Here is a 72,089-nt window from a genome sequence, read left to right on the forward strand (position 1 = left end):
TCAATATCCGGCTCAGATCATCAGCTTTGTGGGGTATCAGAGGTCCCACTCCCTCCTTTGTGTGTGCAGAGTCTTCCTTTGGTTGCAATCACAGGCATACAGTAGTAGTAATTAAAGTGCTTTATTCCATAAAGTGCACAAATATGATAAAAATAAATAAAAACCTTACAGTCTGTACTGGTTAGTCTTGGGAAAGTAGCAATACGCGTTTCGCCTCTCTGGGAGGCTTCCTCAGTTGCTGGTTTAGTGTCCTAGGGGTGATCGTTCTTTTAAGTCCGTTTCTTAATTAATGGTGTGTGTTACTTCCGGGTCGCGTCCATTTCTTACGTATTTCCGGTTTGCGTTCCCCCGTTGGAACGCATAGGGGAGATGGTCGCAGACTTCCTGTGTTCCTGTCTGCTGGAACGCATCCTTGCGTTCCACCCCGCCGTCGATTTTCATTCTGGATGGTACTTACAATGTTCATATAAGTTCTTTATATAGTCCCAATATTATTTAACTCCAAACATTTCTCATATGAAAAATAGAAGAAGAGGGGAGACAAAAAATAGGTAGGAATAGTGAGGGATCAAAAGGCATTGCTTTTTTGGAGTTATATTCATCATTACCTGATACCGTGATTCTATACTTTTGTATCCAATACCCGGCATCTAATGTATATGTGGAGTGTCTTAACCCCTTAAGGACACATGACATGTGTGACATGTCATGATTCCCTTTTATTCCAGAAGTTTGGTCCTTAAGGGTTAAAGTGCTTCCAAATATGTACCATTTCATACCATTCATACCATTTCAATGAGAGCGATCACATAGCCACCGGGGGCCTGATTTGCCGTGGGGGGGCTGCCTGGGCTGTGAGGCAGTCCTCCCGAAGCGGAGCGCCGGTAAGGTAAGTATACCGGGCGCTCCAGGGCTCAAAGCCGTTACGGCGTTCTATGCAGTCACAACGGCTTTAAAGCCCACTTAAAGCGTGACGGCATAGAACGTCGTAACGGCGTTATGGGGTTAAAGAACTTACATCTGTGTTGTTGTATATATCATATAGAAGACACAATTAGACATGCATAATAAAAATAAAAAACATTTTTTAAATAATACTGTTGATTTAACAGGAAGACAGTAAACATATTGCATGGATGTATGCAAGAACACCAGTGACAAATATTTTTGTATTTTGTGACCTAGAGTTTCTAAAAAAAACGGTTCAAAGGTTTTTTGACCAGTGCAGGGTTGCAAACGTGAAGGACTGTGCCAAAGTAAATTCTTTATAGGGAATCATTAACATGACTAGAACACTTATATAATCAGAGGTAATCACAAAATCCTGTCACTTGTCCATTCGTGATTTTTCGTCTTCAAGAGGATGGAGACGGCAGGCACAGTAAGTGTGGAGACTGATTTTTGTAGTAGATGGTTTCTGAAGGCCTGTGATGCTATGGCAAATTCTCATTTTTTTAGTCAAACATCTCACCAACAACCTGTAAATAGGCAATAAGCTGTACACAATGCATTAGAAATAATGCTAAACAATCCATAAGCAAATGTATATAAGATATATAGTTTGCTTAACAAGATCCTTAGAAAGCTAGTGTTGTATGTATTGTGTATAAGTGTTCTTCTGTCTCGTAATATGGAGAGTGATGTAGAAAATAGTTCTACTTTACCACCGGCTTTATAGTTGTATTTATTTATAGTTTTATTTGAGCCTTATAGGATGTATAAAAAGTTAAGAATATATTTAAACCATGCAGATAAACAAATTTCCAATTATAGTCTCTGGTTTGAAAAATTGTAGATCTCAGTTCAGCAAACACTGTTATTATGTCCCTCGGCGCTGAGTCAGGCTCTGCCCACGCTCCTGACATTGGGGGGGGATGCCTAATGCGCATACACAGCAATCGCCGTGCACGCATTAGACCCCCCCATAGGAAAGCATTATTCAATATTTTCCTATGGGAAAAATCTGACGCTGGAGGTCTGTGAGGACGTCCAGTGTCAGATAACGGACCAAAAGTCCATTTGTATTCCGGAAGCGCCCCCAGTGGCTGTCTGGATGACAGCCACTGAGGGCAGACTTAGAGCTGCAATGTAAACAGGACTAAGTGCAAAAGGACTAAGTGCAAAAGGGTCACAGCAACCAGACAACTTCAATTAGCTGAAGTGGTCTGGGTGCTTATAGTGTCCCTTTAATGAAAAACACTTTTTTCTCACACAACAAACCTTAATGGATAATTTACAAGGCAGGAGTGGCTATACGCCACTCAAACAGCTGAACACCAGGAGGATCAAGCTCTTGAGACCGTTGGATCCAGAGGAATACAGTCAGATCTTCCACAAGGACAACTGGATAATCAGAAATCCAGATTAAAATACTTTATTTCACATAAAATACCATTTCACACAGCCCACATGAGGATACAATGTCCTCTGCTAAGTCTTTCAGTGTCTGTGATTACAGTTTGTAGTATAACCACTGTGTAGGACAAATGTAACTATAGTATTAGTATTATTATTTTTGGTATTTATATAGCACCAACTAATTCTGCAATGCTTTACAATTTTATAAAAAGGGGAAGGATTTACATCAAATTATACAAATACACAGTGAATATATAAGGCAAACTGCCTGCTGCAAAGCATCAGGTGCAGACCTCCAACTTGGTATATAATGGACTTATCTCCTGAGGCTGCCAGATGCTGATGTCCCCATGACAAGTGTTCCCCCTTGAAATAGGGCTTTTCAAGTGTAACCAATCATGCTGTGGAAGTCTAATTTATTTTTATTTTTATTTTTTTTATTTCATAGTATAAACCTTGTGAAGAAATGGCTCTGTTATCCGGTATTTCTGCATGTTTCTTGCTTTTTCTGTATATTTTCAATCGGCAGATGGAACTGCCGAACAAAGACCACCCCTGGCTCACTTAACTTCAAAGCCGGCATCACTTTCACCCTCTCCGTGTGCGGCCAGCGTTCGTACTGCCGAACGCCACGTGGCAGAGAAAACCGCGGCCATCTTTTTTTCGTCAAACAAAGGCAGCGGGACTTGGTCGTCGAGTGTCTGGAACTAAAATCGGACACTCGACTTCCCGAACACCGGTCTCAATCATACGAACGCTGGAACTATAGATACCGATTAGCTAGAAGAGCGCTATTCAGTACAATTGTGCATACGAATGAGGGGAACGATCGCTGCTAGGAGCCAGGGGAATCCATTCGGTACTTTTATTAGTTTTTCCCCTTTTTCTAAAGTGACCGGCAATACCACTCAAGCTTGTGGAACTATTACCCACGGTGACCCGGTCACAAAGGACTTCCAGAGATTTTGAGAACCCCTGAACTGATCTGGGTGAAATTTGAATATATTGGCCACCCAGATCAGGGCTATCAGGGGATTTGTGGGGATACCCCATGTATAAAGGGGTGTTCCAGAAATTGGGGAAACTAATGATTTTTCTGCCTGGAGATAATTAGGTTGCCACTGTATCAGACCTGATTATCTCCAGGGCTAGGGGAGGGACTTACATGTTTGTGTTGGGTGTGTTTTATATTTTTACTGTACACGATTGGATAAATGTTACTCCTCCCTGTGGGATGTCCCCTTGCATGGGGACCTGCATAAAAGGCTGTGTGTGTGAATAAAGCTTAGTTCTACTCGTATCCTAATCCTGGACTCTGACTGTTATTTGGAATTTGTATGCTTTACTAAGGGAATTATCTTGTGAAGCTATTTGTATTTCGTATGGATTTCATTCCTTGTAACTACAGAACAGAGGTCTATCTACATTAGACTTGGGCGCTTCGGGAGGAAACTACCGAAAGAGGTTTGGCTAGACTTGGTTTCTTTACAACTGGTGGCAAGCGGAGGGATTCGAATCCCGAATGGACATTTCAAACCAAGCAAGGGAATGAATGGCTCAGCAGTACCAGCTACTTAAAAGAACCACACTAAAGGATTTACTGGAAGCTCGAGGCAGAGTGGCAAGTAACAAGACAAAAGCCACGTTAATTGCAGAATTAATACAGAGCGATAATACCAGTAATACAGAGATGGATCAAGAGGAAGAAACCGTGATGCAAAAGGACATCCGATGGATGATCAGTCTATTGGGACCCAACCCAACTACAGAGGCGGTTCTGCAGGTCATGGCACAAGCCAGACAATCGCAAAAAGAGCGAGAGGACCGGGACAGACCGCAACAGGGAGATTTACTACACTCCCCGGGAAGTACTGGGGAACTACCAAAGAAGGTAAATTATGCAGCATTTAAATCTTTTAATGACAATGAGATGGAAATCGACAGTTACTTACAAGACTTTGAACGTCAATGTGCACTGGAGGGATTAGACTCCACAAAATGGGCTGCAGTAATTAGCAGTAAATTATCAGGTAGAGCAGCTGAGGCGCTGCTAGCAGTACCTGAGGGGGACATACATAATTATGAAAAGATAAAAGACATTTTGTTGGCCAGATATGCTGTAACCCCGGAGGCATACCGGAAAAAGTTTAGAGATCTGAGGAAGACGGGGAGAGATTCCCATACGGAATGGGCTTTTCGGCTACACAGGGCGGCCCGTAATTGGATGAAGGGCTGCCAAGCAACCACCCTGGAGGATGCTTTGCAACTAATGTTATTGGAGCAATTTTTTTAATCACACTGCAGAGGACATAAAAGACTGGGTTAAAGATAGAAAACCTAAAACTGTGGAGGAAGCCGCCAGGCTAGCGGACGAGTATCAGGATAACAGGAGGAAGGAACAAGGGGCGAGCAGACCACCTTCTAAGCCTAACTACATGGCTCCAACAACCCCTACCCCTCCTAGACCCTCCATGAGTAACCCCTCACCAAACCCAGCAAGCACATCTCGACCCCCTTCAGTGTGCCGTTATTGCAAGCAACCGGGACATTATAAGAATCAGTGCCCTCGCTTGAACCGGGGAAGCTGGGAAAGGCAACCCCCACAACAACCCAGGGCAGCCGCTCATTGTGTGCAACAAGAAAGCACAACCTATGCCCCTAACCAAGAAGAACAGTGGAGTGTATTACACAAGGTCAACCCAGTGCAAGCTGGGGGTGACAACCGGGACCACCACCGCCAATGGATTACCGTAGATGGCGTGGGGGCCCGGGCGCTGAGAGACTCTGGGGCTACTTTGACTGTGGTGCAACCTCACACGATCAGGGCGCAAGCCCGCACCGGACGCACAGTCGCTGTGAGGGTGGCTGGGGGCGTTATCCACAAACTACCCACCGCCAATATCCTTGTCCATTGGGGTTCCGGGTCCAAACAGCTGGAGGTTGGGATTATGCAAGAACTACCAGCTGAGGTTTTGTTGGGAAATGATGTGGGATGCATAACCTCTCAACTAGCCCGAGACACCCCTGCAGAGGCATACCCGGTTACTACCCGAGCTCAAGCCCGACTGGAAGCACGCTGCACTCTGAGGAAAACCAGGTAGAAGTCGAAATACCCCCCTTACCTGATCCCCTTCCCCTTTTTGGGATACACCCCAGGGGTTTGAACAAGAGCAGCGTACCGACCCCACATTAGAGGGATATAGGAAGGCAGTGGCCGTTACCCCAGGGAACAACCCGCACGAAAAGTTTGAATGGTATAAGGGATTGCTGTATAGAATGACCGGGGGGTGGGACAGGGGGCCACCCAGGTCATCAAAAGACAGTTAATTGTACCCCGTAAATTCCGGGCTGAGTTATTAAAACTCAGTCATGTCATTCCCCTAGCAGGACATCTAGGGGTCAAAAAGACAAGGGACAGGTTAACCCAAACGTTCTTCTGGCCTAGGGTCACACAGGACCTCAAGTATTATTGCAGGACGTGCGACGTATGTCAAAGGGTAGGGAAAAGAGGGGACCTTCAGAAGGCCAAACTCCACCCATTGCCCATTATAGAACAACCTTTTCACCGAGTAGCGGTGGACTTAATAGGACCCCTCAGCCGACCCAGCCAGTTGGGCAAAAAGTTCATACTAACGGTAGTAGACTACGCCACTAGATACCCAGAGGCAGTCGCCCTCACCAACATAGAGGCCGAGACCGTGGCAGAGGCCCTCATTAAGATATTCACCCGGGTAGGTTTCCCACAGGAGATCCTATCCGATCGGGGAACTCAGTTCATGGCAACCCTGACACAACAATTGTGGCAGAGCTGTGGAGTGAAAACCCTGTTCAGTGCCCCATATCATCCCCAGACTAACGGGCTCTGTGAACGTTTCAATGGCACTCTAAAACAGATGCTAAAAACCTTTGCAGAGTCCCACAAGAATTGGGAAAAATTCCTCCCCCACCTTCTGTTTGCCTACCGTGAGGTGCCCCAGGCATCCACTGGGTTTTCCCCCGTCGAACTCCTGTTCGGGAGAAAAGTTCGCGGCCCACTGGATCTAAACCCCATAGAGAAGGGTGAGGCCACTCAACTGCTGCAGGGATACCGAGAGATGTTTTCAGCCACTCCAGGCTATACCTCCGCTGCGGTACACCGCGTGGAAACCCAGGGAGAGACGCCGTTACGGCAACAACCATATCGGATCCCTGAGGCAGTGCGTGAGAGTATGCTCACCGAGTTAAGGGATATGTTACAGCTAGGGGTTATAGAACCCTCCCAAAGTCCTTGGGCCTCCCCGTTAGTACTAGTACCGAAGCGCGACGGCACCACGCGCTTCTGTGTAGACTATCGGAGGCTTAATGATCGTACTATAACAGACGCCTACCCCATGCCCAGAATAGACGAGCTCTTAGACCGTATGGCGGGGGGGGAACTACTTGACTACCCTGGACCTGTGCAAAGGTTATTGGCAGATCCCCTTGGAGCCTGCGGCCATTCCCAAGTCGGCATTCGTCACCCCATTTGGGCTATACCCATAGGCGTGCGCACGGGGTGTGCCGGGTGTGCCTGGGCACACCCTAATCCCCGCGGCACGCCTATGGATTGAGTCCTGCAGGAACGGAGTTCCTGCACTTTTTTTGTGCAGGAACGCTGTTCCTGCAGGCACTCAGCGCCCCCTTCCTCCCCCCATGTCCCCCCTGTCATGGATGGGAGGGGGGGGCAAGAGGTTATGGACCCCCCCCCGGTCGGCTCTCTCAATATCAGCCGCGGCGAGGGAGCTGTGAGCTTTCTGCTCCCTCTCGCCGCGCGCTGCTTGCTGATGCTGGGAGCCGGAATATGACGTCATATTCCGGCTCCCAGCTACCGCAGACAGCCCGCGCGGCGAGAGGGAGCAGAGAGCTCACAGCTCCCTCGCCGCGGCTGATATTGAGAGAGCCGCCCGACCCACTGGACCCCAGGGACAAGTCCACGCCAGCACTCCAGGTAGGGAGGCTGGGTGGACATTTTTTTAATTAAAAAAATAATAATTTGTGTGTGTGTGAATGTGTGTGTGTGTCTGTGACTGTGTGTGTGTGTCTGTGACTGTGTGTGTGTGTCTGTGACTGTGTTTGTGTGTGTGTCTGTTTGTGTGTGGGTGTGTGTGTCTGTTTGTGTGTGTCTGTGTGTGTATGTGAATGTGTGTGTGTGTGTGTGTGTGTGTGAATGTGTGTGTGTATGTGAATATGTGTGTGTCTGTGAATGTGTGTGTATGTGTATCTGTGAATGTGTGTCTGTGAATGTGTGTCTGTGAATGTGTGTCAGTGTATGTGAATATGTGTGTCTGTGAATGTGTGTGTCTATGAATGTATGAGTGTGTGTGTCTGTGAGTGTATGTGTGTGTGTTTGAGTATGCGTGTCAGTGTGTGTATATATTTATATATATAAAGGGAGTGCCCCTTGCATGGGGACTGTCATAAAAGGCCATTTGTGGATACCATTAAAGGGAGATTTGTTTTACCCTTCATGAGGTCTAGGCTTATGCTTAGGGGATTGGAGAGCTATATTTACTCTGGGGATTGCTATAATCACTATACTCACTTGGATCAAAACGATTGCTCTTGTAAGAGCAGCCTGCTTCGCTCTCTGGACTAGGAGAGGTCTACCCACTGGAAGCTGAATCCTGGTCTTGGGTCCGGTGTTGGTGGAGGACAGTGAGACCCCAACCAAGCTGCGGCGGTTTGTGGCGTTTATGATGGTTATGGTGTCCGGTGCAGTGCTTATGGTACTCACGAATTACTAGGAAGCAGCGAGTGCCAGGCGGGGTGCCATGTGGTCCGTCACAATAGTCCCCACCCACTGGCAATGAGAGGGGGCATAGGGGGTGGACAGTGACCTTTCTATCCCTATTCTTCATTTTGTAGACCTAACCCAATGAGGACACAGAAGAACCTGTGCCAAATCACCAATAGCTGTCCAGTCAAAGATATTTTATTACATGAAGCCAACACTGGCTATGCACTGTTTATTGATAGGACGCCTTATACCTGCTTTACCCATAGTGGGGGTCATATTGACGCCACAGGCTTTTTAAAATTATATGCCTACTGGTTGCTAATGTTGCCAGCAGAAAAAAAAGCATTTGACACTTTTTGTTTTTATTGACTTTATATGATAAATATTATTTTTTTTAAACGTTTTTTTTAAAAGTTCTGTATAAATGTATGTTAGGAAGATGTAGAGATGGAATTACTTGAACGTAAAAAAAAAGAGAAACAGTAAACAGAGAAAGATTAGTGATTTGTTTGGATACTTTTTGAAGAGCGTGAATGTGTTGAAGTAAATGACTAAACTTTCTGAGCTGTTCTTCAAAATGCAAAAGTAAGCATTAATGGGTATTGTTGCGATTGTGTGAGCTAATTGTGCTAAGTCCAACAGAGGCAATAAGCATTGGCTAGTTTATGATCTAACTTCTTGTTAAACAAATTTGAGGAACGTGAGATATCAGAAAGTGTTAAAGATAGTCATTCATAACTACAATTATTACCTCAGATCATGAAAACCTCCTTACTAGGCTTGCTCACGGGGATAAAACCCGGTTCTCTCTGACAAATTCGGGTGAATTTTTTTTACATTTTTTTATTATTATTTAATCGAATTGTAGCGATGCTGCATTTTGGCTTATCTGAATATTGGCCAACTCCAACCGAATAGCATGGTATTTTATCGTCTGGATTCCAAAATATCAATCACATTCTCCTTGGATCAACAAACTGTGATACACAATATCATATATCGTATATCATATATAAGATCCTTGAATATTCTGTTTTTGCAAAAATAAACACTGCAATCTTACTTTGCAGCTATGTGGGAGACTTATGCATGTGGGAGAATCTTAATACTGTATAACACATTTCTGTTGCATAATGAATATTTACATCAAGATTTCTTATGATTTATTTAAAGGTCATCAAATGCAGGGCAGCTGTTACCTGGCGTGTTAATGAACCATTCTCAATTGAGGTGGTGGAAGTGGCACCCCCGAAAGCCCATGAAATGCGAATTAAGGTAAACAAATAAGATCTTTATTAAATTTAAAAATAAACAATCTGGTCTACCTAAACTACATATCTACACATGTACATAGAAGGTGCACTTCTAGAGACTAATCTTAATACAATTGTTTTCAAGTGGCCAAAATATTGGTTATACGGTAGCCCGAATGAAATTTCAATGCCTGACGAAACATGAATGCTCCCCTTTTTTTTTTTTTTACTTTTTTATATGTCATTGGAATGGTGTCCCTGTATTATATTCTCTTTAGTTGAAATTTAGTTCAAAATGATTTCTTAGATTTTTAAGTGCAAAATTTACATACTTACCTTGGATTTTAGTTGATAGTCTTAATTTCAGGCCCTTTTACTAGGTTTTGGTGAGTGAGTCACTATACACGATCTGACTGCATGAAAAAAAAAATCAAACAGGGTTATTCACTTAAGTGAGAACTGTCAGGAATTCTAAGTAACTACCAAATTTAAGGCCAAAAAATTTGCACTGGAATCATAGCTGACTTTTTTTCAGTGCTGCTATTTCGGTCTTAAATTATACATTTATTTTGAAATTCCAAATTTAAGGCCAAAATAGCTGATCTGGAAAGAAATTTCAAGGCCACTATGCTTTAACGCTATTTTGGCCTTAAATTCTGAAATAAACTATTACAGGCAGCTGGGCTACTTCATGAATAGAGCACTATCCATGTCATTGTTGGGAAACAAAAAATACTGGTAATTCACACTTTAGTGCATAACTGTGAGAGGGGCGGTGACATAATAAAATGAGACTGAATAAAGCCCTTAACTGATATTTGCAAGTAGTCATACATTTTCTTTTACTTCAGCTTCTCCTTTGCAATATCTATTTGAGGAGAGGGTTGGATTTAAATAAAGTATATCTAATCTGCACAATGGCAATGTAGCTTTAAAAAACTGCTTTTTTTCATATCTAAGTATAGAAAGTGGTGTTAATTAATATTCCCAAAACAAACATCTTTGAATGTATTGGATTACCTGCAGTTAGTATGCAAGGCCCTTCGGGATGCAAAAAGTGGTGAAACCAATCTAAAAAATAATATTCTATATATTCCTTCATTTAGATGGTATATACAGGAATATGTGGCTCTGATGATAATGCAGTTTATGGAACATTTAAAGACATGCAGTTTCCAATCATTCTTGGTCATGAAGGAGTTGGTATTGTAGAGAGCATTGGTGGTGGAGTAAAAGGATTTAAACCAGGTAAGATGGCCCTTTTACAACTATCAAACCTGTATCAATGCATTTTGTACAGATTGAAAATCAAACATTTAGATGTCTGCCAGATTATAAAATTAAAGATTCCGAACCATTAGCATTTTGGGGCGTGATTCTTTTTATTACTTCTTATTGGGCTAGCCAAATAAACTACATAAATTAATAACAAACTACCTACCCACCCAAATACATGTACCATTACCCCATCAAATGGAACATCAGGACATTTTACAATTATTCACTAAAATAAAATGTATCTACATTATGATTTAGGTACAACTGGGAAAAGTAGGAAAATAAGGCAAGGGCTCAAGGATTTGTGTTTAAGGGAAGGAAAGTCAGAATAAATTACACTTTTTCTGAAAGGGGGTGGACCAATTTAATTTCTTCCTTTTCAATTTGCATAATATAATTCCCTCCTCGATAGGGTGATTTAAGCACTTCTATCCCAAGTAAGGTTAAACCTCTGGGATCCATATTATGGCATTCTGTAAAATGTTTCAGTGCAATATTGCACTGCTAAAGCTGGCTATCAGGCTGAGACACATACCGCTACTGAAATTTTGGGGGGATTTTTAATCTAGCAATTTTTTCTTTTATATTTATTGTATCTATGTGGAAATAAAGATTTTTTTGAAGATTGGAATATTTTGGCTGCCTAATTTTCTGTATCATTGGTCCACCCTTCCGTTGGATGCTGTATGGTGGTGGAGAGGAGCATCTATAGCTTGAGTAACAGTTATATGATATATGAAATTATACATTTGCACACTTTGTATTGGGGGGGGGATTGTTTCTTATTTTTCTATTATGTACTCTTTTAAGAAAGAAAGGTTTTTCATTATTTATTGCAAGGAAACATCATCTGTCTTTAATGCCATTTAGCAGATGTTTCAGCTTTTTTATTTTACATATATACAGCTGAGCTCCCAAATGGATGATTATCTTTCCTTGTTTGCAGTGCAACTTTAGTTGGGTTTTTTTCTGCTGTCATTAGTTAATTGTTATGTGTTTAACCCCTTCAGGACACATGACATGTGTGACATGTCACAATTCCCTTTTATTCCAGAAGTTTGGTCCTTAAGGGGTTAAATGGACACTGTGCTACATTGCATTCAGCCTTTTATAAAGTGTGAGAATGCACAAAACTTGTTAGGCTGTCAGTGCCCATACTATTTATACAGTTGTTTTCTTTATTTTTCATTGTGTTTTTTGGCTGTATGCACATCTCTTTTAATATGATTAAAATAAACATGATGGCTTTACGAGAATTATTATGATGTTGGGCTTGTATATCTATCTGGAGGCTCTGGCGCATCCCCTTTGACATGTCTAGACTTAGAGACAATTACTGCTAGGAAACTTGGGAACTTTCCTACCACTTGAATATGTTAGGATGAGAAAGCTGATAGTAGTACATTGGGCATCCACTTGCCCTGTTGGAATCAGATTTGGGATTGGTCTGATAACCTCCTTATATATAACTATAAATCTCCCCCCTCCCGCCAAAGTTATAGGGGATGGTTGAAAGGGAGAGAGGATATTGCCTTAGGCCTGCACATAAACGACAAGCTACGGTGGCAAATCAACTAATCATGCTCTGTTTATCCCCTTAAGGACACATGACATGTGTGACATGTCATGATTCCCTTTTATTTCAGAAGTTTGGTCCTTAAGGGGTTAAAGATCTGTATAATTAATGTCCCTCAGGTAAACATCTGTCACGGGTTTGAGGTGAATGGGCTTGATATGCAAAGATTTTATATGGACACAGTCACTGAATTAAAGGTTTTATTTTGAAAACAAATACAAATAATGCAAAAGATCCAATGCAAGTATAAACAGTAAATAAAGCAATTCCTTCATAAGAAATAAAAGTCTTTAAGAAAAAATTAAGTCTTTAACCAGAGTTTTAGCATTTGGCAAATGATGTAAGGCTTGATTGAAGTTGTAATAGAATTGCAGGAGATAAATCAAAGCTGGGACAGCGTTACAGGTGTAAACCAAAGCTGGGACAGCGTTGCAGGGGTTAACCAAGGTTGAAACAGCATTGCAAGGGTTAACCAAAGTTGAAACAGTGTTGCAGGGGTTAACCAAGGTTTAAACAGCGCTGTAGGGGTTATTCAAGGCTGGAGCAGGGTTGCAGGGGGTTAACCAAGGCAGAATTTAGGCAGACAAGAGTTGATTCAGGAAATCCGCAGGTGAGGGTAATCAACTCACTTCGCTCTGGCTCTGGCTCTGGCCTCCAAGGGAATCACAAAACAACTCAGCATGGACCCTAGGGTGGTCTGTGCTTTAATAGGGAAAAGGGAATGGGGGTCCTCCCATGAGGAGGGGTCTAAGGTCTTATATAAGTGGAAGGTGTAGCATACTTCATTCCCTTGTGATAAGTTGTCCATACCCCCTTGTTCGTCTCCCGAATGACTGGTGTATGGTTCCTCTTTTTATACTTCATCGAACACCAACCTCTACTGGCTCTTAACCACAAACTTTTACACATTAGCTCGAGTGCTTTCCCTGGGTGGTCGCCATTTGTATAACTGAACACACGTGGTCCCTGGGTGGAGGCCATTTTGTCTTCTGAACACAGGCAGGAACCATTTTCGGCCATGTGAGTCCGCGAACTTGGTGGAGTTCTTGCCACTGTTAAACTTCCCGACCACCTAGACGAATGATGTTCGGGAGATATGATCTACCGACTGGGGGGAGCATTCGCTCCCTAAAAGCATTCGTCGGTGTTCGCACAGGAACCCCCGAAAGCCGACCGGCCATCCTGACCAATTTTCTGGAACTGTTTTGGGCTATCACCTCATGGCCAGGCAGTCAGAAATTTACACGAATAGCAATTTTGTTCTACCAAACCGATCTGAGTGTTTTTTGGATTTGTTGGGTGCTCAGATCAGAGTTATTCAGGGATATGATTTCTGTGGGGATCCTGTACTGTTTTCATTTATTATTGGGGTATTGGAAAAATATTGCATAAATTTCTGTATTTGAGAGATAATTGAGTTATCCTAATTTGAGCTCAATTATCTCACAAACACAAAGGCTCCTGGGAAGAAACCCTTGTATTCTAGATTAGTATACCCCATGCTAGGGGCCACTGCATAAAAGCCATGTGTGGCAGAATAAAGTTCAGTCGTACTCCCAGAACTGTGTGTAGTCCATTTACTGTGGAGGAGGTGGGCTATTCACTTGGCAAGTTTCTTGTTCTTGAGTTAAATTATTGAGGAAAATCCCAATCAGAACTAGGGCTCAGCTATAGAAGGCTCCTCTGGGTAATTAGGTGTCCACACCTCTCTATGTGGGTAGGACACTATATCCGTTTGTTAACTGAAAGCCACTGTTCCCCACACCACTTCCAGGAAAACCTATTTGGGTTCCCCAGGGTTCTGATAGTCTGTGGGGATCCTGGGGCAGGGTGTGGAGTACATGGCATACATGCCAGCTAGTCTATCCGCCAGAGGGGAAGTACGCTGGCAGATGGACAGAGTTTGTGTCCCTTCCCCTTAATGCAGCAACCCACGTGGTGCGTCTGCGGGGCCCAGGGAGACTGCAGAGGCAGCAGCGCCTTGTGCCAATGGAGTTGAGAAGACAGCCAGCCACCAAATGGTAGGTGAAGAGCATTCCTCACTCCTAGGACGCCAAGAAACACGTGGCGTCTGGTGTGCCGTGACAACATCTCTTTTAATTACATGACATGCAATCTACATTCCATAACTAGAGTTAGTGTCTCAGAAAATCTTTTCATGAATTGTGGTAGATTGGTTCATGATCCAATAATTTTTTTCTATCTTTAGGTGACAAGGTCATTCCACTTTTTGCACCTCAATGTGGACAGTGCCGATGCTGCAAAGATCCAAGGACCAATATCTGCACTACAGCTCGGTAAGTACTATCTCTTAATAACCCTTCAGATACTTTCCCAGCCACAGAAATTAAGCTTACAGGCCTATTATTTCCAGGCAGAGATTTTGAACACATTAATACAGCAAGAAACAAGATCAAGATAAATCAAGACAAAGCTGAGTCAGGATACCAGAAACCAAAAGTCAAATATGAAGCCGAGGTCAAGCACAGAAAATCACAATGGAATCACTAGGAGCTCAAAACGAGGATCTAAACAGAAACCACAATAGGGCAAAGAATAAGGGTCAAAGCAAGCCCTAAATAGGCTTACCTGTTTTATGATTGGTCCACGTCATCATTGCGACTCAAAACAGATTAGGGTCGAAATTATGACATGGTTTAAGGGCGGGTGTGACACCACGCCTATAATCTATTTAAGGAGGCGCCCTCAAAGTGGGCAGCTTTGGAAGGTCTCACTGAGGCTGAGCTATTCGCCGGCACCACAGGGTGAGTAAGTTTATATTTAGCTGGAGGGCCGCTTAAGGTATGTAATGCTACGCAATTCTATTAAAAAAATTATATCCAAATAGATTGAATCAAGGATTCTTATATATACCATTTATAGGCTACAGCTGCATTATTGATTTATCTGCATAGGATTATTTCATTTCATAAAGAACTATCAGTATATGGCCCGAGAGGAGATATAAATAGTCTTTTCATTTTTTAATTTTTGTGTACTTTTCAGCATGTACCTAATATTTTTTTTTTTTTTGGCAGTCTACATTGTTGGATTTATAGCTATTGGAAATAGAACTATGTTAGAAATGTATACACGCTTTTCCTGTACAAACCATGGACGACTACTTCATTTGGATAACAATAAAAAATTACCCAGTAAATCATCCAGTGAAAATTTTGAATTTGAAATCTAAAATCGCGATTACTATATGGGTGGTACAAATATGTGGACTTTACTGTAGTGGGACACATATTATCTGTGAAATTAACCATAACATTTAAACACATGTGTGAAAAGCACAAAAAATAAATATTACCAGCAGTTGGTGATGAAATGGTTAGATGAAAACAGTCAAAATGCTTTTAGTTGAAGAAAAAAACAATATATATATAATTTTACATAGTGCCTCTGTTTCTCACACCTAATACCAGTATGGAACGACCCAAAGGATTGATGGCTGATGGCACCAGCAGATTTACCTGCAAGGGGAAAAAAATATATCATTTCCTAAACACCAGCACATTTACTGAATATACTGTCATTGATGAAATTGCAGCTGTTAAAATTGACGAAAACACAGCATTGGATAATATCTCTCTTATTGGATGTGGTTTTTCTACTGGTTATGGTTCTGCTTTGAATGCAGCCAAGGTATGTCTGCTTGCTTGTTTGCAGTAGTGCAGCAACAGATGATGTAGATTGTATACAGTTGTGCTCAAAAGTTTGCATACGCTTGGAGAATTGGTACCATAGGTAACCCTTTTAAAGAAAACATTAGTGAGCAGGCAAAACACATTTTTTCTTTTTCTTTTGGGATTCATATTCAACTGTAGGAATGGCACAATCATAAAACAAACATGGCAACACATTTAAAACATTGAAATGACCCCTTTTCAAAAGTCTGCATACTCTTAATTCTTGTTATACTGTGTATTGCCCCCTTTAGCGTCAATTGCAGCATGCAGTCTTTTGTAATAGTTGTCTATGAGGCCCCTAATTCTTGCAAGTGGAATAGTCTTTGGTCATTTTGCATGAACCACACGTTTGAGATCTTCCCAGAGTGGCTCGATGATATTAAGTTTAGGAAACTGTGACTCCAGAACCTTTATCTTTTTCTGCTGTAATCACTGGAGGGTCAATTTGGCCTTGTGCTTAGTGTCACTATCATGCTGGAAAGTCCAAGAGCAACCCATGTGCAGCCTTCATGCATAGGAATGCAATTTGTCTGTCAGTATTTTCTGATAACATGCTGCATTCCTCTTGCCATTAATTTTTACAAGATTCTCAATGCCTTTAGAAACATAGAAACATAGAATGTGATGGCAGATAAGAACCCTTCGGCCCATCTAGTCTGCCCAATTTTCTAATTACTTTCATTAGTCCCTGGCATTATCTTATAGTTAGGATAGCCTTATGCCTATCCCACGCATTCTTAAACTCCTTTACTGTGTTAACCTCTACCACTTCAGCTGGAAGGCTATTCCATGCATCCACTACCCTCTCAGTAAAGTAATACTTCCTGATATTATTTTTAAACCTTTGCCCATCTAATTTAAGACTATGTTCACAGACCTCCAAAACACCAGTGAGCCACCACCATGTTTCACAGTGAGGATGTATTATTTTCACTGTAGGTCTTGTTGACCCCTCTCCAAATATAGAGCTTATGGTTGTGACCATAAAGCTCTATGTTGGTCTTGTCACTCCAAATTACAGTGTGCCAGAAGCTGTGAGGCATGTGAAGGTGTTGTCATGTATATTGTAACAAGGATATTTTGTGACATTGGCACAGTAAAGGCTTCTTTATGGGAACTTCACCAAGCAGCTCATTTGTGTTCATGGGCGTAGGAACCCCCAAAAATCTGATGGGGGATAGCATTTTTACTCCCCAGGTATATTCTTATTCCGTAAACTAGGAGTTGTTTATCCCATTGTACAGCGCTACGGAATTTGCAGTCGCTATATAAATGATTAAATAATAACATTAAAGGGTCACTACAGGGAAGGGGTTTTACTTACCCGGATACAGCGCCGGGATCCTCCTGATTAGAACCACCCCTACCCTTCCCATGAATATTAGAACCACCCCTACCCCTTCCATGCACAAAAGAATCCCACCTACCCCTTCCACGCATACTAACCCCCTACCCATTCCATGCATATTAGTACCCCCAACCCCTTCCATGCATATTAGTACCCCCAACCCCTTCCATGCATATTAGTACCCACCCTACCCCTTCCATTCATATTAGTACTCCCCTAACCCCTTCCAATAATTTTTCTACCTCCCCCTCCTCCCATCCATATTAGTAGCCCCCCTAAACCCTTCCAATTATTTTTCTACCTACCCCTATCCCCCTTTCCTTATTAGGATTTTTCTGCCATGTTAACTAACGCCAGTGCTGGAGTGCCGCCGTGTTTACATTAAAAGGCCTGCAGGGACAGGCTTTAGACACCAGAACCACTACATTAAGCTGCAGTGGTTCTGGGGACTATAGTGTTTCTTTAATGTGAGGTAAATTAGAGATTAGTGCCACGAATAATATGCTAGATTGCCTACTTACAACCAGATGAGGATGATAATGGGCTCTAGCTGCAGTCTGGCTCCACTGGTCTGGTGTAGAACAGGCTCTCTGGAGGCTGTTTGTAACTGTGGTCACAAAAATCAATGTTCTGGGAGAACGGGAAGCAGCTCCATTTTTGGGGGGCCCTTTACACAGCTCAAGGTCTGGGTCCCAGGGTCCACCTTCATGTTCCACCAATGAGTTTGTTCACAGGGGGTGGAGTGTGTTGGGGATGTCCTGATATGTGTGTAAGGAATGCATTGTGTGAATCTGTGTTTGGATGTGTAAGGGCTGCAAGGTGTGTTTCTGTGTATGTACAGGATGCAGTGTGTGCGTCTGTAAGGGGTGCATTGAGTGTGTGTACAGGGTGCATTGAGTGTGTGTAAGGAATGCATTGTGTGTTTCTGTGTGTGTAAGGGTTGCCTGATTGTGTGATTGTGTGATTGTGTGTGTGTGTGTGTGTGTGTGTGTGTGTGTGCACGGGGTGCATTGAGTGTGTGTAAGGAATGCATTGTGTGTTTCTGTGTGTGTAAGGGTTGCATGATTGTGTGATTGTGTGTGTGTGTGTGTGTGTGATGGATGTCAATCTCTCTCCCTCCCTTGTCACTCTCTTTCTCCCCCTCCCTCCCTTGTCACTCTCTTTCTCCCCCTCCCTCCCTCCCTTGTCACTCTTTCTCCCCCTCCCTCCCTCCCTTGTCACTCTTTCTCCCCCTCCCTCCCTCCCTTGTCACTCTCTTTCTCCCCCTCCCTCCCTCCCTTGTCACTCTCTTTCTCCCCCTCCCTCCCTCCCTTGTCACTCTTTCTCCCCCTCCCTTGTCACTCTTTCTCCCCCTCCCTTGTCACTCTTTCTCCCCCTCCCTTGTCACTCTTTCTCCCCCTCCCTTGTCACTCTTTCTCCCCTCCCTTGTCACTCTTTCTCCCCCTCCCTCCCTTGTCACTCTTTCTCCCCCTCCCTCCCTTGTCACTTTCCTTCTCCCCTCCCTCCCTTGTCACTCTCTTTCTCCCCCTCTGCCCCCCCTTGTCACTCTCTTTCTCCCCCTCCCTCCCTTGTCACTCTTTCTCCCCCTCCCTCCATCCCTTGTCACTCTCTTTTTTTCTCCCCCTCCCTCCCTTGTCACTCTCTTTCTCCCTCCCTACCCACTCTCTTTCTCCCCCTCCCTCCCTCCCCACTCTCTTTCTCCCCCTCCCTCCCTCCCTTGTCCCTCTCTTTCTCCCCCTCCCTTGTCACTCTCTTTCTCCCCCTCCCTCCCTCCCTCCCTCCCTTGTCACTCTCTTTCTCCCCCTCCCTCCCTCCCTTGTCACTCATTCTCCCCCTCCCTCCCTTGTCACTCTTTCTCCCCCTCCCTCCATCCCTTGTCACTCTCTTTTTTCTCCCCCTCCCTCCCTTGTCACTCTCTTTTTTCTCCCCCTCCCTCCCTTGTCACTCTTTCTCCCCCTCCCTCCATCCCTTGTCACTCTCTTTTTTCTCCCCCTCCCTCCCTTGTCACTCTCTTTCTCCCTCCCTCCCCACTCTCTTTCTCCCCCTCCCTCCCCACTCTCTTTCTCCCCCTCCCTTGTCACTCTCTTTCTCCCCCTCCCTCCATCCCTCCCTTATCACTCTCTTTCTCCCCCTCCCTCCCTTGTCACTCTTTCTCCCCCTCCCTCCCTTGTCACTCTTTCTCCCCCTCCCTCCCTTGTCACTCTTTCTCCCCCTCCCTCCATCCCTTGTCACTCTCTTTTTTCTCCCCTCCCTCCCTTGTCACTCTCTTTTTTCTCCCCCTCCCTCCCTTGTCACTCTCTTTTTTTCTACCCCCTCCCTCCCTTGTCACTCTCTTTTTTCTCCCCCCTCCCTCCCTTGTCACTCTGTTTTTTCTCCCCCCCCTCCCTCCCTACTCTCTTCCTCCCCCCCTCCCCTACCTCTGTTGTAGCGTGGCCGAGCCCTGTATAGTCCGCAGTGTGCACTTCCTGTTAGTCCGGCCGGGTACAGGAGACAGATGCTCCCTGTACCCGGGGACCATACAGGGCTCGGCCACGCTACAGTGAGGGACTGACAGGAGGGAGCGCTTCCCTCCTGTCAGCCCCTCTCCTCATGCTGCGCCCGGGCGGTGCGCCCTCATGGACGCACCAGCCCGGGCAAAGCTACAGCCGCCTGAGGCTCTCTACAGAGCGCTTGGGTGGCTGCAGCATGATTGGGGCCGGCGGAGCAGGGGGGGATTTCCCCATTACCTTTCTCCCCCCGCATGATTTGCTGGGGGGGATGCGTCCCCCCATCCCCCCCCGTTCCTACGCCCATGTTTGTGTTCAAGTATCGTCGTATTGTGCTTTATGAAACAACCACATCACCTTTTTCCAGAGCGGCCTGTATTTTTCCTGAGGTTACCTGTGGGTTTTTCTTTGTATCCTGAGCAATTCTGCTGGCAGTTGTGGCTGAAATTTTTCTCAGTCTACCTGACCTTGATTTGGCATCAAGAGATTCCTGACTTTTCCACTTAATAAGTGATTAAACAGTAGTGATTGGCATTTCCAAGGCTCTGTATATCATTTTCCATCTTTATAAAGTTCCATTACCTTGTTATGCAGGTCTTTTGACATTTATTTTCTGCTCCCCATCGCTCAGTATCTAGCCTGCTCACTGCATCCTTTTGAGAACTTACAGACTCATTGATTATTCATACGCAGACAGTAATTACAATTTAAAGAAGCCTAATTTAATTTGAACCTGTGTGTGTCACCTTGTGTGTCTGTAACAAGGCCAAACATTCAAGGATATGTAAAATTTTGATCAGGGCCATTTAGATGATTTCTGTTATGATTATGATTTAAAAAGGAGCCAAATAACTATGTGACAATAAATGGCTTCATATGATCACTATCCTCCAATAAAATATTTTTTTTGCATGATCAGTCATATTTTCAAAATCAATGCCAAAATTTCACAATTTCTGCCAGGGTAAATTGCCAGAAAATATAGCTAAATGTTCATAGAGTAGAAATCTTATTATAAATTCCTCAATTCATAATATGAGCCAATATATTCTTTCTATTCATTGACCCCAGCAATATATCACCAATTCATTGTTTGCACACCAGCCATATTCCACCTTGGTCCGAAGCCATATTCCCCATGTACTATTTCTTCCAAATACAACCTCCATATTATTAACCCAATTTATCGCTCCCAAGCAACCTGGTTTAAGCATACAAGGGATAGGTATAAGGATAGGCTAGCCTTAAGATAAGGCCAGGGACTAATGAATGTATTCAGAAAATTGGGCAGACTAGATGGGCCAAACGGCTCTTATCTGCCATCACATTCTATGATTCATAGTTCCAGTTTCTCTTTTATTAGACTTATGAGTAAAATGTCTCAATGTAGTTTGAGAGTGATTTCTTCTAGTAAGGTTATAAGGTAATGTACATCAAATATATGTTACCTTGACCTTGGATTACTTAGACTTATTTTCACTTTCAAAAGAATCATGAAATAAATGTCACTAAACAATGAATAGCATAGAGATTGCACTAGAACTCACTCTTTTCTATATTTTGTGCAGGTACATCCAGGGTCCTCATGTGCTGTGTTTGGTTTGGGTGGTGTTGGACTTGCTACTGTCATGGGCTGTAAAGCAGCTGGTGCGTCCCGTATAATTGGAGTGGATATCAATAAGGGCAAGTTTGGTCTGGCTAAAGAATTAGGAGCAACTGAGTGCATCAACCCCAAAGATTATGACAAACCTATCCAGCAGGTTCTTGTAGAGCAGACTGGTGGTGGTTTGGATTATGTATTTGAATGCATTGGGGACACAGAAACTATGGTATGTAGAGCTAACATAGCCCTGAATAATATAATGGTCTAATATCTAATGCAGGAAAAATGTGTTAAAAATAAGATTAACGATACGATTTTACATCCTATATTCCACTTCAAATATTCTGCTAGGAAAATAATTACTTGCTGGATATTTAAGAAGGTTTTTTTTTACAAAATCAAAGCATGGTATGGACATATTTAGTGTTTGTTTTCCCAACACCAAATCCATAATTGAACCAAAGTATATCTCAGAAAGTTGCTAGATAGAATAGGTTCTTTTACCCCTTCTGTCCAACAACGGAGTTTAAAGCAGCACTCTCGTGGCTGCATCCATTTTTTTAACCCCCCCTCCCAAATCCACTACGTCTATTTTCGCCCCTACCCACACCCAAATGCCCTTAGGCATATAACCTTTTTTAATCTTTATTTTGTGGCCGGACTTAGGTCCTGGGTGCCGCCATCTTTGTGTGGGTAGATGAAGGCCCTGTGGGCACATCATCTGCCCACACTAGATAGCACTGTAAAATTACCGGGCATGCCCAGTTAAACATTGTCTGAAATTTGGACGGGAAGTTCATCTATTCATTCGTCAGAAAGACAAATGAATGAATAGAAACGTCAGACGAACAAACAAACACAGAATATCGGTGTTCGTTTGTTTGTTCGTTTAGTTTATTACAAGGAGGGAGCTAGTAGCAAGCAGCTCCCTCCTTGTAATTTGTAAACATAGAAGCAGCAGGAAGCAGTGCTCCCCGCCACTTCCTAAGCCCCCCCTCCCCCCATGTCCTCCTTTACTCTATAGGGGTCAATACAGAATAAGGGAGACTGAAATCTCCAGAATGCCCCTACTCGCTATGCCAGCGTATTGGGGCATGTCTACTAAACAGTGAGCAGCCTGTGGCTACTCACTGTTAAAAAAAAAGTATTTTGGTGGGGCATCTATTAACTAGCGGAGGAGATATAGTGTCCCCCCCTAAGCCCCCACCCGTGCCCTGCGAGTGGGGGCTATTCAACTAAACGGTGGACATAGGGCCCTAAATGACAATAAGGGAGACCTATTTTCCTCCCCCCCCCCCCCGGCCCCCACCCATGAGCGGTAGGTGGGGCCCTAAATGACAATGGGGAGACCTATTGTCCTCCCTCCCCCGGCCCTAACCCATGAGTGGCGGGTGAGGGCCCTAAATAACAACGGGGGGAGACCTATTGTCGTTCCCCAGCCCCGAACCATGAGCGACGGGTGGGGGCCCTAAATTACAATAAGGGGGGACCTATTGTTCCCCCTGGCTCCCACCCATGAGCGGCTGGTGGGGGCCCTAAATGATAATGGAGGGTGGAGACCTAATGTCCTACCCTCTGACCCCCCCCCCAAAAAAAGTTCAAATAAAAATCCATATTACTATCAAACTTATAAAATAAAAAATCCAAATGCAAATAAAAACATGGCGTAAAAAAAATTCAGACGCTTAAAAAAAAAAAATCCATCTTTACCCAGTGAGGGCACTTCACAGACTGAGCTCCGCAGGGTGGGGAAAAACTTATAAAGCCTCTCCACATCCAGCAATTTGACTCAGAGCCATCTGATTGGTTTATAAGCCTTTCCCCGCCCTGCAGAGCTCAGTCTGCGTGGTGCTCTCGCTTGGTGAAGATTTTCTTAGCGTCAGGATTTTTTTTACGGCATATTTTTTTGGGCGCAGGGGTTTATTTTATTTTATTTTATTTTATAAATTCGACAGGTATTATGGATTTTTATTTGGTCTTTTTTGTGGCTGAAAAAAGAAGGTTTTTGAAAAAAGAAGACATCAAATGCCAAGTATTTTTTATTTATTTATTTACAGGTAATTCGTTTTATTGTCTTCCCCCTTACTATTTTTAGGTTGAGAGGGTAGGTAGGGCTTTATTTAATTTTATTTTGGTGGGAGGGTGACAATAGGCCCCCCTTATTGTAATTTAGGGCCCCCACCCGCTGCTCATGGGTGGAAGCTGGAGGACAACAGGTCCCCCCCATTTTCATTTAGGGCCCCCACCCGCCGCTCATGGGTGGGGACCGGGGGCAGGACAATAGGTCCCTCCCAGTATCATTTAGGGCCCCCAACCGCCGCTCATGGGTGGGGGCCGGGGGGAGGACAATAGGTCCCACCCCATTGTTCTTTAGGGCCCCCATCCACCGCTCATGGGTGGGGGCCAAGTAGACCCTATGTCCCCTGTTATTTTTTCATATTCAAATGTTTATTGAAATTTTTCAAGGGGGTAGGGAGGGATACAGAAAGAAGAAGGGGGTTAGGGGTAGGGTTACGGTTAGATTAACATTGATACAGCTCGACATAAAGCGTAGTGCGATAACGCTTATTGATACAGAAGCATAGTACAAATTACAGAACATATGATTCAAAATTTTGGGAATATATGGAGTACGAAATACAGAGCGTAGAATTCCTAAGGTGCGGTGTATCCACATCGCAACCTATTGTGAGGGGCTTGTGATGCAGCTTGCGAGGCCTCAGACCCATCCCAGGTTTTACTACATCTTTATGTGTCGTTCATGTTTCCAATATTAGAGTTATCGGAGTGCAGTGTTGTTTAGAGTGTGGTGAGAGAGCGTGGCATCATCGCCGTCCATCATCTCGGGGATATGGGTCTAGGTGTTTGTAGGTTGCTTTTCCCAATGCATCACCCATGGAGCCCAGATTGACATGAGCCTTGTCTTGTGTGCCGCTGTTTGGGCGGACAGGCACTCGTAGGTATAGTATTGATGAATTTTTGTTTGGAGGAGGGATTTAGAGGGGCACTGTGATAGTTTCCAATAGTTCGCAATGAGATTTCTCACTGCTAGCGCCACTAGTGCCATGACAATTTTCACTTGCTTTATTATAGGTCTGGGGTATAGTAGGAATATACCTGTGTGGATATCTAGGGGTGGTGAGGTAAGCCCCATGGACTGCAGTATCTCCTGCGCTGCTAGCCATAGCGGTTGGATACGTGAGCATGACCACCAAATATGTATCATCGTTCCACTTTCCATTCCGCATCTCCAGCAGTGCGGGGAGACCGTTTTGTACATTTTATGAAGCCTTTGGGGTGTTAGGTACCACCTGTACACCAGTTTTCTATGTGCTTCAAAGTGGGAGTAACATTGTGTTATCCCTTTGAGTGCATTTAGGGATATGAGTATTTCTTCATTGGATATTGTTCTACATTCTGCCAGCCATTGTGTCACAAATGTGGGGGTTGGGGGCATGGAAGTACGTAATAAGGTTGTATAACAGAAGGCAAGGGATTTGGGCTTGGATGGAGCCCGCCAGCATCTATCATATAAGACCCTTAAATCCAGCCCGTCTGGAGTGTGCGTTGTGGTATCATGTATCGAAACATGAGTAACTACAATGCTTTGGAGTTGCATATATAAAAACACTGAGGAATTAGGTAAATTAAATTCCCTTTGCAGATGTGAAAAGTGTTTGATGCGGTTTAGGTGGAGTATCTGTTCCAGTGAAGTTATACCTAGTTTAACCCAAGAATTTAGCGAGAGCCCGGGTGAAGCTCTTTTAAGGGCTGACAGTGGAGAACGGGGGTGGTATTTATGAGGTGCACATTGTTTTTGGCGTAACGCATCCCAGTGGTGTAGGGACAATGTAGTAGTCGGGAAGACTGTCATGGTCTTGGGGCGTAGTGACTTAGGTGTCCAAAATATGTCTATCATTGATGTACCAGTAATTTGATCAACTTCCATGTCGACCCATTGATAAGCACCTTTGGGGGTGTGCAGTTTCACTGCCGTTTCTAAGATGGCTGCTTTATAGTAGGTATAAATGTCTGGGAGGCCCATACCCCCATCTATCTGATGATTCTGTAGAAGGCGTTGGGAGATCCTAGGTTTGTGGGCGTCCCATATGTAGGAGGACAGTATCTTTTGGAGTGTTTTAAAAAATGTTGGTGGAGCCCGTAGGTGTAGGAGGCGGAAAATATACAACAATTTGGGAAGAAGAACCATTTTCACTGTATTGATTCTGCCCAACCATGACAGTGTAACTGGCTTCCACCGTAGGCACTCCGATTTGCATAAGGTTAGGAGTGGTTTATAGTTGTATTGGAATATACGGTCGGAGGTGGGCGCAAGTTTGACCCCAAGGTACGTGATATAGTCGGACCTCCAGTCGAAGTCGTATGTCTTGGCGAGTTCTTGGGTGAGGTCTTTATGTAGGCTTATGGGTAGTGCTTGAGTTTTTGTTTGGTTTAATTTGTAGTAGGTCAGGCTACCATAGTGTTTCAGAAGCGACATTAAAGCGGGGAGGGAGGAGGACACGTCGCTTAGAGTTAAAAGTATGTCGTCTGCGAACATGGATAATTTGTATTCAGACTTGCCTACTTTCATGCCTTTAATCTCAGGTTGGTGTCTAATTATATGCGCCAGTGGCTCCAAAGATAGGACAAATAATAACGGGGACAAGGGGCACCCTTGACGCGTGCCATTGGTTATCTGAAATGGGGTAGAGAGGAAGCCTGCATTGGAGACCTGAGCCGATGGGGCGTTGTAAAGCGCCATAATGCCTAAGACTATGGGCGGAGTGAAGCCAAACGCTTTTAGGACATGCTGCATATAATCCCAATTTAGTCTGTCAAAGGCCTTCTCCGCATCTAGTGCTAAGAGAAGGCCCTGACTTTTATTGTTGTGTGTGTGGGATAGGATGTTCAAGATCTTCCTGGTGTTGTCTGAGCCTTGTCTCGTTTTGATAAAGCCTGACTGATCGTTATGTATTAACGTAGGGAGAATGGTAGATAGTCGGTTGGCTAGGAGTTTGGCGTAGAGTTTAACATCTACGTTCAGTAGGGATATGGGTCTGAAATTTTGGCATTGTGTTTGAGATTTGCCCGGTTTTGGGAGGGTGGAAATGTGTGCCTTTAACATTTCTGGGGGTAACGCTCCTTGTGAATAGCAGCGGTTAAAGAGTGTGGATAAGTGCGGTATTAGGACGGAGGCAAAGGTCTGATAATAAAGATTAGTATAGCCGTCCGGACCCGGTGCTTTGTGTTTGGGAAGTTGCTTGATTGTTGTGTGTAATTCTTGTGCGGTAAATGGTGCAGTAAGAGATAGTATGTCTGCTGGTGAGAGTTTGGGTAAGTTGGTCTTTGCTAGAAAATTCAGAATGTCCTGTGTAGGTGGCGGTTTAATTGCAGAGTCGTCCCTAAGGTTGTAAAGTTTACTATAGTAATCTGCGAATGCGTCAACTATATTTTGAGGGTTTGTGAGTTTCTGTTTTTTTGTCGTGATGATGTATGCTATCCTGGAGTGGGCCGTGCGTGCTTTGAGTCTTGCGGCTAATAGTGCGCCAGACCTATTTCCTTGTGAGAAGAAATTATGTTTGTAGCGTTGGAGTATGTAAGTGGTCTTGGCTTGCTCCAGGGTTCTAAGTTTGGTGTGCAACATAGAGAGTTCTTGTCGCAAGTTTTGCGTGGGGTTTAATTTATTTCTATGTGTCAGGTCAGTTATCTTGGTAATTAGAGTGGAATATTCTTTGAGTCTCTGTTTCTTAGCATAACTGCCGGCTTTAATCAAAAGGCCCCTTATTACCGCCTTGTGTGCCAGCCAGACATTAGTTATATCCACATCAGGGGTCAGGTTCGTCTTAAAGTAGTCGGTGAGGTCTACTCTGAGTTGGTCTACAATTTTGGGGTCCCTCAACAGGGAGTCATTTAGTCTCCACGTTCCTCTGCCGGCCACAGAACAATGTTCGGTTAGGGTTAAGATTATGGGGGCATGATCTGACCAAGTTGTAAGGCCTATAGATGTTGTCTGAACTGCCTGCATTAGCGTGTTTGGTATTAGGAATCTATCGATTCTGGTATATGTATTGTGCGCCAGAGAATGAAAGGTATAATCCCTTTCTAACGGGTGGAGGACTCTCCATGGGTCTAGAAAATTGTGTTGTAGAATTTGGTTGCAGAGCAACGACGAGTTTTTGTGCGATCTACGTGCGGAGGCGTTAGTCAGCTTGTCAGTGGACGTGGAGTCAAGAGAGCTGTCAAGAAGAAAATTTGTGTCACCACCTATAATAGTATTGCCAAATCTGTGTGTGTTCGCTAGGGCAAAAATGTTATCCATGAATTCCACTTGATTGGTATGTGGGCCGTAAATGTTAATAAGCGTGTATGGTTCGTTGTTTATATAACATTGAATTATCAAATATCTACCATTTTTATCCCCTGTTTTCTTAAGTAACGAAAAGGCTACTCCTTTCCCTATCAGGATGGACACCCCTCGTTTTTTTTTCTTGTAACATGAATGAAAATCGTGGGGGAATGCATTTGAGCAGAATTTGGGACGTGCGCCCCATTTAAAATGGGTCTCCTGGTAGAAGGCTATTTGGGCTTTGTGCTTTTTTGCTTCTTCAAGTGCTAGTCTACGTTTATGTGGTGAGTTTAGGCCTTTCGTGTTCAGAGATAGTATATTGAGCGTCATGGCATCAGGGGAGCGGTCGCTTCTATAGTTAATAATAAAAACAGTTCCATCAATGAAGGGGGAATAGCGCCTATGTCTGAGTATCCTGTATAGGCATTGTATAATTGCAGAGGTAGCGAGAGGAGCTCGTTGTTTCGAGTACTAAAAGCCAATGCTGCTACCACTTTAAGTAGTCGCACTACCGTCTTGACAGCGTGTACCAATAGTTTGGAGGGAGAGGAGTAGAAAAGGGAATGACAAAAACATACCACAGGTAGAAACAAGTAGGTATGAAGAACTATGTACAAATGACCGCCGACAGGGTATCCCTGGGGCATAGGCGGTGGTGAAAAGGCTCTGTTGAGCCTAGTGGGGTGGTGTGGGTAGACAGAACGCACAACCCTGGTGTGCTAGGTAACTTGGGGTGACCTCAGGGGGTTACCGTTTTCCTGCACTTGGGGGTGCCTCGGCTTAGGTAGGAGGGTACTATATGATACAAGCACAGTGGTGGCCAAGGGACCCAGCGTGTTTTTGTGTGCTACCCCCTTGTCCGCTGAGAAGATTTTATAGTAGGGTTGGCAGATAAACGGTGACAGTTGGAGGGTGGTGTAACGTACGCGCACCAATCACTTTGCGTAGTGTCCCTCTGTGGGAACCTGTTGTGCCATTGCTTATCTGTATTGTGCAGCAATATCCATATTGGATTAACATGCCTTTATGATGGTGGGAGTGGAACGCTAGACATATGTAAAATACAGCACTCTATATACATCTATAAAGCTTTAGAGGTGGTCCAATTGTGCCGTAAACCAGTGCATCGCTGCCGCGGCAGGGCCCAGGTTAAGGGCCCCGGCGCTGCAGCAAGGCCCGGCCTCAGCGGCTTTTCAATTAAATAACATAACAATTGAGTGAGGCATGAGGACCATACACATCAATATAGGGAGACATTCATTAGACAAAAAAACCAAAACAAAAAAAAACTGTGCGATTCATGTCTTTAACGGACACTCTATATACATCTATGAAGCTCTAGAGATGGACCAGTTGTGCTGTAAACCAGTGCATCACTGCCGTGGCAGGGCCCGAGGCAAGGGCCCCGGCACTGCAGCAAGGCCCGGCCCCAGCGGCTCTTTCAATTAAATAACATACCAATTGAGTGAGGCATAAGGCCCATACATATCCATATAAAGAGACATTCAGTAGAAAAAAAAACAGTGTGATTCATGTCTTTAACAGATAAATGAATCGGGCTAATGTTGGCAGAGGAAAGGGGGTCGGAGCGGTTCACTTATCTGCCGCCACCATATTCCAATCTGTCTGGATTTTCCTCGGGGACCTCGATCTTTGCGGTTTCGCTTGGATAGGCTGCCCAGGTGGATGTGATAGGGCGATATCCCATTCTTTCAGGAGTTTCATTCCTTCTTCGACTGAAGTAATATGGCGGTCCGAGCCATTCCGACGGATGGTTAAACGGGTCGGAAATCCCCATCTGTAGAGGACGTTGGCATCTCTCAGAGATTTGGAAATGCAGGATAATTCCTTTCGTTTCAACAGGGTTGCGGCAGAAAGGTCGGTAAAGAGGTGAACACCCGCAAAATCTTCTGGTAGCGTTTTCATAGTTCTTGCAGCTCTCATTACTTTATCTTTACTGGTGTAGTAGTGGAGTTTTGCTATAGTGTCCCTGGGAACCGAGGATGGCAGGGATTTTGGTTTCGGCAGGCGGTGTATGCGCTCAATTAAGCAATCCTGATGCGTCAAATCAGGAACCAGGGCCTGGAAAAGGCGCACAGCGTAGGATTGGAGGTCTTGAGGGGGGACCTCTTCAGGAATACCCCGGAGGCGAATGTTGCTGCGCCTGTCTCTGTCCTCGTGGTCCACGATTTTATCAGTAAGGTAGTTTAGTTTGGCTTTCACCTCTGAATAGGCGTCAGCTAGGGTGTTATGGGCAGAGATGATTTCCTCTGTTTTGTCCTCGAGGTGCGCCGTTCTGTCGCCGAGCGCTTGTATGTCTGCTTTGATGTCTCTCGACATTTTAGTCATGTCGGTTTGGAGAGATGTCTGTAAAGCCTGTAACATCTTGTGGATGGTCAGGTCGGTTGCTGGTGTCGCCGTTGGTTCCGATATTGAAGTCAGGTCGCTGCGGTCGGAGTACGCGGACGGCGAATGCCGCGTGTCAGCGCCATCTTGGCCCCAAGCGCGTAGTGGTGTCAGCGCCGAAACTTGCAGTGCGGTCTGTTTATGCTTCAGCTTCTTCGCTGATTTCGCAGCCATGGCAGTCACTGGCACTTTCGTTTCACTATGCGGGATTTATGAGGTACCCACTGCTTTGCAAATCGCTGTGTAGGGTTGGAGACTCACGGAGCTACTCGCTCATGCGACTGTCCTGGTGCGCTGTCAGGCCACGCCCCCTGTCCCCTGTTATTTGACGCTATTACGTTATTTTGTCTTCCACCTCTAGTTAATAGATGCCCCATCATGTGGCCATTTATTGGGGAGGGGTGCTTTATTTTTGTAAACATTTTTTACAACAGTGAGCAGCCACGGGCTGCTTAATGTTTACTAGACATGCCCCTACTCGTGACATAGCGAGTAGGGGCAGATTAATTACTAATACTAAGTAATCTTTACTTAGTATTAGTAAAGTTGGCTGAAAGACCAATCTTGTTCTTTCAGCCTTTTAGTAGATAGCTCCCTAATACCATAGGAATGATGCAGCCGCAGCACAGATCGGAATTTCATTTGAATTAAATTTCGAACTGACCTAAAAGTACCGAATGTCATCCTAACATGAATGAACAAACTGTTCTCATTCTGTTAGGGTGAAATTCGGTAGTTTCGCCAGTGTTCTGTCTAAATGACTGGAAGTTCGGGAATAAAATAAATAAAAACAGGCATCGCGATATCACGGTGGAAAGGGTGAGTATTATGGGAAAATTTCTCTGACCAACTTGAGTTAGTCAGGCATAGGAAATATACATAAGACATTTGTCTTATGTTTTTAGAAAAACTAGAGCAGGCAGGAAGAAATGAAGAACAGATTCTGAGAGAGGAAGAGAAGAGGAAGAGATTGGGGAAATGTAAGTTTGACATGACAGTGCCGCTTTAATTTTGCATTGCTCATAAATCTCACTCTACATTAATTATTGCTTCAACAATGGTTCTCACTAAGCAGAGGAACATAAATAATAACATAAATAATATCTTTTTATTTTTAATGGTATAGTGTTCCTTTAAAAATCAATGATAGTTTTTGGATGCCTACACAATCTGACCCTTAAAAACTTTTCTCAATATGGAACATCTTTTCTTTTTATACTTTACAGCTCTATACAGGCCTATCACTGTTAAACGAGTGGGAAATTCTATTTTGATATGAATATAGAAACTTTAACGGCTGATTTGTTATGACAGAATTATGAGAATTTTATTGAATTAAATGAAAGAGGCAGATATTATATTACCACTTCATATTTAAAATGAAGGAATACAAATTAAACTGTAATTATAGTGTTAAACTTTCCACTTAAATGTTATATTTGCATTTCTTCCATTCCTCCTTTTTGCATCATAAATAGAAATGTAGTTTCTTATTGCGTACTTTTACTCCACAGGTTGCAGCTATAAATTCCAGCCACTATGGCTTCGGAACAACTGTGATCGTTGGTGTATCTGCAGCAAACAAAACTATCACGTTTGACCCAATGATCTTTCTTACTGGACGTACACTAACAGGATCTGTTTTTGGAGGTATAATCAATTATTGGGGAGTTATTACACGTGTATTACTACTACTAACATTTTTTAATAGTTTAATAATTTGCTTTTGCAACTGTCTCATGTTATATTAATAAGGCTGACAGTACTTGTAGGGTAAACTGTACAGCGCTACAGAATCTGATGGCGCTATATAAATAATAAAAAAATAATAATAACTGAAAAAATCTCTTTGAAGGGCTTAATTTTTTTTGGCAGCAGACTAAGCTAGGCATATGTTCATGGTAAAGACTGCAAGTGACAAAAGTTAGTTGCATTGTGCAGATTTATTCTACGAGAAGCAGAATTACTAAACTGAGTTCCCACTGGAGTTAATGGAAGTCTTTTCCAGGCTAAAATCATGAGAAACATAAAAAATAAAAACATCAATTAAAGGACCAGATTAATTGCATTTAGGATTCAACTTCAGGCCTCCCAACTATCCCAATTATGACAAGTCAGTCCCGATTTTAGGGCCCTGTCCTGTGAGCCGCTTTTAGGGACACCAGAGAACTGACTTTAAAAAGCATAGTGCAAACACATCATTAGATGCAGTCGCTCCATGCTAGGACCATTCGGAGAACACTAAAACAGCTAAACTGGCCTTTGTGATTAGCAGACATCCTGGCGTGCATTCATGCCAGTCTGAGCTGCTAGTTCTTTAGGCTTACCCACTCATATTTTGGATGTGTTCACCCTTTATGGGCAGCACAAGTGGTGCAATTTGTGTCACTGGCCCACCCCCTTTCATCTCACCCATCAGCATCCTGATTCACAGGACACTGATGTTGGGGGCCATTGGACTCTGAAGCATCCTACTAATCAAAGCTGTAACGTGAAGCAATGCAGTGTGAATAGAGCTGATAATTCAAAGGTTTCAGCAAAGCATGTACTTTTTATACTTAGAGTACTGTTTACTGAGATTTGGGACATTATCACTGAACACAAATGTCTGTGGCAATCTACCACCATGCAGACAAAAAAAACGAATCAACAGATGAAGTGAAATGCAATCCAAACACACGCAGTTTGAGTCTCAAAATATATTATGCTAATGAGTTTTTAAAATGATTTTCAATTTATAACAAAATATGTGCTTTTTAGGTTGGAAGTCAAAGGATTCTGTCCCTAAACTGGTTCATGATTACATGGAAAAAAGTTTGATCTGGACAAGCTGGTGACACATAGACTACCTTTTGAAAAAATCAATGAAGGATTTGATTATTTGCGTAAAGGAAAAAGGTATTTATATCGGCATTGTAGTTTATTGATAGACAGGAGCAGTACCTAAAGCATGCCCTCCTTATTGTTTGTTACTGCAAACTATTAATCATATTTTAAGGTGTAGCATGCATAAAACTGTGTGGCAGTTTAAAGGAACACTCCATTACCATAAAACGTTGACTGATTTATGCTGTTATAGAGCAGGAGTGTCTGGACGCCATCTTACCATCAGATGATACTCTCAACTTATCATAGGCATCCCACTTAGAGAAATAGTATAGTTAAACATTCTACAGTTGAGGAAGGCTGCAGCGTTGGCACCAGAGCCCCAACTTTGGAGTCAAACCATTGAAAATCAGATCGCCCTATTGTCCCCACCCCCTGCCCCCACCCCTGAGCAGTGGGTGAGGGCACTAAAGGATAATGAGGGGGGAAACCTATTGTCCTTCCCCCCCAGTCCACACCCCTGAGTGGCAGGTGGGGGCCCTAAATGAAAATGTCCTCCCCCCAACCCTCAAGGTGAATAGGGGTCCCCAAGCCACTAGTCACCCCTCCACCCAAATAAAAAATTAATAATCCCCTACCTGCCCCCCCTAACCCTAAAAAAAGTGAGGGGGGAATAAAAGAACTAACTAGCTGTAAAAAAAAATAAAACTTACCATTTGATGTCTTCTGAAAAATCTTTTTCAGCCCCAAAATCATTTTTCAGCCCTAAAAAAAGGGCATGTAAAAACCATAATACCCGTCAAACTTGTAAAAAAGAAAATAAAAAACCCGAGTGCCAAAAAAAAAATCTGATGAAAAAGAACAAAACTTGACGCTAAAAAATGAATCCATCTTCACCCGGCGAGGGCACCGCGCAGACTGAGCTCCGCAGGGCGGGGCAAGGCTTATAAAGCCTTGCCCCGCCCTGCAATTAAGCTCAGAGCACTCCCTCCTTGTATTAAAGTGAATGAACAAACGAACACCGATATTTGGTGTTTGTTTGTTCGTCAGACGAATTAATAGATTAAATTCCCGTTCGCATGCCCAAGTGTTTAACTGGGTATGCACAGGAATTTCACTGTGCTTTCTAGTGTGGGCAGATGATGTGTCCTACAGGGATATTATCTACCCACACAAAGATGGCGGCGCCTTGAACCTAGGACCAGGCAGAAAATAAATGTAAAAAAATAGGTAATATGGGGGGCTAAGGAGCATTTGGGGGTTAAAAATGTAGTGTAGTGGAGTCGGGGGGGGGGGGGGGTTAAAAAAAAAAAAAGGGATTCGGCCATGACAGTGCTGCTTTCAGTACCTAATTAGTCAAAACACGTGTCATGCTTGTCTACAAACATAGGATAGTGCTGATTGCAATTAATTCACTGAGATACAGATGTCTTCCTTATCTAGCATAGTACAATTTATTCTTCTGGATAGCTGATATTGCAGTTTGCATATTGTTTCATCTACACATCACTAAAACAAGGAAATAAAATAAGACTTACACCCTTGCAGTAGTACGTTTCTTTTCATTTTAACATTATAAGTTGTATCTTTCTTCTTCCTGGCAAACCTTTTCTAGTGTAACTATTTATTATAAAGGTCACCCCCAACACAACATAGTGTTTAGGGAATAAACATTATAACCTTAAATTAGTACTTTGCCCTTAATTCTGGTTATTAAATCATAAATTGTGTGGCACAACAAGCACCCTTTGACCTAGAAGTGGTTGCTGATGGGGGGGGGGGGGGGGGGGGGGGGGAGCATATTGCATTATGCAATGTCCACAATTAAAATATATCAGCCTACAATGAACCAATAACAATCAGCTCAATCAGCTTAATCCCAATCTGGTATGTGTTAATTAAAGGACCACTATAGGGTCAGGAACACAAACCTGCAAACCTGTATTCCTGACCCTATAGGGTTAAAACCACCATCTAGCCCCCCTGGTCCCCTCATCCCTACCTAAATATAGTACAATCTTACCCGTATTCAAGTCTGCAGCTGCTTACATGTCCCTGTTTCCTGGTAGCCTGATCCAATCACAATGCTTGCCCATAGGATTGGCTGAGACTGACAAAGAGGCAAATCAGGGGCAGAGCCAGCACAATTCAAACACAGCCCTGGCCAATCAGCATCTCCCCATATAGATAGATTGAATCAATTAATCTACATGAGGAAAGTTCAGTGTCTGCATGCAGAGGGAGGAGACACTGAATGTTTGGATGCATTTTAGGCAGCCATGACCCAGGAAGGATCTCTAACAGCCATCTAAGGAGTAGCTAGTGAAGTTATAACTAGGCTGTAATGTAAACACTGCATTTTCTCTGAAAAGTGTTTACAGCAAAAATACATGATTCTAGTCACCAGAACAAATCAAATAAGCTATAGTTGTTCTGGTGACTATAGTGTCCCTTTAAATTTTCAGAAAATTAGAGCACAATTGTCCTAGTATTTACCATCATCAGAATCATGTTAAAGTGCAAGTAGTAGATTAAAAGCCAATTTATATATGGACGAAATTGTTATTGTAATACTGTCATTGCTCTTACTAGCCATTAGAATTTCTGCATTATTACCTGACGCTACATTTTATTTTACTTTGCAGCATTCGGACAATCTTGAGATTTTAAAAGTCAGATCAACAGAGTTGTTTCTACGAACGTCTTCCCTTTCAAAACCAGGTCAACTAAGGAATCTGAATATATGCTTATAAAAAATATATGCTGTTTGCAAACAAATAAAAGACACATTTTGCGATTTTATTTTCTGCTTTTGTTCATTATTTTACATTTTCTGAAAAGGGAAAAAAATGGATCAAACTGGAGCTCACACAGTTAGACAAGTCATATAAGAGGTAACACATGAAAGACACATACAAGACAACCTTAGTGATATAACAACACAAAATATAGATATATGTAGAACTTCAAACTTTGAGCTCCCAAGCAGCTGGCCAGGTATAATGGATATACAAAAATAGAAGAATCTCTGCTAAGGAAACAGAATGCAAAACAACATAGCATGTAACTATGTATAATAAAGCATAATAATATAGCTTTTTTTTTTTCAATTGGCCACTATTGAAATGTCAATAGTGCCTAGTAAGTGATTTCCCATTAAATGAATGTATCTTCAGTAGTGTTGTCGCGAACCCGAAATTTTCGGTTCGCGAACGGCGAACGCGAACTTCCGCAAATGTTCGCGAACCAGCGAACCGCGCGAACCGCCATTGACTTCAATGGGCAGGCGAATTTTAAAACCAACAGGGACTCTTTCTGGCCACAAAAGTGATGGAAAAGTTGTTTCAAGGGGACTAACACCTGGACTGTGGCATGCCGGAGGGGGATCCATGGCAAAACTCCCATGGAAAATTGCACAGTTGATGCAGAGTCTGCTTTTAATCCATAAAGGGCAGAAATCACCTAACATTGACTCCTGTCCTCAAAGCCCTGCCCTGATACACACTGACACAGAGCAGAATAGAGACTGTTCCCCGTCCTCAGAGACCATGATACACACTGACACAGAGCAGAATAGAGACTGTTACCCCTACATAGGGTCACTTGGCAGATATGGCGGGGTCGTGGGAGGGGGAGGATGACTTTCACCTCTTCCCCTGTTACATTCCCATTGTGCTGTGACATCACCCTTATACGCTGTGTAAAGCATACTATTTAATTTGATCAGCATGGCCACTTGAGTTTCTATAGTTTTCACGCTGCTTGTAGTTTATATATGGTTCACAAAAATCAAACAAACGATAAAGTAAACATGTAAGGATTCAGAATATTCTTTCAAACCCTTACACATTGTGTGTACGTATTTTTTGTCTTAAGTTTGTGGCTTTAAAGAGGTTTACGTTGTTTCTATGATGTGCATAACATGTTCTTGTAAATGTTTGTAAAAATTTTCCTGGAATTGTAATTTTTGAATCTGAATAAAGATAGTCAAATCCCTGATACACACTGACACAGAGCAGAATAGGGACTGTTCCCCCTACATAGGGTCACTTGGCAGATATGGATTGACACCTATCCTAATGATCCCTGATACACACTGACACAGAGCAGAATAGAGACTGTTCCCCCTACATAGGGTCACTTGGCAGATATGGATTGACACCTGTCCTCAAAACCCCTGATACACACTGACACAGAGCAGAATAGGGACTGTTCCTCCTACATAGGGTCACTTGGCAGATATGGATTGACACCTGTCCTCAAAACCCCTGATACACACTGACACAGAGCAGAATAGGGACTGTTCCCCCTACATAGGGTCACTTGGCAGATATGGATTGACACCTGTCCTCAAAACCCCTGATACACACTGACACAGAGCAGAATAGAGACTGTTCCCTGTCCACAGAGACCATGATACACACTGACACAGAGCAGAATAGAGACTGTCCCCCCTACATAGGGTCACTTGGCAGGTATGGATTGACACCTGTCCTCAAAGCCCCTGATACACACTGACACAGAGCAGAATAGAGACTGTTCCCTGTCCACAGAGACCATGATACACACTGACACAGAGCAGAATAGAGACTGTTCACCGTCCACAGAGACCATGATACACACTGACACAGAGCAGAATAGAGACTGTCCCCCCTACATAGGGTAACTTGGCAGGTATGGATTGACACCTGTCCTCAAAGCCCCTGATACACACTGACACAGAGCAGAATAGAGACTGTTCCCTGTCCACAGAGACCTTGATACACACTGACACAGAGCAGAATAGAGACTGTTCACCGTCCACAGAGACCATGATACACACTGACACAGAGCAGAATAGAGACTGTTCCCCGTCCACAGAGACCATGATACACACTGACACAGAGCAGAATAGAGACTGTTCCCTGTCCACAGAGTCCATGATACACACTGACACAGAGCAGAATAGAGACTGTTCCCCGTCCACAGAGACCATGATACGCACTGACACAGAGCAGAATAGAGACTGTTCCCCGTCCACAGAGACCATGATACACACTGACACAGAGCAGAATAGGGACTGTTCCCCCTACATAGGGTCACTTGGCAGGTATGGATTGACACCTGTCCTCAAATCCCCTGATACACACTGACACAGAGCAGAATAGAGACTGTTCCCTGTCCTCAGAGTCCATGATACACACTGACACAGAGCAGAATAGAGACTGTTCCCCGTCCACAGAGACCATGATACACACTGACACAGAGCAGAATAGAGACTGTTCCCTGTCCACAGAGTCCATGATACACACTGACACAGAGCAGAATAGAGACTGTTCCCCGTCCACAGAGACCATGATATACACTGACACAGAACAGAATAGAGACTGTTCCCCGTCCACAGAGACCATGATACACACTGACACAGAGCAGAATAGAGACTGTTCCCTGTCCACAGAGTCCATGATACACACTGACACAGAGCAGAATAGAGACTGTTCCCCGTCCACAGAGACCATGATACACACTGACACAGAGCAGAATAGAGACTGTTCCCCGTCCACAGAGACCATGATACACACTGACACAGAGCAGAATAGGGACTGTTACCCCTACATAGGGTCACTTGGCAGGTATGGATTGACACCTGTCCTCAAAGCCCATGATACACACTGGGGGGAGCTACTGTCCTCCCCAACCCCTGCGCGGTGGGTGGGGGCCATAAATCACAATGGGGGGACCTACTGTCCTCCCCCCCGGCCCCCATCCCTGCGCGGTGGGTGGGGGGCATAAATCACAATGGGACGGACCTACTGATAGGAGTGGAGTATTGTTCATATCAGTTTAATACCTTCCGCGTCTCCTATCAGTGGACGTGTATATGGCAGCCATTTTAGGAACCGCACACCTGGGACCCGAGCAAGGTCACCTCATTCAAGCTGCTCTGGTTCCTTGATGAGCCAGCTGCCCGTGAGTTAACATGTCCCGTGGAGAAGCACTCTGTCCTGTAAAGCCTCACCACAAAAAAATTAAATAAATAACAGCACTCGGAGTGGTGAGTTTAGTAAATGTTCATATCAGTTTAATACCTTACGCGTCTCCTATCAGTGGACGTGTATATGGCAGCCATTTTAGGAACCGCACACCTGGGACCTGAGCAAGGTCACCTCTTTCAACAGGCGACATGATTTGGCCCTGTAAAACTATCCTGGATATTCTCTACAATTTCTATGGATATGGCATTGATTTATGTAACAGGGAGATGGAAGAAGATGCTTGGTCGGTCCTCTTACTTGAAATTTGGGGCACTGCGCGGGCAAGCTAATGTGCCACCAGATAGGAGTGGTGAGTTTAGTATTGTTCATATCAGTTTAATACCTTCCGCGTCTCCTATCATGTAAATGGCAGAGATTTTTAATTGTTGAATCACCTCCCCTTTTTAGGCCAAGGTGGGAAGATGCTTAGACCACTGGTATATTGGTGCCATCTTGGAGGATTTTTTTTTGGTTTGTTTTTTGAAGCCACAGTGCTGCACCAGTGGGCCTAAAAATTAGGCATGTACACATGCCTGAAAAATTTGGTATTGTTGCAGCCGCTGCTGTAGCAGCGGCCAGAAAAATTGATGTTTATTTCACAGGCAGAAAGTGCCCTAAAACATGGCGGTATGAACCCTAGTTGGTGGCGGATAAGTCACGCAAGTCAAACGTCATTCAGAGCTAAAATACAGCAGCGTGTGGACCATTTTTAGCCCAAGGCAGCTCATCTCATCAGGCCTTTTTTAATCGAATGTATCGCCCAGTGTCAGTCCCTTCGGGATCCATCCCTCATTCATCTTAATAAAGGTGAGGTAATCTAGACTTTTTTGACCTAGGCGACTTCTCTTCTCAGTGACAATACCTCCTGCTGCACTGAAGGTCCTTTCTGACAGGACACTTGAAGCGGGGCAGGCCAGAAGTTCTATCGCAAATTGGGATAGCTCAGGCCACAGGTCAAGCCTGCACACCCAGTAGTCAAGGGGTTCATCGCTCCTCAGAGTGTCGATATCTGCAGTTAAGGCGAGGTAGTCTGCTACCTGTCGGTCGAGTCGCTCTCTGAGGGTGGATCCCGAAGGGCTGTGGCGATGCATAGGACTTAAAAAGGTCCGCATGTCCTCCATCAACAACACGTCTTTAAAGCGTCCTGTCCTTGCCGGCGTGGTCGTGGGAGGAGGAGGAGGAGGATGACTTCCACCTCTCCCCCTGTTAGATTCCCGTTGTGCTGTGACATCACCCTTATACGCTGTGAAAGCATACTTTTTAATTTATTTTGCAAATGCTGCATCCTTTCCGACTTGTTGTAATTCGGTAACATTTCCGCCACTTTCTGCTTATACCGGGGGTCTAGTAGCGTGGACACCCAGTACAAGTCGTTCTCCTTCAGCCTTTTTATACGAGGGTCCCTCAACAGGCAGGGCAGCATGAAAGACCCCATTTGCACAAGGTTGGATGCCGAGCTACTCATTTCCCGTTCCTCCTCCTCACTGATGTCATTGAAGGTATGTTCTTCCCCCCAGCCACGTACAACACCACGGGTACCAGATAGGTGACAACGAGCACCCTGGGATGCCTGTTGTGTTTGGTCTTGCTCCTCCTCCTCCTCCTCAAAGCTACAATCCTCCTCTGACTCCTCTTCCTCACAATCCTCTTCCAGCGTTGCCGCAGGTCCAGCAAGCAATGCTGATAAGGCTGTTTCTGGTGGTGATGGTGACCACAACTCTTCCTCTTCCTCTTCACGCTCATCTACAGCCTGATCCAGCACTCTTCGCAGGGCACGCTCCAGGAAGAAAACAAATGGTATGATGTCGCTGATGGTGCCTTCGTTGCGACTGACTAGGTTTGTCACCTCCTCAAAAGGACGCATGAGCCTACAGGCATTGCGCATGAGCGTCCAGTAACGTGGCAAAAAAATTCCCAGCTCCCCAGAGGCTGTCCTAGAACCCCGGTCATACAAATATTCATTAACAGCTTTTTCTTGTTGGAGCAGGCGGTCGAACATTAGGAGTGTTGAATTCCAACGTGTAGGGCTGTCGCAAATCAAGCGCCTCACTGGCATGTTGTTTCGCCGCTTGATATCGGCAAAGTGAGCCATGGCCGTGTAGGAACGCCTGAAATGGCCACACACCTTCCTGGCCTGCTTCAGGACGTCCTGTAAGCCTGTGTACTTATGCACAAAGCGTTGTACGATCAGATTACACACATGTGCCATGTGTCACACACCACTTTGCCGATATCCAGTTGCTGCGGAGTCAGCCACTTTTCCACCTGTGCGTTCAGGGCGGACAGGAGTGCTTGTCCGGTGTGACTCTCTGCTTTCAAGCAAGTCAAACCCAAGACGGCGTGACACTGCCGTATCCGGGATGTGGAATAGTACCTGGGGAGCTGGGGGGGTGCCGTTGATGTGGAGCAAGACGCAGCAGCACAAGAGGACTCAGCCGAGGAGGTTATGGAAGAGGATGGAGTAGGAGGAGTAGAGGAGGTGGCAGCAGGACTGCCTGCAATTCGTGGCGGTGTCACCCAGACGCTTGCAGACAACTAACTGCTCTTCTATTACAGTGAAAAAAAATATTTATTTTAAATGTAAAGCTTAACCTATTGTAAAAACAGATATGAGTGGTGGCACTGACTGTGCAAATGGGCAAGGCATCCAACCTGACACAGAAGCTGGCAGGCAGGCAACTGCTCTTCTATTACAGTGAAAAAAAATGATTTCTTTTAAATGTAAAGCTTAACCTATTGTTAAAACAGATATGAGTGGTGGCACTGACTGTGCAAATGGGCAAGGCATCCAACCTGACACAGAAGCTGGCAGGCAGGCAACTGCTCTTCTATTACAGTGAAAAAAAAATATTTATTTTAAATGTAAAGCTTAACCTATTGTAAAAACAGATATGAGTGGTGGCACTGGGCAAGTAGGCACAGTATCCAATGTGAACCTCACACAGAAGCTGGCAGGCAGGCACCTGCAATTACATTACACAGGGAAAAAAAAAAAAAAGCAGCCTGATGTTATAGCCCTAAAAAGGGCTTTTTGGGGTGCTGTCCTTACAGCAGAGATCAGATGAGTCCTTCAGGATTGTAGTGGACACTGAATACCCTAGCCTAGCTATCAATTTCCCTATCTAATCAGCAGCAGCTAAACTTTCCCTCCTCTCACTAAGCATGCAGCTTCAGAATGAATCGAAAATGGATGCTGGGAGGGAGGTTGGAGGGTGTGGAAGGGAGGGAGTGCTGCTGATTGGCTGGAATGTGTCTGCTGACCGAGAGGCACAGGGTCAAAGTTTGCCCAATGATGACGAATAGGGGGCGGATCGAACTGCGCATGTGTCCGCCCGCCGCGGCGAACGTGAACACGCTAAGTTCGCCGGGAACTGTTCGCCGGCGGACAGTTCGGTACATCACTAATCTTCAGATGTCCAGACCAATATACACCCTCAGCAATGATGAGCCATAAACTCAGCGAGAAGAAATTGATCAATTGTAATGCAAATAGGTGTAACTTAAAAAACAATATATTCACTTGCATAAATGTTAAAAACAGCAAGTGTAATCAGAAAGAGTAACCACAAGTAATCCTACTCGTTTCGTCCATACAAGAGACTTCCTCAGGGGCCATTCAAGTGCAAGCAGGATCAAAAAATCAATACAGAACCCCGTCCCTCTAGCATCCTTTCAAATCCCTTTGATTGTATTTTCCGGTTTGTCATTGGTGCCTCCATCCCCTAGCTATGTTCAATTTTCTAGCGCTAATAATTTCTAGGCGCACTGGCGTCATCATGCATTTCATTCAGAGAAACCGTAAGTTTGCGTTTCAGCTCGCGTTCTACTTCAAAGTTCGAGTGTATCCCGGAGTTCTTGTTTCCAGAAATCTAACTCACATGTGTGGAGGAAAAGAAAAAGAAATGGGAGAGATGCATAAGGATATACATATCAATATAACATAGTAACTTATTGTACACATAGAAAAAAGGAGATATATATATATATGGGTACATGGGTTTTATTACCAACAACAGTGAAAAAAAGCTTTAGGAGACATACCTATTTTTTATTGTAATTGCACTATTCAGTATGAACAAAACATCTGATTCTAAATTCTGATTCTAAACACAAAACTTAAATGTAAAAACTCCAAAACAAATTATTTTAATTATTGCACTATGTGCAAAGTTTGTAAAGCTCAACGATTATTATGAATAAAATAATGTAAAATTACAGCTGCAGGCAAATTATTTTACATCTAAAATAAATTGTAACACTAAAGATGTTATATATTTATTGCAATGTCCCTGCGACATGTGGCAAGAACATATATTAAACTAAAAGAAAGAATATTGGAACATCAAAACCATATTAACAAAAATATTTTAAAAAACACATAGTTCCTGTACATTGTAATAGCTGTCAGAAATGTAATTGGAATTTTGTTTTATTTACATAAATATAGAACAAATTGAAACCCATTGGAGATAAAGGGGCAAAATTACACATTATCACATTTTTTTTACATTTGCGCTTTTTCTAAAATAATGAAGAATTTGTTAGTATATATATATATATATATATATATATATATATATATATATATAATGGAAAATGTATTTGTAAAATTCTTTTTTTTTTTTTTTTTGAGGTGCTTGTGAAGAACATTATTTAATAAAAGATATAGATATGGGTGGAAAAATCTACCCTGGATGAGTGGAGAAAATTACGGAAAATTTTATCATACTTACCGTAATTTTCTTTTCCTGGCTATTATTCATGGCAGCATCACTTATGGGTAGCTCCGCCCCAATCAGGAACAGGACAGGATAAAATCAATTAATCAGACCAGGCTGGGTATAAAAGGTCCCTCCTCCTTCCATCCCACAGTCTAGTCCTAAAGCAAAAAACAAAAACAAGGGGGGGTTCGTTGATGCTGCCATGAATAATAGCCAGGAAAAGAAAATTACGGTAAGTATGATAAAATTTTCCGTATTCCTGGCTAATCATGGCAGCATCACTTATGGGTAATACCCAAGCTTCACCATAGGGTGGGAAAAAACAAGACAAACACATTCACCAGATGATGCTGAAAAAAAATATTTTAATCTATATAGATTCAACAGAGGACAGAACACCTCTACCAAAGGACGTAGAGGCCGAAGCCAAATCCAGCTTATAGTGTTTGATGAAAGTGAGAGGGGAAGACCACGTAGCTGCCTTACAGATGTCTTCAGATGGAACCTCTGCCCAGTTAGCCCATGATGTTGCTAAGGCCCTCGTAGAGTGTGCTTTGATCCTACTAGGAGGAACTAGGTCTTTTAACTGGTAAGCCTTGACTATGGTATTGGAAATCCAACGTCTCAAGGTGGAAGTGGAGGCTGCCTCCCCTCTCCTGGATCCAATAGGTAGAACAAAAAGCTGTTGAGACCTCCGAAACAGACTAGAGGCTTCTATGTATTTAAGCAGGCACCGCCTGACATCCAATTCATGAAGTTTCACTTCTTCTGGCGTAGAAGGAGAAGGATAAAAGGAAGGAATAACAATTTCCTGTAGGATGTGGAAATTCGAGACGACTTTAGGTAGAAACTCTTGTCTAGGTCTCAAGATCACCCTGTCGTGAAACACTTGACAGTGATTTTCATCGCAGGAAAATGCATGAATTTCAGACATGCGCTTTGCCGTAGTGACAGCTACCAGAAACAATGTCTTATATGTCAATAAGACCAGACCCAGCTCATCTAATGGAGCAAAGGGTTTTTCAGCCAATGCCTCCAGAACCATAGGTAAATTCCACGGAGGAGAGTAGTTCCTATTTGGAGGCCTTATGCGGATGGTAGCTTTAAAGAATCTGGCAATTAGAGGATCAGATGCCCAGGACTTGTAGCAGAGTGCAGATAAAGCCGAAGCTTGGACCTTAAGAGTGCTTAGACTCAGTCCTTTATCCAGACCTGTATGGAGAAAATGTAGAATATCGATGTTAGACGGCTGAAGAAAATCCACATTATTTAGTAGAGACCAGGAACGGAAAACTTCCCATATCCTATGGTAGCAGGAAGAGGTTGATACCTTTCTGGATTTTAGGAGCGTAGAAGCCACAGCTTCAGAGATCCCTTGAGCTAGAAGTCTCTCCTTTTCAAGAGCCATGCCCCCAATTTCAGCTGGCTGGGGTTGGGATGAACTACTGGTCCCTGAGTCAGGATGTTTGGGCTGAGAGGGAGAGGCCAAGGAGGTTCCAGGCTCATCTTGTTTAGAAGGGGAAACCAAGGTCTGCGAGGCCAGATAGGAATAATGGCAATGACCTTGAGGCCTTCCTGCCATACTTTCCTCAGTAGCCGGTAAATCATAGGTAGTGGAGGGAACGCGTACCCCAGATCGAATTCCCATGGAAGAGACAGGGCATCCTGTCCTACAGCTCGGTGATCTGCATGAAGGGAGTAATACCTCCTCACCTGAGTATTCCGGTATGAAGCCATCAGGTCGATCTGGGGTACACCCCACCTTAGGGTGATTGAGTGGAACAAATCCGGGTGCAGTTTCCATTCTCCTTGGAGAATCCTCGTTCTGCTGAGGTAATCCGCCAAAAGATTCTCTGGTCCTGGAAGATATACCGCTTTTAGGTCTTGTAACCGTAGTTGGGCAAACTTCATTATCGGGGATAATTCCATCAGGAGAGAATAGCTTCGAGTGCCTCCCTGATGATTTATGTAGGATGCCACAGCTCTGTTGTCTGTATGTATCCTTACCCAGGCATGCCTTAAAAGAGGACGGAACCCTATTAATGCCTTGAGAACAGCTCTCATTTCTCTTAAGTTTGAGTGAAGTTTTGACTCCTTCCATGACCAAGCTCCTTGAATCCAAGAGTCGTTCAGGTGTGCTCCCCATCCCAGGAGGCTGGCGTCTGTAGTTATGGTCATCCAGACCGGCTCTTCCAGGGGAAACCCATGGAGAAGGTGATCTTCTCTCGTCCACCAGAGTAGTTCTTTTGAAATCCTCGGGAGAGAATGAATCTTCTGATCCCAATTCTCGGAGCTCTTTTTGAACTGTAGGAGGAAGTGTCTTTGAATGGGTCGCATCCTCCATTGGGCCCATTTTACTAGACCAATCGTGGACGTAAGGGACCCTAAGAGGCTCATGAATTCCCTTGCTGTGACAAAGGACTTTAGGCGCATGCTTCTGATCTTTTTTATTATTCGATCTTTCCTGTCTGAAGACAGAGATACCAGGCCATTCACTGAGTCTATATTTGCTCCCAGGAATATCATCTTCTGAGAAGGCACCAATGAGCTCTTCTTGGGGTTTATCAGCCAGCCATGATCTTGAAGGCATTTGATGGTCATTTCCGTATGGACCTCTACTATCTGGCTGGAAGGACCTACGATCAAGAAATCGTCTAGATAATGAAAGACCTCGATGTTCTTCGTTCTTATGAAGGCCACCAGAGAGACTAGAACCTTCGTGAACGTTCTGGGAGCCAGGCTTAATCCGAAAGGAAGACCCTTGAACTGGAAATGATTGCCTGATATCCAAAACCTCAGAAACCGGCGATGACTGATGTGAATCGGAATCTGATAGTAGGCGTCCTTTAGATCGATGGAAGTCATCCAGGTCCCTATCTTGATGTTGGGCAGGATAGTGGAAATAGACTCCATCTTGAACGTTCTTGGAACTAAATAAGTGTTCAGAACTTTTAGGTCCAAGATCAGCCGCCACTTCCCTTGAGGTTTTGGGGCCAAGAATATAGTAGAGTAGAGGCCTCTGTAAAGGTCTTCGTAAGGTACTTCCTCTATGACCTGATTCCGCAGTAGTTGTGAGATGATGTCGTTCAGAGCAACTTCTTTTCTTCCTTTTGCCACTCTTGAACGGACAAAGGAGGTTAGAGCTGGGAATTCTTTGAATTCTATCTTGTATCCTTCTTTGAGGATAGAAAGAACCCAAGAATCTTGAATATTTCTGGCCCAAACCGGATAAAAGAAGCGAAGTCTGCCTCCTATAACATCTGGCTGGGCCAGCAAACGTTCAGAAGCTTTTATTAGCTGGTCTAGATCCCCTTCCTCTGACCGGTTTAGATGAAGTTGACTGATAGTTTCTCCAATTAGAGTTCCTGGAGTATTCTCTTCCGGGCCTGTATGCTCTGACGTCTCGAAAGGATCGGTCTCTGAATTTTTTATCCTTCCCGTAGGAAGCCCCATATCTTCTTTTTCCTTGAGGTAGAAAAGCTTTTCGTCCATCTGCTGCTTTATGGATAGCATCTTCCAGTACTTTGCCAAAAAGAAGGTCGCCTTGAAAAGGGAGCGCACATAGAGAGGCCTTAGAGGCGTAATCTGCCCCCCAAGAGTGTAGCCACAATGCTCTCCTGGAGGCTACAGACAGCGCCATACTTTTAGCTACCATTTTGGTGAGATCCAGGGAAGCTTCCGAACAGAATTCTGTGGCCAGTTTAAAATCATTAAGACCTTCCAATAGGCGTTCTCTACGCACTCCCCCAGAGATGTCTTCTTCTAGATTATTCACCCATATTTTAAGAGCTCTGGACAAGGTGGTAAGGGCAATTGCTGGGTGTAAAGCTGATCCCAATGCCAGGTATGCCTTATTCAGGTCGGCGTCTAATCGCTTTTCCATTGGCTCCCTTAAATATGCCATAGAGTCTATAGGAAGAGTCGTTCTTTTTGCCATGTGAATGACCGCTGCGTCAATTTTCGGAATCGACATCCATGGCTTGCAATCCTCAGGAGCATACGGGTATAGTCTAGGATTTTTATTCTTTAGAGTTACCTTCCTCTCAGGTCTATTCCATTCTTCAGCAATGACTTCCTTGATGGCCGAATGCACTGGAAAAGAGGGTCTGTTAGGCTTCAGGTCTTCAAAGTATCTGTCGGACTCCTTCTTCTCCTTGCTCTCTTCAGGGATTCTTAACGTGTCTCTGATAAGACAAACCAATTTATCTACCGACCTTGAATCCAGTGATTTTGAGTCATATTCATCCTCCTCTTCCTCAGAATAGTCTTCCATCATATCAGACTCTTCTTCAGATTCCACATAATTCTCCACTCTTGGACGTTTAGAGATAGACATCTTATTAGAGGCTTTAAACCCTTCAGCAATAGCTTCCGATATCCATTTCTTTAAGTCCGTCTGAGGGGAACTGTCTTTCGCTGCTTCCGTCAGGCAAGATCTGCACAAATTATTTCCTGGAGGAGCCACTTGGTTGCAGTTTGTACATCGGTTAGACTTTTCTCGATATTTTCTGGGAGATAATTCTTGAGATTTTTCTGGGCTGAAATAGAGGCCAATATGAAACATATTATAGGCCTGTAGTGGCACTCTTTTCCCCCCTATTATAGAAGAATATATGTGGCTCACCTATGTCTTCTAGAGCGAGATCTTGAGGCAGAGGGAGAAGCCATCTAGAAAATAAAACACTTATTGCAGAACCAATGTAAATTAAACTGAAAATTTAAAGATTGTGAAAAAATTTAAAGTAGGAATTTTACCTTAAAAACCAGTTTCTGGAGGAAAAAGGCAGCTTTCCTTGATACCAGATGCTCAGGGAAGATACAAGGATCAATTTTGAGCGATTTTAGAATTTTCGGATTTTTGGCGCGATATACCTTTAAGGGCGCAATTAACCCGCGCATGCGCAGTACCGTCGGCGTCCGGCGGCCGCTTTGCGCATGCGCCGGCAATCCGAGCACAGAAGAGCAGGATCGGAGGATACACAGACCCTGCCAGTCAGTCAGAATGAAGGTAAGGACCAACTGACCAAGAAAACAGATAGATGATCCGATTTTAGAGCAAGATATCTTGTTCTCTCCATAAGAATACAAGAAAGAATATACAGGTAAAAAAAAAAGAAAAGAAAACTTACCCTGGCTTCTCCAAAACACTGACCTCAGATCAGGGGGGGGGGTGTGGATGTCATAAGGGGAAATTTTTAAGGCAACAGCCGACCCCACATCATATCTCCTAATATAGATCTCTCCCATATAGTACAGAAACTAATCTGTACTAAACTCAGTTAGTCCTGCCCGTGCAGGCTGTTTACTGAGTTCTTCAGATGAAGAGAGGCTGAACTTCAACTGGAGGCCCATGGTACACATGGGAAGGTGGCCCAAAATAAAATATCCTGTGTGTCCTGAAAGGACAGGAAAAAAGACTGTGGGATGGAAGGAGGAGGGACCTTTTATACCCAGCCTGGTCTGATTAATTGATTTTATCCTGTCCTGTTCCTGATTGGGGCGGAGCTACCCATAAGTGATGCTGCCATGATTAGCCAGGAAGGTTGATTTAATTGTGGTCTCAAATTATAATAATGATACAAATAATGATACAAATAATTTACGGTAGGAAGAAGTTCTCAACTGGTAAATGAGCTCCCCATTAGAGCTCTTTGTCCTTTGTGATAAGCAGAATCCAAGTTAGGCGGTTGCTCACTGAACCTCTGGCTCCTGCCGCATTTTTACCGAGATCCAGTGGAACGCAGACCAACACTGAGTGAGACGCACGCGAAGATTTTGAAAACCAACTTCCCGGCTTTTCTTCCCACTGTTACCTCTTGACCGGCCAGAGGTTCAGTGAGCAACCGCCTAACTTGGATTCTGCTTATCACAAAGGACTTTGTAAATATACCAATCGATTTTTTTATATACCATGTATCAAATTTTCATTCATTTTTTCTACCATTGATGATGCTGTTTAAATAAATTTTATAGATTTTTTACTGAAAAAAACGGGTGTTCTTTGAAGTTACAAAGTACTAGAGGACACTTATTTTTATCACTCTAGATCTATGCCAGTGACTTAGTGCGTGAGCAGTAGCCCACACTGCAAGACATTTGATTATATTTCTGTGTTTGTCTGTTATCATACAGATACATTAACACAGTGCAGCTGGAACGTATATACATTGGGTTGCTGGAGTCCATATCCACTGTTACACTCATTTACACCAGTTTGTACTTAGTACATGGATTTAGAATAACTTCACCTTGTTTTTGTATTTTTACTTTTATTTTTTATACTTATTTTTATTTTTATTTTATTTTTATTTATTTTTTTTATTTATTTTTTGGCTTAGTCTTTTGGCTTGTTTAACCTATTACTAATTTGAGATTGGGAGACGTGTAGATAGTTTACATACTCCAGTGTGTGTTCTATGTATTGGGTTCATATCTGGACTAGTACTGCTGTTTCTCTCTTTTTATGGTTAGAAGATCTCCTGGTACGTCTAGGGTTAATTCCCCTTATACACAGTATTATTTAATAAAAGACATTTCTAGAAAACCAAGGTTATCATGTTTAGGTAAACAGGGTACAGGGCCGGCCTTAGGGGTGGGCTAGCTGTGCGGCCGCAAAGGGCGCCATGGAGCAGGGGGCGACATGTGGCTGACACAGCTCACACATGGCCGGCCGGGATTTAAAAAAAAAAAAAAAAATTGCGGCGGGGCGGAGTTTCCCATGCGGCGGGGCAGAGCATTCCGTGCGACAGGGATGGAGCATCCTGTGTGATGGGGGCAGAGCAAAACTGACAGCGTGGGTGGAGCTAAAAGTGCCAGATAACTGCTGCAGGGGAAGCAGGAAGGAGTCCCTGCTTCCCCAACAAACAGTCTCCAGGAGCTGCAATGCCTCCACAATGAACAGAGGAAACTATGTGTGATTGTCAGTGTGAGTGTGACTGTCTGTGTGTGTATGACTGTCTGCCTGTGTGTGTGTGTGTGTGTAAATGTCTGCCTGTTTGGGTGTTTGTATGACTGTCTGCCTGTGTGTGTGTGTCTGTGTGTGTGACTGTCTGCCAGTGTGTGTGTGACTGCCAGTGTGTGTGTTTGTGTGTGTGACTGTCTGCCTGTATGTGTGTCTGTGTGTGTGTGTATGACTGTCTGCCTGTGTGTGTGTGTGTGTGTGTGTGCGTGCGTGATTGTCTGCATGTGTGTATGACTTTCTGCCTGTGTGTGTCTATGTCTGTGTGTGTGTGTGTACACCCTGTTCCAAATTATTATGCAAATTATATTTTTTTCATTTTTCTTAAATAATTGATGTAAATAACAGTCAGCATAATTCTCATGTTATCAACTATTAAGAGTTCAATTCAAATTTTATTGAACAAACCTCCTAATGATAACAGTATTGTTTTTAAACATAAAAAACTTACAATGCACTGTTCCAAATTATTATGCACAGTAAGTTTCAAAACACTTTATAGGTTGTAAAGAACTGAAAATTGACATTTGTTGTGTTTGCAGCATATTTACTGAAATCATAAGCTATTTTAGTCAAACTTATAACAACATTTTAACTTTTTAAACATTTTAACAGGTCATGTTACATTTTAACATAGAACCCCTTATTTGATAGCAGTTTCACAGGTCTTGCATCCATTGAACTTGTGAGTTTTTGGACAGTTTCTGCTTGAATTTGTTTGCAAGATGTCAGAATAGCCTCCCAGAGCTGCTGTTTGGATGTAAACTGCCTGCCACCCTCATAGATCTTTTGCTTGAGGATGCTCCAAAGGTTCTCAATAGGATTGAGGCCAGGGAAGGTTGGAGGCCACACCATGACTTTCTCTCCTTTTATCCCCATATCAGACATTGATGCAGATTTATTCTTTGCAGCATGAGATGGTGCATTGTCATGCATGAAGATGATTTTATTATGGAAAGCATAGTTATTTCTTCTGTACCAGGGAAGAAGTGGTCAGTCAGAAACTCCACATACTTTGCAGAGGTCATCTTTACACCTTTGGGGACCCTAAAGGGGCCAACCAGCTCTCTTCCCATAATTCTGGCCCAAAACATGACTCCACCACCGCCTTGCTGACGTCAAAGCCTTGTTGGAACATGGTGGCCATCCACCAACCATCCACTACTCCATCCACCCTTGACACAGGGTTGCATGGCACTCATCAGTGAACAGGACTGTTTGAAAATTAGTCTTCATGTATTTTTCTGCCCAATGCAGCCGTTTCTGCTTGTGAGCATTGGTTAGACTCTGGAGGACTCTAAACCTTGATGTCCGTGGGACTCCAGAGGCTCCAGCAGCTTCAAATATCTGTTTGCTGCTATGTAATGGTATTCTAGCAGCTGCTTTCTTGATCCGATGCATGGATCTGGCAGAAATCTTCCTCAATGTGCCGTTATCTGCATGAACCAGTCTGTGCTCTGAATCAGCCACAAATCTCGTAATAGTGCGATGATCACGCTTAAGTTTTTGTGAAATATATAATGTTTTCATACCTCGTCCAAGGCATTGAACTATTTCACTCTTTTCGGCAGCAGGAAGATCCTTTTTCTTCCCCATATTGCATGAAAATGGTATTCTGCTTAATAATGTGGAACACCCACATCTAGTAGTTTTTCCTTAAATTGGGCTCACCTGGCAATCTAATTATCACAGGTGTCCAAGATTGTTTTCAGTGATCAAAAGAACCCTGCAAGACAATGCCATCCAACTTAAACTGAAAAACAAAATATTTAATCTTTGTGATACTTAAATAGAATTTGCATAATAATTTGGAACAGGGTGTGTGTGTGTATATATATACACCCACAGTCTTAAGAATTAAGAAGTGCACTCACGGGTCTTTTAATGTGATTATTTTATTCTGGATGCATAAAAATATGTCTATCCCAGGGGTTCCCAATTCATTTTTGTGTTTCAAGGTGTGTGTTTCTGTGTTTGTATGTGCCAGTGTGTGTATCTGTGTGTCAATGTGTATCTGTGTGTGTGTGTGTGTGTATATGACACACAGATATACACACACACTGGCACACAAATAAACACACACAGATACACCCACCTTGACACACAGTTTGTATCTGTGTGTGTGTGTGTGTATGTATGTATCTGTGTGTCAAAGTGTGTGTATCTGTGTTTGTATGTGCTGGTGTGTGTCTGTGTATCAAGGTGTGTGTATGTGTTTGTATGTGCCAGTGTGTGTATCTGTCTGTCAGTGTGTATGAATCTTACACACACTGGCACATAGTGGCACCTAGATACACACATTTTGACACACAGATACACACACTGGCACACATATACACATACCTTGACACACAGATACAGACACTGGCACATAGTGGCACACAGATACACACACCTTGACACACAGATACACACACTGGCACATAGCAGCACACAGGTACACCTCCCTTGACACACAGATTCGCCCACCTTGATACACAATGTGTATATGTGTGTCAAAGTGTGTGTATCTGTGTTTGTATGTACCGTGTGTGTATATGTGTGTCAGTGTGTATGACTGACACACAGATACACACACTGGCACATAGTGTCACATAGATACACACACTGACACTCAGATACACACAGTGACCCACAGATACACACACTGGTACATACACACAGGTATACTCACTCAGATACACACAGTGACAGTGACAGATACACACACTGGCATGCACACAGGCACATACACACACACACTGCTACATACACAAACACTGGCACATCTCAGATGTCCCACCTGGAATCTGTTGAAGCCACTCTCCCAACTTAGGAGTCAGAGCCTTGAGTGCTCCTATCAAAACTGGGACTACTACTGCCTTCACTGTCCATATCCTTTCTAGTTCTTTCAGTCCTTGGTATTTCTCCACCTTCTCATGTTCCTTCTTCCTGATGTTATAGTCACTGGGTATTGCCACATCCACCACAAACGCAGTCTTCCGTTCCTTGTCTACCACCACGATGTCGGGTTGGTTGGCAAGCACTTGCTTGTCTGTCTGGATCTTGAAGTCCCACAGGATCTTAGCCCTGTCATTCTCGACTACCCTTTGTGGTATCTCCCATCTGGACTTAGGCAGGTCCAATCTATATTCTGTGCAGATATTTCGGTACACAATCCCAGCAACTTGGCTGTGTCTCTCTGTGTATGCTGTTCCTGCTAACATCTTGCATCCGGCTACTAAGTGCTGGACTGTCTCAGAGGCCTCTTTGCACAGTCTGCATCTTGGGTCTTGCCTGGTGTGGTAGACTCCAGATTCTGATTTGGTGCTAAATGCCTGTTCCTGTGCTGCTAGGATTAGTGCCTCATGCTTTCTTTCAGTCCTGCCTTTTCCAACCACTGGTAGGATTTTGTCATGTGAGCCACATCCACTACCTGCCGGTGGTACACCCCATGGAGAGGTTTGTCTTGCCAAGGAACCTCCTCTTTTTCTGCATCCTCTATCTGTTGAAGTCTCAGGCATTCCCTTAGCAGTTCATCTTTGGGAGCCATCTTCGTCATGTACTTGTGGATGCTCTGTGTTTCATCTAGGACTGTGACCATGACAATCATCATGCCCCGACTGTGGCGAAACCAACCTCGCCACTGGGCCCTGGAGAAGCCTGTTTGCTAGCCTCCTACCTGCTGACTATGGCCCCTGGGTTATTTGGGGCATATTGTACTGTATATTGCTGCTACTGGCCCTTTTAACAGCATCTATGGACATATTGGGACTTTTGGGACTACTGTCCCTTTAAGACTGTGATACATATTCTAGTGTACTGCCTGTAATATCATATGTGTATTTGTGTGTTAAGTTTATCCTGGGTGATTTGTATGCAGCATTCATCTGATTGTTCGGTAGAATCACTCCATTCAGTATATTGAGTGAAACTACCGAACAACCAGACCACCCAGGAATGAGTGTGCCTCCAATTACCGTTTGCAACAATGTTGCAAATGGGTAATTGGCAATCAGTGCAGTGTGGTCTGTGTCCCCTGGGTGGCCGCCATTCGGGAAACGAACACGTGGCGGCGGCCATCTTAAACTACCGAACAGCGGTGTTTTGCCGTCGAGTGTCTGGAACTAAAATCGGACACTTGACTAGGCAAACACCGCTGAGACCTCCATACTTCCAGAAATTCGTATAGAAACTACCGAATGACCCGCCGTTCGGTAGAAAGAACCCCACAAACAAGGGAATTCATTCAAACCCTCTCCAGGCTCTATAACACAGGCAATTCGTCTGTTTTCATTCCCTTGTTTGTGACCGACCGCAGGGCCAAAATGCATGGAACTGTTTTCGGATACTTTACCCATGCGGTCGGTCAAATCTTTGGAACCCCATATCTCCCGAACCGTTCATCCGAATGACTTGAATATGTTGTCCCCCTGAATAAGGGCTATCCAGCGATGCTGGATTTAAAGGTTTCCCCCCTGGTTTTGGGGTACATCCAGAACTTGGCTGAAAAGGTGTACCGGATAATTGGGTTTAATGTTATCTGAGGGGAGGGGATGTGTGGGCTGAACCATGTATGTGATTGGGTATTTTATGCCTCCCCCTGGGTGTGGACTGTATGTGTATTATTGTAATAAAAGCCAGGCTGGATGAGCCAGTCCAGAGTTCCTGTTTTACCCTCAAAGTGATGTGTCGTCTCATTATTGGGGGGAAGGATTTATTGCATGCTGTTCCAGTTGACTGCTAGGAGTACAAGCCTATTCATATGGTTCCTATTCAATGGTCTACAGCATTCATATGCTTGGGAGAATTTAAAGGTTTCTCGGATTCGGTGATTGTGGTGTCTGGTGGAGTGCTTGGAGTCCTCAGGAAGCACTAGGAGCATCCATTAACGGAGGTACCAAGTCGGGGTGCCAGGCGATCCGTTACACCGACCTTCTTCCTTCCGGCAGGTGTACAGTCTCTGGGTGCTAGATTTTGGGTGTATCCTCCATCCATAGTGAGCAGTTTTCTGGTCTTGACATCCATGGTGACCAGTTATTCTCTTGGCCAGGTTATTATTCCAGCTTGGTACCTGATGACCGGTAGGGCATATGTGTTGATGGCTTGGATCTTGCTCTTACCATTGAACTGGGACTTCAGGACCTGTCTGACTCTATGGAGGTGCTTGGATGTTGCTATCCTCCTTGCCTCTTCCTCATGGTTGCCATGCATTTGTGGTACCCCCAGGTACTTGTAGTTGTTCTCAACATCTTCTATTTGGCCTTATGGAACTTCAACTCCTTCTGTCCTGATCATCTTCCCTCGTTTTGCTATCATCCGCCCGCACTTCTCTAGTCCGAATGACATTCCGATGTACTTGCTGTATATCCTAGTTAGGTGGATCAGTGAGTCAATGTCCCGCTCATTCTTGGCATACAGCTTCATGTCATCCATGTAGAGTAGGTGATTGATGGTAGCTCCACTCTTGAACCTGTATCCGTATCCACTCTTCTTGATGATCTGGCTAAGGGGGTTGAGGCCTATGCAGAAGAGCATTGGGTATAGCGCATCACCTTGGTATATGTCACATTTGTTGTTAACTTTAGTTATTGTCCTGGAATTTGCTTCTAGAGTTGTTTTCCACTTGCCCATCAAGTTCTTAATGAAGACTCTTATTGTCTTGCTGACCTTGTAGAGAGCCAAGCATTCCAATATCTATGTGTGTGGCATTGTGTCATTGGCTTTCTTGTAGTCAATCCAGGCCATGCACAGATTTGTCTGTCTGGTCTTAGAATCTCTTGTGACTGCTTGGTCTACCAGTAGTTGCTGTTTTGATCATCTGGTGTTGTTTCCAATTCCCTTCTGAGTGTTCCTCATATATTGACTCATATGCCCTTGGATCTTGGAGGATACGATGCCTGACAGGAGTTTCCATGTTGTGGGGAGGCAGGTTATTGGTCGGTAGTTGGATGGTGTTGTTCCCTTGAGAGGATCCTTCATGATCAGTATTGTTCTGCCTTGTGTTAGCCAGTCAGGGTGGGAGCCTGTTGCTAGTAGCTGGTTCATTTGTGCTGCTAGGCATTCATGCAGCACTGTTAACTTCTTTATCCAGTGGTTGTGGATCATGACAGGTTCTGGGGCTGACCAACTCTTCATGTGTGCTGCACTTTGTTGGATATCTTCGACTGTGATGGTGACTGGTTCCTGTTCTGGCAGCATGCAGTGGTCTGCATTCAGGTCCAGTAGCCACTGTAAAAATATGTACAAAGGATCCGCGCTAATATAGCAGAAATTACAGAGATCACTATAAGGCAGCACACCTGAAAAATAGGGATTCCTCACAGGCCCCACCAAGGACTCTTTGGAGTAAAATTCTTACTTGAACAATAAAAACTCTGGTGCTAGGTAAAAATAAAGATAAAAGTAAATAAATAAATAAAATAGTAAAATGGATGACTCATGAGTTGAAAGTGGCCAAAATACCTTTAATACAATACAGCAATTAAAATAATGTGATACAAGTATACTAAAGTTATTTTATTTTACTTTATTCTTACCCTATATTTACATTTATTTTTATTTCTTATCATACTTTTCTGCAATTTTTCTGTTAACATTTGCAATTTACTGTGACCTTTATATATATATATATATATATATATATATATATATATATATATATATATATATATATATATATATATTTATTATAATTTTCTACTATCATATTTTAAAATTTATGCTAAAAAAAACCATATTTGCACTTGCTACTTGTCACAAATATGTTTTATTCATTCATTCCCTCCTTCCACTTTCTTTCATTGCCCTCGCTAATATGGCTGAAACATGTTCTATAATAAAGTTATAAAAAAAATGGTAATGAGACCGTGAGGTCATTTTGGTGCCAAAATCAAGTAATCTGAGGCCTATATAATGCCAGTGTTGTCAGGTACATGTTTTTATTCACCTGAGAAAGCCCTAAGGGGAGAATTCCATTGTGTTATTTTAATTGCTGTATTTTATTAAAGTTATTTTGGCCACTTTCAACTTGTGAGTCAGCCATTTTACTCTTTTATTTATTAATTAATTTTTACCTTTATTTTTACCTGGCAGAGTTTGTATTGTTCCAGAGTTTGTATTGCAAATTTTACTTCAAAGAATCCTTGGTGAGGATTATACCACTCAAGCTTTATTCATTGAGCAGCCTGCCTGCTCAATAAAATGTGAGTAACCACTTGGTATTTTATTATTTCACCTCTGGCTTTTATACAATAAGCACTATTATTGTTTCTTTTATATTTCATATCGTCCTTATACCAACAAGATATCCATCTACTACAAAACTTCACGTATCCCATAAGTGGGGATTGTACCAGTGTATGCCATCCAAACTAGAGCTAGTTTTATAGCTCTGGAAAAATGTGAGTAGGACCATAAAGACCTCTTCCAAAATAGTACTTAGTACCTGTTGGGATATACTGCACCATTATATGCTGGCTTTTTATTTTTTTCATATGGATCTCATGAATATCCCATGCCCATAACTAACTGAGGAATACTGACAAGATTGTGATTGACTTCTTATACAAGGTTTATTTGGATTTTTTGCTGTATTTATCAGGCATAGACTCTTTTGGACTTACTTTTTGGACTCCTGATTATTATTCATTATCTATATTTTGAACTCTTTTTGTTTTTTATCTTATATGTATTCTCTCTTATGTAGTGTCTTGTACATATGCATGTATAGTTTATAATCAGATTTTATTCACCTGTGGCGCCGCCTCTCCCTCCACCTTTTTTTGCCAGTAGCCACTGGTCCTCGGTGTTAGGAGATGCTTCTTTCTCCCAGATATTCTTCCAGTACTGTTCAGTCTCAGCTCTGGGTGGGTCTTGCGAGGAGATGTGGTGGTTACCCTGTAGCTGTGCATACACCTTGGATGGTTCTTTGGTAAAGAGGACACTGTTTCTCAGGTGTATCTGCTCAGTCTGGTTGTCACTGCTGTCAGTCTTTGCTTAGCTGTTCCCAGAGACTCTGGTATGGGCATATCCTTGTACTTCCGCAGCAGTCAGGATCTATCTTTGATCTTTCCACCTCTGTTAAGTTGATCCAGCTTACTAACTTCCTTCCGTGTTGTCTTTATCTTGGCTTCCAGTCGCAGTCTCCATAGTGGGCATTGCTTCTCTTTGAGCCTGATCTTGTAGTCAAGTAGCTGGAGAACCACTAATGCTGTGGCATGTATGAGCCTGCTGGTCTCTGTGGTACTTCATTAACTGCAGCTAGCATGCTGTCTGGTGGTAGCTTTCCAGTTATCTTCAATATTCTTGTCTGCTGGTCAACGACTGCTAGTTTTCTAGGATCATTTCCCTTATATCTGTTGTTACGCCATTTTGGGGTATGGATTCAGATGGGTAATTCTCTGGTGCAGGTAAGAATGTGGGTATGGGAATTTCTTCCTCCTCATGTTGCATGATTGATTTCTTCCGTAGTCCGATTAATTCCAGTTGTGACACTAAATTTCTCTTGAAGATGTTCAAACGTTGTGTAACCAGCTGTTTTGGTGTTAGGATAGATATAATGCCAAAATACCATAGTATTGCAGTATACAATGATACCTTTTTTATTGGACTAATATAATATTTCAAAGTCAAGCTTTTGAGAGTTTTGAAAACTTGTCTTTGAAATATTATGTTAGTCCAAGAAAATAGATATCATTGCATACTGCAATACTGTGGTATTTTGGCATCTTGTTTACTGGACTAATACTGCTAATCCACTCGACAATATATATATAGTCAGTGGTGTATCCTGGTTTTGTGCTGCCCTAGGCAGGACAAAACTCAGGTGCCCCCCCCCCCCCCGCATCCTCCCTCACCCAACCCTTCCCCCCTGCCCTGCCTGCTAAATACACACACACACATTCACTGACAGATACGCATACACTAGCTAACAGACACACACACACACACACACACACACACACACTAACAGACACACACACACACTAACAGACACACACACACGCACACGCACACTAACAGACACACACAGAAACTCACTTTATTTTTTTTAAACGCCCCCAGCCGCCTTACCTTTGGGAATGCTGGAGGTGGGGGGTTCTCCCTATCCCTGGGGTCTAGTGGGGCTGCTGGGCGTTCAGTCGGGCTGCGCTGGCGAGGGAGCACTTTCCCCTGAGCGCTCTGCTCCGTTCCCCGCATGCCGCAAAGTGACGCCGGGAGCCGGAATATGAAGTCACTTTCTGGCTCCCGGCATCACTCTGTGGTGCGCGAGGGAGCTGAGCAGAGCGCTCAGGGAAAAGTGCTTGCTCGCCAGCGCCGCCGCCCACCTGGCTTGTCAGTTAGCCGCAAGGCTAACAAGACATTTGCCCTGGACATTTGGGAGCGGCTTTTTTTGCCGCCCCCTGGAAAATGCCACCCAAGGCAAATGCCTTGTTTGCCTCGCGGCTAATACGTCCCTGTATATAGTTAATACAAGGTCAAACAAAAATGTGCACACGAGTCAAGCCAGAAGACTTGCTTTTCCCACAGAAATCACAAATCTGCAGTGATGTTACTACCTCAAAGGATTCTGTGTGGGCATATGCAAACTAGTTTAACCAATATGAACATGGCAAATTGTGCTGCATTTAATTAATAGAATAAATGAGGAAGGGTAAATGTACAACAGGGCTGCAAGGTTTCTCTTTTCGCACATCAAATAAAACTATGAATGCATTTAGGAAGGGTGTCTATGTCTTTTTTAACTAATGTGAGAATTATATTTCTTAAAACTTGGAGTTTGGGAGAGAATTTCATTTTTACAGCATATATTTGCCATGTGCAAGAGATTTGCTTGCAGGCTATTGAGAAAAAAATGCATCAAGGTTTGCTAAGAGAGAGGGTTAGCTTGTCATATCCATTGAAGAACTATCTAATGTGAAGTTGATCCCAAGAATATAATGTATTTTTTTACATTTTAGTCAATAACTAATTGTCCAACTATGCAGAGAATAATGTTGATCCAAATTGTGATAATAAATGAAAAAAAAAAAAAAAAAAAAATAGGTATGGAAGTAATTGTTGAGGACAAAGAGAGCATAATATTGTCTATAATTAAAGAGAGTCTATATTCCTGACCTCTTTTTTGTGGGACCACTAATGTTGGGAGATTGTTTAGTGGTGATAGCTATTGGTTCAATTACCAAAGCAAATAACAACGACAAGGGGCAAAACTGTCTAGTGCCATTGAGAATAAGGAAGGAGGAAGAGAGAGCCCTAAGTCCAATTCCACCAATGTACTAGACAAGGGACAGGGACCTTAAACCATTAAAGGAAAGCTCCTTAAAACCCAAATATCTGTAGCATATGCCACAGGTATAAACATTTTCTTAATATCAGAATGTAACAACAGGGCACCTTAAGCCCCCACATGTTCTCTTATTAAAGGGACAGTAAAGGCACCAGGCCACTTCATCTCAATGAAATGGTCTGGGTGCAGTGTCCCTGCTGTTTTAACCTTGCAATGTAAAACATTGCCATTTTGTAGGAACAGCAATCTTTTCATGGCAGGGTTAAGCCCACTTCTAGTGGCTTTCTTGCTGAGAATCAAGTTAGACTCGCTTCTTAATCAAACGCTGCTCATAGAAAGCATGTGATTGGCGCAGCAATCATATGGGGAAGCATTTGATTGGCTGAGATCATCAATCTTGATGATTTTAGTAATGGAGGATGACAGGTGATTTCTGAAAGATAAGTAAAACTACTTGTAAACCCTCATGGTAGAGAGGTGGGGCAGACAACTAAATAGGTAGGGAAACACTATAATATTAAGAATAAATTATTGTATTCCTATTGCTAAATTGTTTGTTCACAAGCTACATGTCCTCATACAAACCTCTGATGGTCCAAATATAATTATATTTTAATATAAAGGATAAAAAAACATTAGATCCTGGAGTTTTACAGATTTTCATGAGTTCTCATCTCTGACTGTTTAATCCATCCAAGTTAGTATCTGTTAGTGTGTCTAATCATCTGTAAGCTAGAAAATTAAAAGCAAGTCAGAAACTCTGAGTACAGAATTTAGGATAAACGATAAACAAAGCCGCGTCACAACCAAAATCACCACAATCATAAACAAGATGATCTTGGGTGTAAAAGACTATGACAGGGCAAGGAACCAACATCATGGTCTTATATAGTTCTGGAATTGACACCTTTGGTTAACGAAAAATAAAGACCAAGGATGTAAGAGTGCAGCAGTGCAAAAATGACACAAGTCGCAACAGAGTCCACAAATTACACAAGGACATCTGAGAGTCAGATTCCTAGAATGAATAAGAATGTCCAACACACATTCCACAGACTTATTTATTAGGTGCGAAAGAAAAAAAGTTGATGTTTTGGCCACTGGGTTTGAGAAAGACAGAGTGTGGCCAAAACGTTTACCTTTCTTCTTTGGAACTTTTTTTAAAGGATCTGTGGACCTAAAGATTTGTGCTGGACATTCTTATTCTTTCTATATTATTGTTAGCTGGGGGTACTCTAAAGTGACCAGGATATTCATTGTTTATTGGTTAGAATGTAGTAGCAAATGTTGGGTTTATTTCAGTTTATCTCAGGCAGAGAGCTCATTGAGACAGATAGTGATGCCAAGAAAACCTTAGGTAAGAAATCAAACTGTTGGAAAATAGTTTGACTACTTACATTGTGACTGCAAGACACTTGTGGAACCATAACCACTATGGTGTACTGTTGTGGTGGTGGCATTTGGAGTGTTCCTTTAAATGTAAAATAATGAAATGACTTCATACCATGTGGTTCAATTTGTTGGGTTTTTTTAATGCAAAAACTAAAAACACAATATTTGTAATTCTGTCATACTCTATCTATTATTTATCTCATCCTTTCCCATTTCTCAACACCTGCCTGGCAAATGTCAACTTAAATGGTACAGCTCAGCCAATTAAATTGTATACCAGAAACAGATGTAAAACATAAGACAGACAACCCTTAATCTATTATGCATTTATTGTAATTTTATTTCACTTTATTTTTTCAAATATGTTGGGGACAAAAAAAACTTTTCCTGTTTGTTTGAAAATTACCTTTCACATCAATTGAGCAAGTGGTCTTCTTGGGCAGCACATCTCTTTAAAGGATTAAAGAAATGTGAGTCTTACTGAGGAAAATATATAATCACACATTATACATTTTTTACAGTAAATCTTTTTTATTTTAATCATGGTTTCACATGAAACAAAATAACAGTAACAATAACTGTATGGCAAGTCATTAGCACAGGAACTAAAATGGTACGTTTGAAAGCTTGGCCACCATCTTGAATGGCCACCATTTAGAGGATCTCCTGGGACACTGGGACAATTTAGTTCCAAAAATACAATTTGCAAACTCAATGCAATAATTTAAAGTACGTAATTACTTTCAAGAAGAACTACTCACCATGCAGAAGCAAAAATATCAAGACAAATCCATTCCTGCGACTAAAAAAAAACTGACAAGTCTGCTGTGGGTGTGAGTAAGGGCCTGCAGGCTCACTCCCCCTTCCATATTGTCACATCCAAGATGGTCCCTACAGGATTTAAAACAATGACTTACAATCCAACTATGCCTCTAGAAATGGCAGAAGATTTGCCACCATCGGCTGGCATGATAATACAGCTCATCCAAAATTTAAGAGTGGACTTAATAAATGATTTTAAAAAGGACTTTGATGTTATGTATGGAGCCATGGAACATATTGGGCAACGTACAGAAGAGGTAGACCATAGACTGCATGCCCAGGAAAAATCCCACCAGGACTTGAATAATACTGTGAAAGAGCTTCAACTACAAGTTAACTAGTGTTGTCGCGAACCCGAAATTTTCGGTTCGCGAACGGCGAACGCGAACTTCCGCAAATGTTCGCGAACCGGCGAACCGCCATTGACTTCAATGGGCAGGCGAATTTTAAAACCAACAGGGACTCTTTCTGGCCATAAAATTGATGGAAAAGTTGTTTCAAGGGGACTAACACCTGGACTGTGGCATGCCGGAGGGGGATCCATGGCAAAACTCCCATGGAAAATTGCACAGTTGATGCAGAGTCTGCTTTTAATCCATAAAGGGCAGAAATCACCTAACATTGACACCTGTCCTCAAAGCCCTGCCCTGATACACACTGACACAGAGCAGAATAGAGACTGTTCCCCGTCCTCAGAGACCATGATACACACTGACACAGAGCAGAATAGAGACTGTTCCCCCTACATAGGGTCACTTGGCAGATATGGATTGACACCTGTCCTCAAAACCCCTGATACACACTGACACAGAGCAGAATAGAGACTGTTCACCGTCCACAGAGACCATGATACACACTGACACAGAGCAGAATAGAGACTGTTCCCTGTCCACAGAGTCCATGATACACACTGACACAGAGCAGAATAGAGACTGTTCCCCGTCCACAGAGACCATGATACACACTGACACAGAGCAGAATAGAGACTGTTCCCTGTCCACAGAGACCATGATACACACTGACACAGAGCAGAATAGAGACTGTTCCCTGTCCACAGAGTCTATGATACACACTGACACAGAGCAGAATAGAGACTGTTCCCCGTCCACAGAGACCATGATACACACTGACACAGAGCAGAATAGAGACTGTTCCCCGTCCACAGAGACCATGATACACACTGACACAGAGCAGAATAGAGACTGTTCCCCGTCCACAGAGACCATGATACACACTGACACAGAGCAGAATAGGGACTGTTACCCCTACATAGGGTCACTTGGCAGGTATGGATTGACACCTGTCCTCAAAGCCCATGATACACACTGGGGGGAGCTACTGTCCTCCCCAACACCTGCGAGGTGGGTGGGGGCCATAAATCACAATGGGGGGACCTACTGTCCTCCCCCCCTCGGCCCCCACCCCTGTGCGGTGGGTGGGGGCCATAAATCACAATGGGGGGGCCTACTTTCCTCCCCCTCGGCCCCCTTCCCTGCGCGGTTATTGGGGGGCATAAATCACAATGGGACGGACCTACTGATAGGAGTGGAGTATTGTTCATATCAGTTTAATACCTTCCGCGTCTATCAGTGGACGTGTAAATGGCAGAGATTTTTAATTGTTGAATCACCTCCCCTTTTTAGGCCAAGGTGGGAAGATGCTTAGACCACTGGTATATTGGTGCCATCTTGGAGGATTTTTTTTTGGTTTGGTTTTTGAAGCCACAGTGCTGCACCAGTGGGCCTAAAAATTAGGCATGTACACATGCCTGAAAAAATTGGTATTGTTGCAGCCGCTGCTGTAGCAGCGGGCAGAAAAATTGATGTTTGTTTCACAGGCAGAAAGTGCCCTAAAACATGGCGGCTTGAACCCTAGTTGGTGGCGGATAAGTCACGCAAGTCAAACGTCATTCAGAGCTAAAATACAGCAGCGTGTGGACCATTTTTAGCCCAAGGCAGCTCATCTCATCAGGCCTTTTTTAATCGAATGTATCGCCCAGTGTCAGTCCCTTCGGGATCCATCCCTCATTCATCTTAATAAAGGTGAGGTAATCTAGACTTTTTTGACCTAGGCAACTTCTCTTCTCAGTGACAATACCTCCTGCTGCACTGAAGGTCCTTTCTGACAGGACACTTGAAGCGGGGCAGGCCAGAAGTTCTATCGCAAATTGGGATAGCTCAGGCCACAGGTCAAGCCTGCACACCCAGTAGTCAAGGGGTTCATCGCTCCTCAGAGTGTCGATATCTGCAGTTAAGGCGAGGTAGTCTTCTACCTGTCGGTCGAGTCGCTCTCTGAGGGTGGATCCCGAAGGGCTGTGGCTATGCATAGGACTTAAAAAGGTCCGCATGTCCTCCATCAACAACACGTCTTTAAAGCGTCCTGTCCTTGCCGGCGTGGTCGTGGGAGGAGGAGGAGGAGGATGACTTCCACCTCTCCCCCTGTTAGATTCCCGTTGTGCTGTGACATCACCCTTATACGCTGTGCATACTTTTTAATTTATTTTGCAAATGCTGCATCCTTTCCGACTTGTTGTAATTCGGTAACATTTCCGCCACTTTCTGCTTATACCGGGGGTCTAGTAGCGTGGACACCCAGTACAGGTCGTTCTCCTTCAGCCTTTTTATACGAGGGTCCCTCAACAGGCAGGACAGCATGAAAGACCCCATTTGCACAAGGTTGGATGCCGAGCTACTCCTTTCCCGTTCCTCCTCCTCACTGATGTCATTGAAGGTATGTTCTTCCCCCCAGCCACGTACAACACCACGGGTACCAGATAGGTGACAACGAGCACCCTGGGATGCCTGTTGTGTTTGGTCTTGCTCCTCCTCCTCCTCCTCAAAGCTACAATCCTCCTCTGATTCCTCTTCCTCACAATCCTCTTCCAGCGTTGCCGCAGGTCCAGCAAGCGATGCTGATAAGGCTGTTTCTGGTGGTGATGGTGACCACAACTCTTCCTCTTCACGCTCATCTACAGCCTGATCCAGCACTCTTCGCAGGGCACGCTCCAGGAAGAAAACAAATGGTATGATGTCGCTGATGGTGCCTTCGTTGCGACTGACTAGGTTTGTCACCTCCTCAAAAGGACGCATGAGCCTACAGGCATTGCACATGAGCGTCCAGTAATGTGGCAAAAAAATTCCCAGCTCCCCAGAGGCTGTCCTAGCACCCCGGTCATACAAATATTCATTAACAGCTTTTTCTTGTTGGAGCAGGCGGTCGAACATTAGGAGTGTTGAATTCCAGTGGTCAGATGGACCCTTGCCCCAACACTGTGTGCCAGACATGCCATGACTTCGTTTTGCACAATCGAGTACAAGTTGGGGATTGCCTTTTGTGAAAAGAAATTCCGGCCGGGTACCTTCCACTGCGGTGTCCCAATAGCTACAAATTTTTTGAACGCCTCAGACTCAACCAGATTGTATGGTAAAAGCTGGCGGGCTAATAGTTCGGACAAGCCAGCTGTCAGACGCTGGGCAAGGGGGTGACTTGGTGACATTGGCTTCTTACGCTCAAACATGTCCTTGACAGACACATGACTGTGGGCAGATGAGCGGGAACTGCTCAAGGCGGGAGACGGAGTGGCGGACGGAGGGGGCAAGAAGGACAGCAGTGGTTGACGTGGCTGAAGATGCTAGACCAGGAGGAGGATGGCGACTTAGAGTAGGCGTGCTGCTTGTACTCATGTGTTGATCCCATAGGCGTTTGTGATGTGAGATCATGTGCCTACGCAAAGCAGTTGTACCTAGGTGGGTGTTGGACCTCCCACAACTCAGTTTCCTTTGGCACAGGTTGCAAATGGCATCGCTGTTGTCCGAGGCAGACACACAAAAAAAATGCCACACTGCTGAGCTCTGCAATGACGGCATTCTGGTGGTGGACACAGCATGCGTTGATTGGCGTGCTGTCGGGCTGACCCCGGGTGCCAATGCATGCTGTCTGACTGTGCCACTAGCTCCTTGCGACGACCCCCCCCTGCTTCCAACTCGTCTCCTCCTCCTCTCTGTCTCCCCATCTGAACTTTCGCCCTGTTCTTCTTCTTGCCGAACGGGCACCCACGTGACATCCATGGATGCATCGTCATCATCAACCGCTTCGCTTGTATCTGACAACTAAAAAAAGGAAGCAGCAGCGGGTACAACATCATCATCATCACACCGTACCTCCATGTGTTTAATGCTGCCTGCCTGAGACATATGCCTGTTATCTACATCCTCTAGCAATAATGGTTGCGCATCACTCATTTCTTCAAACGGGTGTGTGAATAACTCCTCTGACATACCAAGTAAAGCGGCTGTGGTGCTAGTTTTGGTGGTGGCGGCAGGTGGGTGAGTAGTATCTTGAGAGGTGCCTGAAGCTAAGCTGGAGGAGGATGGTGCGTCAAGGTTCCGAGCGGAGGCTGTACAAGATTGGGTGTCCTGTGTTAGCCAGTCAACTATGTCCTCAGAACTTTTCAAGTTCAGGGTACGTGGCTTCTGAAAACTGGGCATTATTCTAGGGCAAAAGGGAATCACAGCACCACGACCACGACGGCCCCTGCGGGGTGGCCTGCCTCTGCCTGTCATTTTTTGGGGGATTAGTGGTACTATGCGTGCAAGCTACTGTGAGACCAGATATGATTGGCAATGTGAACTGTAACAGTTCTGCAGAGCACACACTGTAGGCCTGACACACCCGCTTGAAGACAAGTAACTGCTCTTCAATCTGTAACAGTGAAAAACAAATTTTCTTTGTAAAAGCATGCTATAGAGACACCAGATATGATTGGCAATGTGCACTGGAACAGTTCTGGAGAGCACACGCTGAAGGAAAGACTGACAGAGCCGCTTGAAGGACACTGACTGGCTGCTATTAGCTTACACTAGAAACCTTTTTTCTTTGTAAATGCACGCTATAGAGACACCAGATATGATTGGCAACTGTCAAAGCACGCTGGCACAGGTCTGCAGAGCACACGCTGAAGGAAGGACTGACAGAGCCGCTTGAAGGACACTGACTGGCTGCTATTAGCTTACACTAGAAACCTTTTTTCTTTGTAAAAGCACGCTAAGGAGACACCAATATGATTGGCAACTGTCAAAGCACGCTGGCACAGGTCTGCTGCAGAGCACACGCTGAAGTAGGCCTGACACCCAGACGCTTGCAGACAACTAACTGCTCTTCTATTACAGTGAAAAAAAATTATTTCTTTTAAATCTAAAGCTTAAGCTATTGTAAAAACAGATATGAGTGGTGGCACTGGGCAAGAGGGCACAGTATCCACTGTGAACCTCACACTGAAGCTGGCAGGCAGGCAACTGCTCTTCTATTACAGTGGAAACAAAATTTTGGTTGTAAAAGCACGCTATAGAGACACCAGATATGAGTGGCAACTGTCAAAGTACGCTGGCAGGGTTGTGCAGGGCACACGCTGAAGGAAGGCCTGACAGAGCCGCTTGAAGGACACTGACTGGCTGCTATTAGCTTACACTAGAAACCTTTTTTCTTTGTAAAAGCACGCTATAGAGACACCAGATATGATTGGCAATGTGCACTGGAACAGTTCTGGAGAGCACACGCTGAAGGAAGGACTGACAGAGCCGCTTGAAGGACACTGACTGGCTGCTATTAGCTTACACTAGAAACCTTTTTTCTTTGTAAAAGCACGCTATAGAGACACCAGATATGATTGGCAACTGTCAAAGCACGCTGGCACAGGTCTGCAGAGCACACGCTGAAGGAAGGACTGACAGAGCCGCTTGAAGGACACTGACTGGCTGCTATTAGCTTACACTAGAAACCTTTTTTCTTTGTAAAAGCACGCTATAGAGACACCAGATATGAGTGGCAACTGTCAAAGTACGCTGGCAGGGTTGTGCAGGGCACACGCTGAAGGAAGGCCTGAAAGAGCCGCTTGAAGGACACTGACTGGCTGCTATTAGCTTACATTGGAAACCTTTTTTCTTTGTAAAAGCACGCTAAAGAGACACCAGATATGATTGGCAACTGTCAAAGAACGCTGGCACAGGTCTGCAGAGCACACGCTGAAGTAGGCCTGACACCCAGACGCTTGCAGACAACTAACTGCTCTTCTATTACAGTGAAAAAAAATTATTTATTTTAAATCTAAAGCTTAACCTATTGTAAAAACAGATATGAGTGGTGGCACTGACTGTGCAAATGGGCAAGGCATCCAACCTGACACAGAAGCTGGCAGGCAGGCAACTGCTCTTCTATTACAGTGAAAAAAAATTATTTATTTTAAATGTAAAGCTTAACCTATTGTTAAAACAGATATGAGTGGTGGCACTGACTGTGCAAATGGGCAAGGCATCCAACCTGACACAGAAGCTGGCAGGCAGGCAACTGCTCTTCTATTACAGTGAAAAAAAAATATTTCTTTTAAATGTAAAGCTTAACCTATTGTAAAAACAGATATGAGTGGTGGCACTGGGCAAGTAGGCACAGTATCCAATGTGAACCTCACACAGAAGCTGGCAGGCAGGCACCTGCAATTACATTACACAGGAAAAAAAAAAAAAAAAAGCAGCCTGATGTTATAGCCCTAAAAAGGGCTTTTTGGGGTGCTGTCCTTACAGCAGAGATCAGATGAGTCCTTCAGGATTGTAGTGGACACTGAATACCCTAGCCTAGCTATCAATTTCCCTATCTAATCAGCAGCAGCTAAACTTTCCCTCCTCTCACTAAGCATGCAGCTTCAGAATGAATCGAAAATGGATGCTGGGAGGGAGGTTGGAGGGTGTGGAAGGGAGGGAGTGCTGCTGATTGGCTGGAATGTGTCTGCTGACCGAGAGGCACAGGGTCAAAGTTTGCCCAATGATGACGAATAGGGGGCGGATCGAACTGCGCATGTGTCCGCCCGCCGCGGCGAACGTGAACACGCTAAGTTCGCCGGGAACTGTTCGCCGGCGGACAGTTCGGTACATCACTAATCTTCAGATGTCCAGACCAATATACACCCTCAGCAATGATGAGCCATAAACTCAGCGAGAAGAAATTGATCAATTGTAATGCAAATAGGTGTAACTTAAAAAACAATATATTCACTTGCATAAATGTTAAAAACAGCAAGTGTAATCAGAAAGAGTAACCACAAGTAATCCTACTCGTTTCGTCCATACAAGAGACTTCCTCAGGGGCCATTCAAGTGCAAGCAGGATCAAAAAATCAATACAGAACCCCGTCCCTCTAGCATCCTTTCAAATCCCTTTGATTGTATTTTCCGGTTTGTCATTGGTGCCTCCATCCCCTAGCTATGTTCAATTTTCTAGCGCTAATAATTTCTAGGCGCACTGGCGTCATCATGCATTTCATTCAAAGAAACCGTAAGTTTGCGTTTCAGCTCGCGTTCTACTTCAAAGTTCGAGTGTATCCCGGAGTTCTTGTTTCCAGAAATCTAACTCACATGTGTGGAGGAAAAGAAAAAGAAATGGGAGAGATGCATAAGGATATACATATCAATATAACATAGTAACTTATTGTACACATAGAAAAAAGGAGATATATATATATGGGTACATGGGTTTTATTACCAACAACAGTGAAAAAAAGCTTTAGGAGACATACCTATTTTTTATTGTAATTGCACTATTCAGTATGAACAAAACATCTGATTCTAAATTCTGATTCTAAACACAAAACTTAAATGTAAAAACTCCAAAACAAATTATTTTAATTATTGCACTATGTGCAAAGTTTGTAAAGCTCAACGATTATTATGAATAAAATAATGTAAAATTACAGCTGCAGGCAAATTATTTTACATCTAAAATAAATTGTAACACTAAAGATGTTATATATTTATTGCAATGTCCCTGCGACATGTGGCAAGAACATATATTAAACTAAAAGAAAGAATATTGGAACATCAAAACCATATTAACAAAAATATTTTAAAAAACACATAGTTCCTGTACATTGTAATAGCTGTCAGAAATGTAATTGGAATTTTGTTTTATTTACATAAATATAGAACAAATTGAAACCCATTGGAGATAAAGGGGCAAAATTACACATTATCACATTTTTTGTACATTTGCGCTTTTTCTAAAATAATGAAGAATTTGTTAGTATATATATATATATATATATATATATATATATATATATATATAATGGAAAATGTATTTGTAAAATTCTTTTTTTTTTTTTTTTTTAGGTGCTTGTGAAGAACATTATTTAATAAAAGATATAGATATGGGTGGAAAAATCTACCCTGGATGAGTGGAGAAAATTACGGAAAATTTTATCATACTTACCGTAATTTTCTTTTCCTGGCTATTATTCATGGCAGCATCACTTATGGGTAGCTCCGCCCCAATCAGGAACAGGACAGGATAAAATCAATTAATCAGACTAGGCTGGGTATAAAAGGTCCCTCCTCCTTCCATCCCACAGTCTAGTCCTAAAGCAAAAAACAAAAACAAGGGGGGGTTCGTTGATGCTGCCATGAATAATAGCCAGGAAAAGAAAATTACGGTAAGTATGATAAAATTTTCCGTATTCCTGGCTAATCATGGCAGCATCACTTATGGGTAATACCCAAGCTTCACCATAGGGTGGGAAAAAACAAGACAAACACATTCACCAGATGATGCTGAAAAAAAATATTTTAATCTATATAGATTCAACAGAGGACAGAACACCTCTACCAAAGGACGTAGAGGCCGAAGCCAAATCCAGCTTATAGTGTTTGATGAAAGTGAGAGGGGAAGACCACGTAGCTGCCTTACAGATGTCTTCAGATGGAACCTCTGCCCAGTTAGCCCATGATGTTGCTAAGGCCCTCGTAGAGTGTGCTTTGATCCTACTAGGAGGAACTAGGTCTTTTAACTGGTAAGCCTTGACTATGGTATTGGAAATCCAACGTCTCAAGGTGGAAGTGGAGGCTGCCTCCCCTCTCCTGGATCCAATAGGTAGAACAAAAAGCTGTTGAGACCTCCGAAACAGACTAGAGGCTTCTATGTATTTAAGCAGGCACCGCCT

At 43.5% G+C, this 72,089-nt stretch overlaps 1 pseudogene; it reads left to right on the forward strand.

Moving 5' to 3' along the window:
- The first annotated feature begins 1,333 nt into the window (after positions 1-1,333).
- LOC134614606 (alcohol dehydrogenase 1-like) lies at positions 1,334-35,732 on the forward strand (annotated as a pseudogene).
- Positions 35,733-72,089: the final 36,357 nt, after the last annotated feature.

The sequence above is a fragment of the Pelobates fuscus genome, chromosome 6, assembly GCF_036172605.1.
Source record: "Pelobates fuscus isolate aPelFus1 chromosome 6, aPelFus1.pri, whole genome shotgun sequence".
In the NCBI taxonomy this organism is placed as follows: Eukaryota; Metazoa; Chordata; class Amphibia; order Anura; family Pelobatidae; genus Pelobates; species Pelobates fuscus.